Below are 72,089 nucleotides of genomic sequence, written 5' to 3'. Positions count from 1 at the left end.
CTCAACAATCTTATCATTATCCCCTAACCCAATAGATGTAATCAATTCCAATGAATCTTCCAGTCCATTTTCTTCATAAACACCTAAAATCCTCTCATCATCTTGCAATGTACCTTACTTGCATAATTGTCCTTCAATATCATATAATCTTTTTCTTTCTTTTCTTTTAAAATCATCAACTTTCTTATACATAATATTTCCATTCTCCAATAAAGCCTTAAAATTCGCATCAAAGGCACCTTCATCTTGCAAGAGTACCTCCTCTTTTGTACCTCTATAATCTCGCTTTACAGTGGTACCTCCCCAAAATCTTGAAATCCTTCAACAATCTTTGGCAATGGTTTCTCCCTCAACCTATCTGGATTCCGTTCATGGTTAGAAGGTATTGTTAGAAATTGTACAGCTTTCCTCCCATCCTCGCTACGTACCCTTGCAGAAGCAGAACCATCGTCCAGTACTTTTGTTTCCATCTGTGTTGCCATAATATAAGGTTGTCCTAAAATCAACGGATAAGACGTTGTATCCTGAACAAAGAAATGTTGCTCTGTCGCAACATCCCCAATCCGAATTTTGACATCTGGACAAGCTCCATATAATTCGCCCCGTGTTTTATTAGCTGCTCAAATTGCCCATCCATGTTCCATATCAATTGGCCATTTTTGCTTCTTATTAAGATTTTTAGACATGAAATTTATTTCAGAACCATGGTCGACTAAAGCAACTATTGGTTCTTCTATATCTCTTACTTTCACGAATACCTCAATAGTTGCCCTTGCCCAATGCTTTCGAGTATAATATCTCAAAGTTTCCATTTCCTTGTCACTAGAATCTTCAAAACGTACTCGTTGACTATACCCATTCTTTTCATTTGTTGGTTACTTCTAACCAATATCAACCTCTTCTTCATCTTTATATATTCTTGCATCAATAGCATGACTCATTCCAGTTTCACCCATAAATTGTCTCTTTCGCTTAATGTTGTCAATGATAACATCATGAAACTCCTTCTTTACAATTTCCAAAACTTCTTTGAATGTGAATTCCACCTTAACGTTTAATATACGTTCTTCCAACACCCCTTTCAAATTTGTTGCTGCTTCAATGTCAGAAAGTAGCTTATAAGCAATTGATTTGCCTTTATCTTTTGTCTCCTTTGTTTTTTCTTCCAATGATGCTGAGATATCCTTTACAAGTAATTCTTGTGAAGCTGCCTCCTGAGCCTTGTCTCTTCGAGTTTGCCTCTTAGAAGAATTTCCTTCTCTAGTATCATCAAAATTTCCTCGTCTCTTTTCTTCCATGAAAGCTTCATGTTGGCTCTTAGCAATATATGCATGAACTGAAAGAGACTCAACAGGATCCTCCCAACCTGTTCTACCTCGTATTATAGCTGCAGTTCTCAATAACGCTTCTCGAGGTAATTTCCCTTCTTGCATTGTAGAAATGGCAGAAGCCCAAAACTCACTAGTTTCCGTACTTCCACCAATTTCATCATCTACTCTAGCACCATAACTTGCACTTTCTCGTGCTACTGTTTCATGCTCTTTTAGGTAATCTTGAACCAATGCTCTCATTCCTCCCTTGCCAAAATTGGTTTGAAGAAGATCCTCTCTATTTTTCAATGCTATCTTCGCAGCTTTCCACCAAATAATTCCCTGCCATATCATATTATTAAATTCATTGTAATCTTTTCCAGTGTGTGAAGCATCATCACACCAAATGCATCTTTGTACATATTCTTGTTTTGAAACATTCTTCGAATTGTTTATAGAAGTATTCTCTTCAAGTCTTGCCAATTTGATTTGAAGATCTCGTATTCTTCGTATAATTTCTTCCATCCCCATATCTGCTTTCTTTGATAAGGATGTCGAAGTTTGAACTATAGGCATTGTTGGTGGTGTTGTACGTACTGGAGCTTTGGGTGCTTGTATTGTTTTAGGAATATTGCTCCTATCCTTCCTCCTTTCTCTTTTTGTAAGCAACTCTACCGCATCTTCAACGTTCTTCTACTTTCTTGTCAATCCTTCATCTTCTTCTTTGTCTTCAAGAAGGAGTTCTAATTTCCCTTGCAATTCTCCTTCAGCAGCTTGAAGAAATAGATCAACTTTGTTCGGCTCCAATGTCAATTTTTCTACCTTCGACAATTGAGAGTACTACCTCTCAAATTTTCTTAGTAGCTCTATTGCTTGTAAATTCTTATTGGGCCGTTCAATCCATTCTAGAAACAGCTTCTTAGTAACGCGATCAACATCATCCAAGAAATATTTGTCTTTCAATGCATGTGAAAAAACCTCACATGAATTTCCATAACGATCCGTAATCGATGTAATCTGGTCTCTTATCTCCGGTATCGTGGAAAGTCCAAATAGTTCAACCATTTTCTTCTCAGAAACCCGATTTAATTCCATTTCACGAACATAACATCTTAAATACCTTGAAATATTCCTTCCATTAAATTGATCAATTTTATTGACCACTGCTTGCAATGCTTTGGTTGCCAAAGCTTCCTTTCAATCATTGCTTTGCTGTTGCTGCATTGATAATGAGAAGGCTTGAAACATACTAGCAATAGAGAATCCATGTGCATACCTTGTCCTTTAGAAGACTACCCACCAGAAACTCCTCCCAAAAATCCTTCAAAATTTTTATTTTTGTTTTCCATAAAATAAAGATAAAATCAACCGAAATCCAATACCTTCCACCTCAAGCTTACACGTCACGTTCACCACTTTTTGTCGTATTATGTGCTTTCCTACTCGAGAATGCGTCGGGCGTCTAGCTGTAGAAGGTAGTATGGAGATTTGCCAATAGTCAAGCAGTCTATCAGTTTTTGACTACTGGAATATAAACTACTGCAAGAATACACCGTAAATCTATACGGATGCCCTTCGACTGCTTATCGAAGTCCTTTTTGCCCCAGCCGGTAGGTCTCTAGACGTTACAGAGAACCCCGAACAACCCAATCTGCTAATCTCCAATACCGCTTTGTACTTACGATCTTGTATCCACTGATTGTCTTGTTAGATTAATCCAATAAATTTCATTCACTCCGCATACTCAATCCTTTAGACACCCTTTTAATTCTTCAATCACAAACGTAACTCGATTTCACAAAACAGTCAAGAGTAATCAAACCCATTTCATTAAAAAAAATCCCGATTCACCATTACAACACTGACTTCAACAATGATTGCCTCCGCCTTCCCAAAACCCTATGAAGAAGAAAAACCCAATTCTACGTCTTTTCTTCTCCGACCCGAAGCATGAAGCTCCTCTCCAACCCCCTGATCTTCAAAAAAACCTCTAATGAAACCGAACTAGTAACCTTGAAAAGAGCTTGAAGCTAGCTCTTCGATCCAAAAAAATCCCGATCTAAAAAAAAAAATACCCCCCTCAAAAACTTATTCTCCCCCTAACCTTATCCTCTGAATTTCTTCAATCTTCCATCTTGGATCCGGAATTGGCTCCCACCGTCAGAGCTTACATCCAAAATTGGCTCCCGCCGTCAGAGCTTTCTCCTCCGTTTTTACCTTTAAGAGATCCATTTACCGAAAACAACGTTCCTTGAAACGGCACAGAGAATAGGACAGCCTGAAACAGAATCGAAACCCCGTACTCGGGTCCACATTGAGTTGCCCGACCAATTCAGGTCTCATATTGGGTAAGATGCCCATAGTAACCTGGATGTTCGCATAATTGGGTCCAATTGGTCCTCGCGTTAGATTGGCTAAGGCCCATAGTAAGACCTGGATTTTTCTGTAATTAGACTGCATTGGGTTGCCCGGCCAATTCAGGTCTTATATTGGATAAGAGGACCCGGATTGGATTCTAGAAATTGGATCCAATTGGCTCTTCGAACCAGGCTCATCCGTCGTGTGAATTGGTTCTTTCTCTTCCTGCTGACTCCCGTTAATGGAATCGAATGGAGCATTTCAATATTGTTAGAGACATATTCCTTAGAACTTTCTAGAGAGAAGTTTCTAGAACCTCTAGAAAACAAGCCTCTGGAACCTTCTAAAAGAGAAGCCTCTGGAACCTTTTAGAGAGAAGTTTCTAGAAGCTTCTAGAAAAGAAGTCTCTGAAACCTTCTAGAAGAGAAGTTTCCAGAAGCTTCTAGAAAGGAATCCCCTAGAACTTTCTAGAAGCTTCCTAGTTAATAGAAGTAGCTCGAGAAGTTTCTAGAACCTTCTAGAAAGGAAGCCTCTGGAACCTTCTAGAAGCTTCCTAGTTAATAGAAGTAGCTCGAGAAGCTTCCTAAGTAGGAGTATATATAGGGATCGAGGCTGAAGAGTTCTTCAGTCTCGACAACACATCTCTTGGAGTTCTAGCTCACCTCTCTGGTGTTGTTCTTGTACTCATCTGTTTAATCTAGTTCTGTCACTTCTTCTTGAACTTCTTGTTAGATTTCAAGTCTGTATTTTGTGTCCGTGACAGTTTGTCGAGACTACACTAACTTGAGATATCAGAGCTAGTTCTTTCTTAGTAGAGTGTCGATTACCTATCATGGACATACATTGGAAGATTCTTCGAATATTCTTCTAGAATATTATCTAAAGATTCTCTAAAGATTCCTTTAGAAGGTTCTAAAAGATTCTTAGAACATTTCCTAAAGATTCTCTTAGAAGGTTCTAGAATATTCTTAGAAGGTTCTAGAATATTTTAATAGATTCTAGGAAGTTGCTCGAGAAGTTTCCTAATTAGTAGAAGTTGTTGGAGAAGCGTCCTAGTTAGCGGAAGTAGCTCGAGAAGCTTCTTATTCAGTAATATATATAGGAGTCGAGGCTGAAGGGTTCTTCAGTCTCGACAACACATCTCTTGGAGTTCTAGCTCACCTTTCTGGTGTTGTTCTTGTACTCATCTGTTTAATCTAGTTTTGCCACTTCTTCTTGAACTTCTTGTTAGATTTCAAGTCTGTATTTTGTGTCCGTGACAGTTTGTCGAGACTACACTAACTTGAGATATCAGAGCTAGTTCTTTCTTAGTAGAGTGTCGATTACCTATCATGGACATACATTGGAAGATTCTTCGAATATTCTTCTAGAATATTATCTAAAGATTCTCTAAAGATTCCTTTAGAAGGTTCTAGAAGATTCTTAGAACATTTCCTAAAGTTTCTCTTAGAAGGTTCTAGAATATTCTTAGAAGGTTCTAGAATATTCTAATAGATTCTAGGAAGTTGCTCGAGAAGTTTCCTAATTAGTAGAAGTTGTTGGAGAAGCGTCCTAGTTAGCGGAAGTAGCTCGAGAAGCTTCTTATTTAGTAATATATATAGGAGTCGAGGCTGAAGGGTTCTTCAGTCTCGACAACACATCTCTTGGAGTTCTAGCTCACCTTTCTGGTGTTGTTCATGTACTCATCTGTTTAATCTAGTTTTGCCACTTCTTCTTGAACTTCTTGTTAGATTTCAAGTTTGTATTTTGTGTCCGTGACAGTTTGTCGAGACTGCATTTTCACTGGTATAAGAGCTAGTTCCTTCTTGTTAGAGAGTGGATTACCCCTCTTCTTGAAGGTGTGCTAGTGTTTTAGAGGTTGCGGATTACCCTCCTCTAAACTGATATCTCTTCTTTCTCAATATTGGAGCCTTATTCTTCTTGGAGAGAGTGGATTACCCCTCGTCTTGGAGTCTTAAGGCGTTTTAGAGGTTGCGGAGTACTCTCCTCTGAACCAATATTGTCCACTTGTCAAAACTCTTTTTTCTTCTTTCTGAAGGTTAGCCGAAGGTTAAGACGTTAAAATGGCTGAAAGTTTGGAATCCAAACTAGACGCCATCATAAATGCTCTTGCCTCGTTGTCACATAGGACAACAGAGATCGAAGGAGTCATGGTAGGACTCCATAATAATGGAGCATCTGAGATAGCGCCATCTAAAGCATATCAGCCTCAAACTTCTGCGCCAGAAGAAGCAGTTCTACCTTCAGTTCAACAAGATCGAGTAGTCCTACAACGAAAGGAGCCTCGAGTTAGTCTTCCGGGTAAGTTTGATGGAACTCGTTCCAAGTTTCAAGGTTTTGTCAACCAAATCAGGTTGATAATAATTTTACAGCCCGAACGTTATCCGACGGAGGAAGCACGTGTTGGGCTTGTTGGAACCTTGCTTACAGCACAAGCTCTGTCTTGGTTTACTCCCTTGTTCGAGAAGCGATCGCCAATCCTGAGTAACTTTGAAACGTTCTTGGAGGCGTTTGCAGAAGCATTTGGCGAGCATGATAAAGTTCGATGGGCTACAACAAAGATCCGATCGCTACGACAAGGAACACGCTCTGCATCAGTCTATGCCTCGGATTTCAGACAATTGGCAAGTGACATTAATTGGGGTGAAGAGGCGTTGGTGAGTCAGTTTTATTGAGGCTTGAAGGATGATGTGAAGGACTTGCTGTTATCTCTTCCTGATCCTCAAACGCTCAATGAAGCTATTAGCCAAGCTGTAAAGTGTGACAATCGCCTATTCCAACGTCGCCAAGACCAACGTCCAAGACACCAAATGACTCGTTACGACATGACTATGTCTGCAAATAGCTTAAACTCACATTCGGAGGCAACAGACATGCAAATCGACACGGCGCGTGCCCGATCTCTTACTCCAACAGAGAAGAAACGGCGTATGAAGGAAGGGTTATGTTTGTACTGTGGAGAAGAAGGTCACAAGGTTGGAAATTGCCCAAAGAAGCAAAATTGGCACCCTGTCAAGACTAGAAGTGCGATGATTCCGGAAAACGACGACGCCCAGCCACAGTAGGAACCGTGCGGCTGGACAATCTAATATCACGACAACAATCAGGTTCCTCCTTCTCTGTCCAACCTGCCCGTTGCTTTACAATTCCTTTATTTTTAGGCCCTTAAAAACAAAAAACTTTAGCTTTATTGGATTCGGGGGCATCTACTTGTTTTTTAGATGAAGAGTTTGCTAAACGCCACAAGATCCGTTTAGTACAGAAGTCCAAACCTGTTCACGTAGAGGTGATAGATGGACGACCCTTATTGTCAGGCAACGTTACCCACGAATCAGAACCTATAGAAGTGGTGTTTAAGGACCATAGTAGTCACGTTGTTTTTAATATTATTAGAACCCCATCAAGCCCTGTTATCCTTGGTCTTTCTTGGTTAGAAGATCATAATCCGTCCATTGATTGGAGGCTACGAAGGATAACATTTCCTGAAAAAAATAATAATAAACCTGTTGGTAGAACCTACATGAAGAAATCCATGTTTATTGGAGCGAGAGCGTTCCTAAGATCGTCCAAGGAAGGCGCACCATTTGTCATTTATGCAGCTCCAACTAGCGGCGAGAATATCTCAACATCGAATATACCAGAGCAATATAGGGATTTTGAAGACGTGTTTCAGAAGAAGAACGCCGATATACTGCCGGAACATCGACCATATGATTGCGCCATAGACTTGGAAGAAGGAGCGCAACCACCTTTTGGTCCAATATACAACCTATCGCAGACAGAGTTGGCAGAATTGCGGAAGTACATCGATGAGAATCTAGCTAAGAATTTTATTCGACATTCAAAGTCGCCAGCTGGAGCACCAATCCTATTCGTGAAGAAAAAGGATGGCTCACTGGGGATGTGCGTGGACTACCGAGGACTCAACAAGGTGACCAAGAAAAATCGCTATCCCTTACCTTTGATCTCCAGCCTCCTAGATCAACTTGGACGTGCAAGGATTTTTACAAAGATTGATTTAAGAGGAGCCTACAACCTTGTGCGAATCAAAGAAGGAGATGAATGGAAGACAGCCTTTCGTACAAGGTATGGCCATTTTGAGTACAATGTCATGCCTTTTGGTCTTACTAATGCTCCAGCGGTCTTTCAACATATGATGAATGACATCTTTCGGGAGTACCTCGATGACTTTGTTGTCATCTATCTGGATGATATTTTGATATTTTCCAAGAATGAAGAAGAACATGAGAAGCACGTTTGTTTGGTTCTTGAAAAACTACGCGAACGAGGACTCTACGCCAAGTTGGAGAAGTGTCAATTTCACCAGAATGAGATGGAATTTTTGGGCTTCATTGCGACTACAGAGGGCTTGAAGATGGATCCAAAAAAGGTAGAAGCAATTATATCTTGGGAAGTTCCGAAGACGGTTAGAGATGTTCAGTGTTTTTTTGGATTTGCTAACTTCTATCGGATCTTCATCAAGAAGTATTCTCAAGTTGCTGCACCACTCACGCGTCTAACAAGCAAAGACAAGCTCGAATGGGGATCACAAGCAGCAAAAGCATTTCAAGATCTCAAGACGGCATTCACTACGGCTCCAATCTTGGTACACCCTGACTTTGTAAAGGCTTTCTATTTAGAGACCGATGCTTCAGATTTTGCTTTAGGAGCTGTGCTTTCACAGATGGGCATAGACAAGAAGCTTCACCCAGTTGCGTTCTATTCACGGAAGTTCTCTGCTGCTGAGATCAACTACGAGATCCACGACAAAGAGCTGCTTGCTATAGTAGATGCCTTCCAAGAGTGGCGTCACTTCCTCGAAGGAGCTGCACATCCAGTGACTGTTTATACGGACCACAAGAATTTGGAGTACTTCATGACAGCTCGAATTTTGAATCGTCGTCAAGCTCGATGGAATATGTCTCTATCACGATTTGACTTTATTATCACCTACCGCCCTGGAAAACAGCAAGGATTATCTGACGCATTATCGAGGAGATCGTATCTTGCGCCAAAGGCTGGAGAAGTAGCGTTTGATCAACAATGTACAACATTCTTGAAACCAGAAAAATTCAGGATTTTTGCTACTGTTGCAACTATCGATGACGGCTTCCTCAACGAGGTACGTACTGCGACCATTGAGGATTCTATAGCTCTTGACATCAAACAACGTGTCGATAATGACAAGTTTAAGGTGGAGGGAGATCTTCTGTATTTTGAGGAGCGGTTGTATATCCCGAAAGGACCAACTCGACTCCGAGTACTTCAATCTCGCCACGACTTTCCAGCTGCGGGACATTTTGGATTCAACAAGACTTTGGAGCTCATTTCACGAGATTTTTGGTGGCCCCAAATGTGGAAGGATGTGAAGGAATTTGTCCTTTCTTGTGATGTTTGTTCAAGATCCAAGATCCCTCGACATCGTCCGTATGGACTTCTCCAGCCATTGCCTATTCCGCATCGACCATGGTCTTCAGTTTCTATGGACTTCATTACGGACCTACCGCCATCGAATTCATTTGACAGCATCTTTGTTGTGGTAGATCGATTTACCAAGATGGCGCATTTCGTGCCTTGCAAGAAAACATCGTCAAGTGAAGACACCGCAAGACTCTTTCTTAATAACATATATCGTTATCATGGCCTATCAGATGATATCGTGTCGGATCGAGGTACTCAGTTTGTATCCAAGTTTTGGAGGTCCTTCTTTGAGATATTGAAGGTGGATATTAAGCTCTCTTCGGCTTTTCATCCTCAAACTGACGGTCAAACGGAGCGGGTGAATCAAGTTTTGGAGCAATATTTACGATGCACCATCAACTATCAACAAGATGATTGGACTGCATATCTACCGCTTGCTGAGTTCGCATACAACAACACTCTTCATGCGTCAACTCAACAAACACCATTCTTCTCCAACTACGGATACCACCCCAAGCTCGATTTATTGAGTTCTTCAGCAAATAACAACCCAGCAGCTGAAGGATTTGTGAAGCAACTATCGGAGCTTCAAGCGACGTTGAAGCTTCAATTGCAATCTGTCCAAGAGAGTTACAAGGCATCTGCAGATAAATATCGAAATGAGGCGCCTACTTTTAAAGTTGGAAGTAAAGTATGGCTTCTTCGACGGAATATCAAGACCAAGCGGCCATGTGACAAATTGGACTATCGGAGATTAGGGCCATTTGTTATCGGGAAGCAGATCAATCCGGTGGCATATCGTCTGGAGTTACCAGCTACTATGAAGGTACATCCAGTCTTTCATGTGTCTATGTTGGAACCTTATCGAGAGTCAGCTTTTCCCCAAAGAGTACAAAGTCCGCCACCAAGTATCGAAATTGAAAACCATGAGGAATACGAGGTGGAAAAGGTACTAGATTCACGGCGTAATAGAAGAAAATTGGAGTATTTAGTGCATTGGAGTGGATACGACATCAATGAACGAACGTGGGAGCGTACCAAAAATCTTGCCAATGCGCCAAAAAAGGTACAAGAATTTCATCAACGATATCCTCATAAACCTAAGCCGATTCAACGATAGCTTCTTGTTGAAGCTTGCTCATCAAGTAGCATAAAAAGGGAGGAGGGCACCTCCAAAACCCATAGTTTGATAGTGTAGAACTTTGTTAGCAACTATAGTTTGTTCTCATCATTTTGGCCTTTAGACATGGATAGTCAAGATACTACACTTGTTACGTCATCTCAAGCGACTAGCTCACGAAGACGACCGCGAGATGAAGAACCACCTGCACCACAACGACGTCGGAGGATACCGAGCAACAGATCGCTAGTAATTGTATTTGAGGTCGAGCCTGCCTACGACGGTCAGCCAGAAGGTGTGTTTGGAGGACAGTTTCACAATGAAGACACAGAAGTCCACGCTTGGTCAGAGGTTGAAGGAGTTGGTCACTACCGTTGGCTCCAAGGGCCGATGAATCATTTGCCTCGCGAACAACAATTGGAATTCATAGCGGATGTGATGCGACAGATTTTCATTTTCTTGCGTTGGTATTGACTGATAACAACATTGCTTCTCGAAGACCTCGAAGCTAGAAGAGGAGGTGATGTCATGGACATACATTGGAAGATTCTTCGAATATTCTTCTAGAATATTATCTAAAGATTCCTTTAGAAGGTTCTAGAAGATTCTTAGAACATTCCCTAAAGATTCTCTTAGAAGGTTCTAGAATATTCTTAGAAGGTTCTAGAATATTTTAATAGATTCTAGGAAGTTGCTCGAGAAGTTTCCTAATTAGTAGAAGTTGTTGGAAAAGCATCCTAGTTAGCGGAAGTAGCTCGAGAAGCTTCTTATTCAATAATATATATAGGAGTCGAGGCTGAAGGGTTCTTCAGTCTCGACAACACATCTCTTGGAGTTCTAGCTCACCTTTCTGGTGTTGTTCTTGTACTCATCTGTTTAATCTAGTTTTGCCACTTCTTCTTGAACTTCTTGTTAGATTTCAAGTCTATATTTTGTGTCCGTGACATTACCCCTCTACTTGAAGGTATACTAGCATTTTTTAGAGGTTGCGGATTACCCTCCTCTAAACTGATACTTCTTCTGTTACAATATTGGAGTCTTATTCTTCTTGGAGAGAGTGGATTACCCCTCTTCTTGAAATTTTTAAGGTGTTTTATAGGTTGTGGATTACCCTCCTATAAACCAATATTGCCTCTTATAGGGTCATTTTTGTCCTTCTTTTAGAATGGCTGGAGGTCAAGACATTAGTATGACAGAAAGTTCGAAGTCTAAGTTAGATGCTATTATGAATGCCCTCGCTACGTTATCACAAAGAACTGCAGAGATTGAAGGAGTGGTGGCAAGGCTTCATAATGATGGAGTATCTGGGATAGCACAATCTAAACTACACCAGCCTCAATCAGGTTGATAACAGTTTTATAGCCCGAACGATATCCAACAGAGGAGTCACGTGTTGGGCTTGTTGGAACCTTACTTACGGGACAAGCTCTATCATGGTTTGCTCCTTTGTTTGAGAAACAATCATCCATATTAAACAACTTCGAAACCTTTTTGGAAGCATTTACGGAAGCATTTGGTGAACACGATAAGGTTCGATGGGCTACAACAAAGATCCGGTCGCTACGACAAGGGATGCGTTCTACATCAGTCTATGCTTCGGATTTCAGGCAATTAGTTTGTCATATCAATTGGGATGAAGAAGCGTTGATGAGTCAATTCTATTGGGGTTTAAGAGATGATGTGAAGGATTTGCTGTTAACTCTTCTTGATCCACGAACGCTCAATGAAGCCATTAGCCAAGCTGTGAAGTGCGATAATCGCCTATTCCAACGTCGTCAAGACCAATGCTCAAGACAACATATAATTCGCCATGCTCCAACTATGTCGGCAAGCGGTGTGAATTCGCATTTAGAGGCGGAAGACATGCAAATTGATGCGGTATGTATCAAATCTCTTATTATAGAAGAAAAAAAGTGACGTATGGAGGAAAATTTATGCTTGTATTGTGGTGGACAAGGCCACAAAGTTGGAAACTGCCCCAAAAAGCAAAATCGAGGCATAGTCAAGACTAGGGGAGTATTTGTTCAGGAAAACGAGGATGCCCAGCCACAGTAGGAACCGTGCGGCTGGACAATGAAATATCCCAACAACAATCAGGTTCCTTTCTTTCTGCCCAACCTGCACTTTGTTTTACAATCCCTCTGTTTATCGGCCCTCAAAAATTGAGAACCTTAGCACTACTAGACTCAGGAGCATCTGCTTGTTTTTTAGACAAAGAATTTACAAAGCGTCATAAGATCCCTTTAGTACAAAAATCAAAACCTGTTCATATTGAGGTGATAGATGGGTGACCTTTATTGTCTGGTAGCATCACCCATGAATCAAAACCTATAGAAGTAACGTTTAAAGACCATAGTAGTCATATTATTTTTAATATTATTAGAACCCCATCAAATCCTATTATTCTTGGTCTTTCTTGGTTGGAAAAACATAATCCATTGATAGATTGGAAGTTGCGGAAGATGACTTTTCTCACAAAACCACCCAAGAAAAAACCTAGTAAAAAACCTCGAAAAAAGAAATCCTTATTCATTGGAGCAAGAGCGTTTATAAGATCATCTAAGGAAGGCACTCCATTTTTCATTTATGCGGCTCCAACTACCGAGGAGAAGATCTCAATAGCAAGTATACCGGAGCAATATAAGGATTTTGAAGACGTGTTTCAAAAGAAGAACACCGACATACTACCGGAACACCGACCATATGATTGTGCCATAGACTTGTAAGAAGGAGCACAACCACCTTTTGGCCCAATCTACAATCTATCGCAAACGGAGTTGGCAGAGTTACGAAAGTACATCGACGAGAATCTAGCCAAGAACTTCATTCGTCATTCAAAATCATCAGCTGGAGCACCCATCTTATTTGTGAAGAAGAAAGATGGATCATTACGAATGTGTGTGGACTATCGAGGCCTCAACAAGGTAACAAAGAAAAATCGTTATCCATTACCCTTGATTTCTAGTCTCTTAGAACAACTTGGACGTGCGAAGATCTTTACAAAAATTGATCTAAGGGGAGCTTATAATCTCGTACGAATCAAGGAAGGAGATGAGTAAAAGACAGCATTCCGTACAAGGTATGGTCATTTCGAATATAATGTCATGCCTTTTGGTCTTACCAATGCTCCAGCGGTTTTTCAACATATGATGAATGACATCTTTCGAGAACACCTCGACGATTTTGTTGTCATCTACTTGGACGATATTCTAATATTCTCTAAAAACAAGGAAGAGTATGAAGAGCATGTTCATTTGGTCTTGGAGAAACTACGCAAGCGAGGACTATATGCCAAATTAGAAAAGTGTTTATTTCACCAGACGGAGATGGAATTTTTGGGATTCATTGCGACTACAGAAGGTTTGAAGATGGACCCCAAGAAAGTAGAAGCAATCATGTCTTGGGAGGTTCTGAAGATGGTTAGAGACGTACAATGCTTTCTTGGTTTTGCTAACTTCTATCGGATCTTCATGAAGAATTATTCTCAAGTTGCTGCTCCTCTCACTCGATTAACATGCAAGGATAAGTTGGAATGGGGACCTTTGGCGGAGAAGGCGTTTCAAGATTTGAAGACAGCATTTACTATAGCTCCAATTTTGGTACATCCAGACTTTACAAAGGCCTTCTATTTAGAAACTGATGCTTCAGATTTTGCTTTGGGAGCTGTGCTTTCACAAATGAGTGAAGACAAGAAGCTCCATCCAGTTGCATTCTATTTTCGGAAGTTCTTTGCTACTGAAATCAATTATGAGATCCACAATAAGGAACTTCTTGCTATAGTGGATTCTTTCAAAGAATGGCGTCACTTTCTTGAAGGAGTTGCACATCCAGTAACCGTATATACGGATCACAAGAATTTGGAGTATTTCATAACGGCTCGAGTTTTAAATCGGCGTCAAGCTCGGTGGAATATGTCGCTATTTAGATTCGATTTTGTTATCACTTATCGACCTGGAAGGCAGCAAGGACTATCCGATGCTTTATCAAGGAGATCGTATCTTGCACCAAAGGTTAGAGAAGCAGTGTTTGATCAACAATGTACAACATTATTGAAGCTAGAGAGATTTCAACTTTGTGCTACTATTATATCATTTGATGCTGACTTCCTAAACCAAGTACGTGCTATGACCATTAAAGATTCAGTAGCCATTGATATCAAGCAACATACCAATGATAACAAGTTCAAGGTGGAGGGAGATCTTTTATACTTTGAAGAGCGATTGTACATTCCAAAAGGATTAGCACGACTCCGAGTTCTTCAATCTCGCCATGATTTTCCAGGTGCGGGATATTTTGGATTCAAGAAGTCCTTGGAGCTTATTTCTCGAGATTTTTGGTGGCCCCAAATGTGGAAGGATGTGAAAGATTTTGTCCTCTCTTGTGACATCTGTTCAAGATCTAAGAATCCTCGGCATCGCCCTTATGGACTTCTACAGCCATTGCCAATTCCACGTCGACCATGGTCTTCAATTTCTATGGACTTCATCACGGACTTGCTATCATCAAACTCATTTGATAGCATCTTTGTCGTGGTAGATCGGCTTACGAAGATGGCACACTTTGTTCCTTGTAAAAAGACATCGTCCAGTGAAGTCACAACAAGACTCTTTCTCGATAATGTGTATCGATATCATGGACTACCAGATGATATCATATCATATCGTGGTACCCAGTTCGTATCAAAGTTTTGGAGATCTCTCTTTGGGATATTGAAGGTGGATATCAAGCTTTCTTCAGCTTTTCATCCTCAAAGTGATAGCCAAACGGAACGGGTGAACCAAGTCTTGGAGCAGTACTTACGATGCAGCATCAACTATCAGCAAGTCGATTGGACTGCATATCTACCGCTAGTCGAGTTTGCATATAACAACACCCTCCATGCGTCGACTCAACAAACACTATTCATTTCCAACTATGGGTATCATCCGAAGCTTGATTTATTGAGTCCATCAACAAATAACAATCCAGCAGCTGAAGGATTTGGGAAGCAATTATCAGAGCTTCAAACTATGTTGAAGCTTCAATTACAATCTGCTCAAGAATCCTATAAGACGTCTGCAGATAGATTTCGGAATCAAGCATCTACTTTCAAAGTTGGAGACAAAGCCTTGCTTCTTCGACGAAATATCAAGACCAAGCGACCGTGTGATAAGTTGGACTATCGAAGATTGGGACCATTTATCATCCAGAAGCAAATTAATCCAGTGGCATACCGGCTGGAGTTATCGGCTTCTATGAAGGTACATCCTGTCACGGCCATAATCATGTAAGCTAATAATTACATATAGAAATAGGTAGAAGTACGTAAAAGTAGATAAAAGTAAGTTAATTCTATAATATTTAATATAGAAGCTTCTTAGAAACTTCCTAGACGCTGCTTTGACTTCATAGGTGTCTTTAATTGACTTTTTGGATTAGAAACGTGGTCAACAAGTTGGCCATGTGCCACACATGTTGTTAGCTTGAAGATCAAGCTAACTATGTGGCCCACACGTAGAAAAACTTGCCTTGTAAGTCAAGGCATGTGTCCTACAAAGTCAACACATATTGGAGGTCCTATAGAACATTGCCACGTAGCCCCTAATTAGATAGTATATATAGAGACAAGAGTGAAGGCTTCTTCACTCTTGTCAACTCCTTTCTTGCTTCTAGTCTAGTTTCAAGGGTCTCTAGTTTTCTTGTCTTTTGGCAATAGCCATTCTAGTTTCTCTTTTCAATATACATACTTATTATTCATATTTTGTTACTTTTCTTTGAGTGAAGGCTTACTTGTCTGAACTGTTTTTTCATCGAGTTCTTGTCCTTGACACATCCAGTCTTTCATGTTTCTCTGTTGGAACCTTATCGAGAGTCATCTTTTCTTGGAAGAGTGCAATATCCGCCACCTAGTATTGAAATCGAGAACCACGAAGAATACGAGGTTGAAAAGGTATTGGATTCACGACGAAGGTGGGGGAAAGTTAGAATATCTTGTTCATTGGTGCGGCTATGACATTAATGAGTGAACGTGGGAGCCAGCTAAAAATCTTACGAATGCGCCACAAAAGGTACAGGAGTTTCATCAACGACATCCCGATAAACCTAAATCAATTCGATGATAGCTTCTTTCTGAAGCTTGTTCTCCCAACAATATAAGAAAAGGGGAGAGCACCAGCAAAATTCATAGTTGATGTAGTTATTTTCTCCAAGATAGATCGTAGTTTGGTCTTTTGATATGGATAGCCAAGAGATAGATACTATGCCAGTCAGAGTATCACAACCGAGTAGCTTACGAAGGCGACCCCGAGATGAAGAACTACATGTACCACGATGACAACGGAGGATACCGAGTAACCGATCACTGGTGATTGTATTTGAGATCGAGCCTGCTTACGATGGTCAACTAGAAGGCGTGTTTGCAGGACAATTTCACAATGAGGACACGGAAGTTCATGCTTGGTTAGAAGTCGAAGGCGTGGGCCACTACCGTTGGCTTCAAGGGTCGATGAACCACTTGCCTCGTGAACAACAGTTGGAGTTCATAGCAGAAGCTATGCGACAGATCTTCATTTTCTTACGTTGGTACTGATCATTAACATTGCTTCTCAGAGACCTTGAAGCTAAAGGAGGGGATGATGTTAGGAACATATTCTTTAGAACTTTCTAGAGAGAAGTTTCTAGAACCTTCTAGAAAACAAGCCTCTGGAACCTTCTAGAAGAGAAGCCTCTGGAACCTTTTAGAGAGAAGTTTCTAGAAGCTTCTAGAAAGGTAGTCTCTGAAACCTTATAGAAGAGAAGTTTCTAGAAGCTTCTAGAAAGGAATCCCCTGGAACTTTCTAGAAGCTTTCTAGTTAATAGAAGTAGCTTGAGAAGTTTCTAGAACCTTCTAGAAAGGAAGCCTCTGGAACCTTCTAAAAGCTTCCTAGTTAATAGAAGTAGCTCGAGAAGATTCCTAAGTAGGAGTATATATAGGGATCGAGGCTGAAGAGTTCTTCAGTCTCGACAACACATCTCTTGGAGTTCTAGCTCACCTTTCTGGTGTTGTTCTTGTACTCATCTGTTTAATCTTGTTCTGCCACTTCTTCTTGAACTTCCTCTTAGATTTTAAGTCTGTATTTTGTGTCCGTGAAAAGTATCCCCCGGCTGACTGTAATGGGATGACTGAACCTGGCCACTCAGTATTTGTACCGGAGTTGGTCGTTGCTCCCAATATTCAAGGTAACTGAACATTAATAAAAGTCCCCTTTCTTTATATTTTCACTTTATACTCGTGTTACAACACGACAGCGTTGTTCAAAGTTCCAAGCGTAGGTCCCTATTGTAGCTGGACAAATTTGTTTCCAACATGCTATCTTCTTTGATTACCGTACTCATCATTTTATTGTTGCGTCACTTCTGTGGGCAATGTTGAGCACTGTGCTTAGATTCTCCATAATATAAGTACAATCCTTTTTGACGACGACGAGTCTTTTCTTACATAGTAAGAGGTTTAAAATATATTGCATCAATTTGCATATCCTCTACTTTCAAATGTATGTATTAAAGAGATGTTGGTATTGCCATTAAATTATAGTAACGTTGTCATATTATGTACTATCTTGCTTGATAACACACTGAGCATCTGGTTGTGGAAGATAAAACAATGTTTTATAAGTATCTAGGTAGGTTAGTGGGTTTCAACCATCTAAATACAAACTATTTCAGATTTCAATGTAAAAGCTTCATCTCAATATAAAGTACTTAGAATACTATTTTTAATAGCTTTTGGATATTAAAAGTACAAATTCTTTTATTATTTTTTATTTTTATTTCTATTTCATTTTTTTATTTTTTTATTTTTTTATTTATTTTTAACTCCTAACTCTAGACAGCAAGCCTCGGTAAGTTGTAATTCTCAATCTGACCATCTGATTGTTGTGAGACTTCTACCACTAGTGTCTTTATAAGTCTTCTTAATGCTCAAGAAGTTCAATCCATCCAACCTACAGATTGCAAGAACACCACAAATCCATGCTGAAGTCCCTTGACTGCTGCCTAAAAGGTTGATGACAAACTTTAACTTGCAATTTCTCCTTCTCTGACCATTAATTCTCATTCAAACTTTATGTGCAGCTCCACCTTTAAGTCTTCGACTAATCATGTCAAAATTCACCTTATTCTAGCTAGTAGATCTCAGATATTACAAAAAACCTAAACAACTCCAATATACCAGCTTCTGATACCTCTTTATACTAATGATCAAATATCCTCTATCTGTACTATAAGATTAACACAAATTTTTGCATGCTCTTAGTATACTCAACTATCTAGACACCTCTAAAATTTCAACTACAAATATCTCTCCAATTTTGCAAAACAATTAAGAGTACTAGCCTTTACTTTATTGCAAAAATCCAATTCACCAATACAAACACTGACTTTGAGTAACGATTGCAAAGTCCTCCCAAATCCTATGAAACTCAATTCTATACCTTTTGAAGAAGCTTGAAGCTAGCTCTCCGATCCCAAAATCTTGATCTCTGAATGCCCTCTTCTTTTTCTTCTCTTTTCCTTTAACTCTGTGAGGTCCCCTATTTTTTTGCCCTAGACTCCAAATTGGAACAACACACCCGCTTCTATGGAATTCCTACCTCTAAGAGGAACTTTCCATGGAAAGTACATTTTCTTGAAACGGCATAGAAAATAGAATAACTTAAAATGGAACCGAAGCCTCTGTATTTGGGACCTCATTAGATTGCCCAATCGAGTCAAGTCTCATATTGAGTAAGAGGCCCGTAAAAGGACCTGGATTGGATGTCTCCGTAATTGGGTTAAATTGGCCCTTTACATCAGACTCACTTAAATATTGAATTGAGCCTTTCTCTTTTTTTTGACTTTTGATAAGAATGGCTCGGACTCATTCCACTCGATTTATCGAAGAATCTTGAGGACCTCAATTTATCCCCTCAATTTTTTCCTAGCTTTAGATCTGCTGATCCCAATTATTGAAATTGAATGGAGCATTACATTGTTGATAAGTATGCCTCGACTGCTTGCTATTTCTACACATTGGTGCGTTATGGTCACTGGCTCCGGGATTGGAATATTCACTAGTATAATGATCAATTTGTCTGCAACGAAAACAACAAAGTGATCTTCTTGCATCTTTATCAGGCATATTGGGTGTTTCCACTGTTATATACTTACTAGGCTAGTTCCATGTAAGATTAAAAAATGATCCTGGTTGTCTCGTTGGTACGGAGGGTACTTGATTTGATGACGCCAGTGGAGCATATGCTATTATCACGTTCAATGGTACAGCTTGCAATGGGGTGACATTAACTGGCCCCTGAATATTGGCACTGAAATTGGCCATTGTTTCTAACATCTAAGATGACTAAATATTAATAAATCTTTTCTATTTATATTTTCATCATATACTCGTGTTACAATACGACATCCACCCCCTCTGAACCTGTGTATCCTTTAGTATGCTCCAAATAATCTAGTTGTTGTTTGATTTATAATATGTTATCCAAATCTTCGTTCAAATCTTCTTCATCACTTTTGCTATCCAAGTCAATTTCATCTTTTGGTTGAAGAATATCTATGTCTTCACCAAGGTCTTCTATATTTATTTCTGTGTATCTTTGTTTAAAAATTTTTACTCGCTTCCCTACAATTGGTATTTTTAACCTTGTTCCATCTAACTCCTACAATGAGTAAGTTGCATTATCATGATTAGTTGTTATCACATACGATCCAAACCATCGCTTAGAAAACTTCCTTAAAGTATTATATTGATTGTCTAAGCTACTATCATAGACCAAAACCCAATCACCTTCTTTAATTGCTTTAGTCGTCAATCAATGCTGCTTATCAAATAGTGCCTTGTTTTATAACCTTGATCTTTTTAACCTTTTTAATACTATTTGCACATCTTTCGATCTTTGCTCTAATTATTGAATTCTAATAGCTAGAAGTTCTACTCTTTTCAATCCATCTTTCCATAGTAGCACACCTTAAGTAGGTACTTTTTCTTCAATTGGCATAACTGATTTTTGACCTGTCATAAGCTCAATAGATATATATCTCGTTAGTGAGCTATGAATTGTTCGATCAGCCTATAATGCAAATGACAAAAGTCGTGACCATTCTCTAACCCTCCCATTACAAATTTTAACTAATGCTTTCACAATTGGTCGGTGACCACGCTCACTTTTTGTATTTCTTTTAGAATTATAAGCAGTAGTCAGTGATAGTTTAATTCTACATCTTTCAAAGAATTCATGAGCTTCTTGTACATTTAATTCTCTATAATTTATAGTGATTTTTCCTACACATCCGTAGCAGCAAATAACATCTTCAAGCAAAAATTTACAAATTCCTTCTGTAATTTTTGTTTTCAATGCTCTTCCTTCTACTTGATTTGATAAATCTTCACGAGCTAAGATCAAATATCTCATTTGTCATAACTTGATTGGCATAATAACCAAATCAACAATCAATTTAAAATGAATAGTTAGAGGATATGTAGGATGAAGACCATCTCGATGTCGTATATTTGAATATGTTTGACAAATTTCACATGACCCTACAAATAAGAGCACATCTCAATATATATTTTTCCACTAATATTATTCTTTAAGCTTAGCAAAAGTAGCCCAAATTCCTCTATGTCCTGCCTATAAACTATTATGAAACTCCTTCAATAATTTTTGTTTCTCTTCTTTATTGCCTATCACTCTTTGTAGCATTCCAATTCCTTTCTTTGGTCTCTTCCATAAGAATCCTTCTTGAAGCAAAAATCCATATGCATTTTTTTTTATTTTTTTAAATTTTTTTGTAGATCAATTTTCTTGCTTAGTCAAGATATTCAAGTAATGACCAATATCTAATAATTCTCCTTCATAAAATTCTTCCAGAAATAGCTAATCTTCTTTGTTAAGATTTGATACTGAATAGAATTTTGATCCAACATCATCAAAGTCTTCAACCATTTCGTCTTCTCTTTCATATCTTGCTCTAGATAGCATGTCTGCTACTAAATTGTCTTTTCCAGTAACATACTTAAATTTTGGATTTAATGACTTAATATAAGTAATCCATCTTAACATTGCAATATTCGGCGTTGAACAATTAGTAATCATTCCAAGTAATGGCAAGCAATCCATTTCAATTACTACTGCTGTACCAATCAAATAATCCCTTTCAGCTTTTACAGCCGAAATAACTTTTCAAAGTTTTCTTTTGACTTATAAATATGCACGTTGACGAGTACTTAAAACTTTAGCTCCAAATCGAATTACAAATATATTTCTACTTAAATCATCTTGACTCATAACCCATCCAATAGTAATAGGACTAGTATCCACAGTAAGAATTACTTGTCTATTATAGTTATAATCAATTTTTCCTAAAATTGGAGGTATCACCAATAATACCTTTAGCTTCTGCATTCCTTCAGTATGCTTTCTTTCCCATTTAAATCGATAATCCTTACATAATAATTCATACAATGGATCCGCTATATGAACATAATGAAGAATCCATATATGATAAAATACACAAGCTCCTAAAAACCAACGTACTTCTGTTAAAGAGTCACATGAATCTTTCATCCTTCCAATTGCATCAACTTTGCTTGGATCTGGCTTTCTCCTATAAAATCCACACAAATGTCCAATAATAAGAACTTTCTGTACTCCAAATGTAGATTTTGCTCCTGAAAGTATAAGATGAACCTCTTCAAGTCAAGTTAAAATCTTTTCACAATCTTGTATATGATCAACAACATATTTGTGACATCCCTTCTCATCTAAAGTTTCATCTTTTTCTCCTTCTTTACATCCTTTGCTAAAAACATCATCTAAAAAAGACATAGTTTTTTCAGGAATGAAGTTTCTTAATACCTTGTTCATCCCATTCATCATATGTGCAACTGAGTTAGTAGCACCTTGTGGAAGAGTAGACCTTTTAAGTAATCCAAGTGGTGTACTCATTGTTGTTAGATCTCTACTCCCATGCGTAAGTTAAAATTGATCATAATCCAAATATAAATCACCCATTGATTAATTATCCTTCCCGCAAACGCTTCTACAAACTTGTCTACTAAAGGTCCTATACTGATATTTCTTATAGTTACTACATTCATTGGCTGCATATCTTGAATAAAATGTAACAATCCATTTTTCTTAGGCACCGTAAATCAACGACTAGAATATGGAGCAAAAGAAGGCTCTAAAATTTTCATTCGCATCTTTTCTTTCAATAATTCCATCAATTTAGGTAAATGTACCCTCGACACGGGAATTGGCCTTAAGTTCTAAGACACATGAGGTACTGTAAAGATAACCATAGGAGCAACAACATTAGGATCTACACATCCTATTTCACGAGACCCAAAGATAAATGATTTACCTCGTTTCACAAATATTTTTTTAAAATATTCAATTTTTGTTGGAAATAAAGAACCATCACATCCAATCTTCAATTCTTCAAAAGTCTCCTTTATAAACTGATGTCCAATCTTTTTTGGATCTCTTAAACTTTCTTCTTTTGATACTTCTTCTATTTGTTCCTTAGAATCTTCTGATAAAGGTTCGGCAACAGGTTTTACCTTTGAATCTACTATTTTATATTTTGTCTCTACAATAACTTCTAGTACTTGAAAAGTTTCAAGTATAGAATAAACTTCCCTTGAATGAATTTCCACAATCTTATCATTATCTCCTAATTCAATAGATGCAATTAATTCTAAAGAATCTTCTAATCCATTTTCTTCATAAACACCTAAAATCTTCTCATCATCTTTTAATGTCCCTAACTTGTGTAATTTCTTTTCAATACTATATAATCTTTTCTTTTCTTTTCTTTTAAAATCATCAACTTTCTTATACATAATATTTCTATTTTCAAAAATATCAATAAAAATCGCATCAAAGGTACCTATATCTTGCAAGAGTATTTCTTCTTTTGTACCTCTATAATCCCGCTTTATAGTGGTACTTTTCCAAAATCCTTAAATCCTTCAACAACCTTTGGTAATGGTTTCTCCCTCAACCTATCTCGATTTCGTTCATGATTAGGAGGTACTATCAAAAATTGTACAGCTTTCCTTTCATCTTCACTAAGTACCCTTGTATAAGCAGAACCATCATCAAGTACTTTTGTTTCCATCCGTGTTGCCATAATATAAGGTTGTCCTAAAATCAATGGATAAGACATTGCATCTTAAATAAAGAAATGTTATTCTGTTGCAACATCTCGAATCCAAATTTTGACATTTAGACGAGCTCCATATAATTTGCCTCGTGTGTTATTAGCTACTCGTATTGCCCATCCATGTTCTATATCAATTGGCCATTTTTGCTTCTTATAAAGATCCTTAGACATAAGATTTATTTCAGAACCATGATCAACTAAAGTAACTATTGGTTCTTCTATATCTCCTACTTTCACCAATACTTCAGTAGTTACCCTTGCTCAATGTTTTCGAGTATAATGGCTTGAAGCTTCCATTTCCTTATGACTATAATCTTCAAAACATACTTCTTGATTATATCCATTCTTTTCATTTGTTGATTGCTTGTAACCATTATCAATCTCTTCTTCATCTTTATATATTCCTACATCAATAGCATGACCCATTCCAGCTTTGTCCATCAATTGCCTCTTTTGCTTAATGCTATCAATGATAACATCATGAAACTCCTTCTTTGCAATTCCCAAAATTTCTTTTAATGTGAATTCCATCTTAGTACTTAATATACGTTCTTTCAACACCCCTTTTAAATTTATTGCCGCTTCAATATCAGAAAGTAGCTTATAAGCAATTGATTTACCTTTTTTTTGTCTCCTTTGTTTTTTCTTCTAATGATGCTGAAGTATCTTTTATAGGTAATTCTTGTGAAGCCGCCTCACAAGCCTTGTCTCCTCGAGTTTGCGTCTTAGAAGAATTTCCTTCTCTTATATCATCAAAATTTCCTTGTCTCTTTTCTTCCATCAAAGCTTCATGTTGGCTCTTAGCAATATATGCATCAACTAAAAGAGACTCAACAGGATCTTCCCAACCTGTTGCACCTCGTATTGTAGTTGCAGTCCTCAATAACGCTTTCCGAGGCATTTTTCCTTTTTGTATTGTGGAAATAGCAGAAGCCCAAAATTCACTAGTTTTTATACTTCTACCAAAGTCGTCATCTACTTTAACACCATAACTTGCACTTTCTCCTATTGCTATTCCAAGTTCTATTAAATAATCTTGAATGAATGCTCTCATACCTCTTTTGCCAAAATTGGTTTGAAAGAGATCCTCTATATCCTTTAATGTAATCTTTCCATCTTTCCAGTAAATAACTCCTTGCTGTACTATATTATTAAATTTACTGCAATCCTTCCTAGTATGTGAAACGTCATCACTCTAGATACATCTTTGTATATATCCTTGTTTTGAAACATTCTTCAAATTATTTGTAAAAGTATTTTCTTCAAGTCTTATCAATTTGATTTGAAGATCTCGCATTCTACTTATAATTTCTTCAATTTCCATCTCTCTTTTCTTTGGTAAAGATATTGAAGGTTAAACAATAGACATTGTTGGTTGTATTGTATGTATTGGAATTTTAGGTACTTGTACTACTTTTGGAATATTACTCTTATCTTTCATCCTTTCTCTTTTTGCAAGCAAACCCACCTCATTTTCAACATTTTTCTACTTTGTTGTCAATCCTTCATCTTCTTCTTTGTCTTCAAGAAGCAACTCCAATTTCCCTTCTAACTCTCCATCAGTAGCTTGAAGAAATAATTCAACCTTGTTCGGCTCTAATGTCAATTTTTCTACCTTCGATAATTGAGAATATTGCCTCTCAAATTTCCTTAGTAGCTCTGTGGCTTGCAAATACTTATTAGACTACTCAATCCATTCTAGAAATAGTTTCTTAGTAATACAATTAGTGTCCTCTAAGAAATATTCATCTTTTAATGCATGTGAAAAAATCTCCCATAAATTTCCATAATGATCCATAATTGATGTAATATGCTCTTTTATTTCCGATATCATAGCAAGTCCAAATAATTCAACCATCTTCTTCTCAAAAACCCGATTTAATTCCATTTCTCAAACATAACATCTTAAATACCTTGAAATATCCTTTCCATCAAATTGATCAATTTTATTGACCACTGCTTGCAATGCTTAAGTTGCTAAAGCTTCTTTGCGATCATTGCTTTGTTATTGTTGCATACATAATTATAAGGCTTGAAACACACCAAAAAAAGATGGATCCATGTATATACCTTATCATTTAGAAGAAGCTCCACTTGAAGCTCATTCAAAATTTTTATTCTCGTTCTTCATAAAAAAAAAACGAAAATAAACGAATCTCAATACCTCCCACCACAAGCGTTTCACGTTGGGTTCATCACTTATGTCATATTACATGCTATCTTATTTCAAAATGCATTGGACGTTTGGTTGTAGAAGATAAAACAATGTTTTACAAGTATCTAGGTAGGCTAGTGGGTTTCAACCATCTAAATACAAACTATTTCAGATTTCAATGTAAAAGCTTCATCTCAATATAAAGTACTTAGAATACTATTTTTAATAGCTTTTGGATATTAAAAGTACAAATTCTTTTATTATTTTTTATTTTTATTTCTATTTCATTTTTTTATTTTTTTATTTTTTTATTTATTTTTAACTCCTAACTCTAGACAGCAAGCCTCGATAAGTTGTAATTCTCAATCTGACCATCTGATTGTTGTGAGACTTCTACCACTAGTGTCTTTATAAGTCTTCTTAATGCTCAAGAAGTTCAATCCATCCAACTTACAGATTGCAAGAACACCATAAATCAATGCTGAAGTCCCTTGACTGCTGCCTAAAAGGTTGATGACAAACTTTAACTTGCAATTTCTCCTTCTCTGACCATTAATTCTCATTCAAACTTTATGTGCAGCTCCACCTTTAAGTCCTTGACTAATCATGTCAAAATTCACCTTATTCTAGCTAGTAGATCTCAGATATTACAAAAAACCTAAACAACTCCAATATACCAGCTTCTGATACTTCTTTATACTAATGATCAAATATCCTCTATCTGTACTATAAGATTAACACAAATTTTTGCATGCTCTTAGTATACTCAACTATCTAGACACCTCTAAAATTTCAACTACAAATATCTCTCCAATTTTGCAAAACAATCAAGAGTACTAGCCTTTACTTTATTGCAAAAATCCAATTCACCAATACAAACACTGACTTTGAGTAACGATTGCAAAGTCCTCCCAAATCCTATGAAACTCAATTCTATACCTTTTGAAGAAGCTTGAAGCTAGCTCTCCGATCCCAAAATCTTGATCTCTGAATGCCCTCTTCTTTTTTTTCTCTTTTCCTTTAACTCTGTGAGGTCCTCTATTCTTTTGCCCTAGACTCGGAATTGAAACAGTAGACCCACTTCCATGGAATTTTTGCCTCTAAGAGGATCTTTCCACGGAAAGGACGTTTCCTTGAAACGACATAGAGAATGGAACAACTTAAAATGGAACCGAAGCCTCTGTATTTGGGACCTCATTGGATTGTGCAATCGAGTCAAGTCTCATATTAAGTAAGAGGCCCATAAAAAGACCTGGATTGGATGTCCCCGTAATTGGGTCAAATTGGCCCTTTACATTAGACTCACTTAAATATCGAATTGGTCCTTTCTCCTTTTTTTGACTTTTGATAAGAATGGCTCGGACTCATTCCACCCCATTTATCGAAGAATCTTGAGGACCTCAATTTATTCCCTCAATTTTTTCCCTGGCTTTAGATCTGCTGATCTCAATTATTGAAATTGAATGGAGCATTACATTGTTGATAAGTAAGCCTTGACCGCTTGCTATTCCTACACACTGGTGCATAATTGTCACTGGCTCTGAGATTGGAATATTCACTAGCATAATGATCAATTTGTGTGCAACGAAAACAACAAAGTGATCTTCTTGCATTTTTATCAGGCATATTAGATGTTTCCACTGTTATATACTTACTAGGCTAGTTCCATGTAAGATTAAAAAATGATCCTGGTTGTCTCGTTGGTACGGAGGGTACTTGATTTGATGACGCTGGTGGAGCATACGCTATTATCATGTTCAATGGTACAGCTTGTAATGGGGTGATATTAACTGGCCCCTGAATATTGGTACTAGAATTGGCCATTATTTCTAACATCTAAGATGACTAAATATTAATAAATCTTTTCTATTTATATTTTCACCATATACTCATGTTACAACACGATAGTATTGAGGTCCATTTATATGGTTTACAAATTGAAATTTAAAAAGATGATTGTCGCACTTCACAGCAAAGTCAATTGCTTGACTCAATGTTTGAAGATTAATTAAGTTGACCATTAATTTTTTTACCTCATATTGTAATCCGTAGAGAAATTCGAGAATAAGTGCAGCATCATTCTACTTGATATCAGTTACAAGTTCTCAAAATTGTGAAGCATAGAATGTTACTGATCGATTGCTTTATCACAAAATACGGATCTTGTTGGTTGCAATATAAATTGTATCATGTTCTCCATACATAGATCAAAATTTTGCCAAAAAAACCTCCATATTATCGAATACTAGATCTCATCATTCAAGAAAAGATGAAAACCATGATAATGCTAAATGTGAAAGAAGCATATCTATGAATCTAACTTGCGATCCTGGAATTGGATAGCTTTGGGATTGAAGTTCAATCAAAAGTTGTACTTGATTGATAAATCCTCTAAACTTTAATTTAGTGCCATCAAACTTCTCAAGTAGGATAATTCTAGGTTCTCTAATACTAGAAGGATGTTTTTCTATAAGAGAAGGGATATAATTTGGTGCAGGTATTGAAGTAGCTCCAATCATTTCTATATCTTCATTTCCTGCCAATCTTGTTGCTTCTTGTGGTAGTAAATTGAGTTGATGCATCACAAGCATTAACTCCCTCAATTGCTCTTGCATTTGTGCCATTGCACTCTTCATTTCAGCAAGTTCTACCATGATAATACTTAGAAAAAATAGATATATCTATAACATTATCTTAGTTTTGATGGATGTTATTATTAAAAAGCATCAACTTTCTTTGTTGCATTTATAAGATTCTTTGTTGGCTCCTATATACATTTATTAATATCATATTTGTACCTATAAATAAGCTATTTTAATCTATTCCAATGCCATTGTCGTACGGTGTCATGTTGTGGTTCGGCTACTATATGAAAATAATGTAATTATGTACTTAATATATAATTTATTAAGTAACATGGTAAGAGCCATGTTAGTAGATTTTAGTTGGTTGTAGGATATAATTTGATTATTACTTTGAGAAGAGGTTTTTTAAAAAGATTACTATAGAATTTGTATAACTTTAATTTCTTTTTGATAGTGGCTTTTAAGATTGGTTTTGGTTGATAATAACTTCTAAATATTTAGAGTCACCTTTGTTAGACATTGGTGACATTTGAAAACTTATTTTGGTTCTTTTATTTGGTGTTTAGAGCATACATTATGTAAATCTTATAAGAAAAAGGATTGGAGAAGGATTTTGGTAGCAAAAGGAGGAATTAGGGCACCAATATAGATGAATGGAGATGAAAAATAAAAATCTCCATTCCTATTGGTCAAAAATCATGACCAATGGGCTTTGAGGAGGCTGCCCAAGGCCATATTAGGGATTAGGGTTAGTTTCTCGAGGCCATTCGAGTTTTTGAGGCTAGGGTCAGAAGGTTTAGGTTTTTGGATATGGTTTTGGTGCAAAATTTGTGTCATTTGGGGTTTATATGAAGAAGTTATAGGCGCTCAAAGTTAAGGTGTAAGTTTTCGACGTACTGTCACTCTTTTGAGCATACCGCACGCGTACGGATGGCAAACGAGGATCGGCGACCGGATTTGAAGAGAATACTTTTTCGGCTACAGTTTGTGCATACTGTTTATCGAATTCCAAGCTTTTATGAAGGAGATATTGGCAGTTGAAGTCAGCGCTTGATATCTAAGGGTAGTAAGTAGCCCGAATTACTTGTGCTTGTGATTTGAGCTATATCTTAGACAATTTGATGAGGTTTTAGCTCAAAATTTTCAAGGTTGAGTGTAATCGTGTTATAAAGCTTTCTATATAAGTTTTGTGTGATTTGGAGCTTGGATTTAAGAGATATAAGGAAAATAGTTTTCGGGTGCTTGTAAGTTAGGGTTTTGTGCACCTGCTAGGGTTTCTTAGATGCCGAACGATCGGTGATAGATGTACGGTTCAATTTTTTTGTGGTAAAAGTTAAGTATAGCATCTAGCTTATGTAGAAATTTGAAACAAAGTGAACGGTTGGATTAGCTTTTATGAATTTTCAAAGTCTGATGTAAAAAGGTCCTTGGCGGGAAGAAATATATTTTGAAGAATTTTAATATATTTTGAGTTTTTATACAAAACAAAGAGCTTTTGTTTTTGGGAGCTATGGCATTATATAAAAAAGAAACCTAAAATTTCTATAGCTAGATACCCGGTGTATTCCCAGATAGAAAATCACGCCATACGACAACGGCATGATTTGCTATCTAGGAATACACTAGGTATGTAGCTGTAGAGAAGTTAGCATAAACCTTTATATGAATCTTTTCTTAGCTTCTAAAACTCCTTTGATTTGCATTAAACTCAAAATATATCAAAATCCCTTCAAAACATATTTTTTCCACAAAAGATTTTTTCTTTCTGAACTTTAGAAATTCATAACGCTTAATCTAGCCATTTAGTTTGTTTCAAATTTATAGGATAGCTAGAAATTACTCTTAACTTTTACCACAAAAAAAATAAAATGGAAATTCACTCTCGATCTTTTGGCATCTAAAAAACCCTAATAGATGCTCTAATTCCTAATTTACAAGCACCTAAGCACTATTTTCTTAATATCTCAAGAATCCAATACTCAAATATCATAAAACTTATGTTAAAAGTTTATTAACATAAAATTACACAATTCTTGAAATTTTGAACGAAATCCTTATCAAAGTTTTTAAGATATAGCTCAAGACACAACCACTAATAAATCGGGTCTTTTACTACCCTTAGATTGCATGCATTGACTTCAAAATCCAATAACTCCTTTATTATAACTTGGAATCCAATAAGCAATATACAAAAAGTGTAGCCGCAAAAGTGCTCTCTCTAGTCGCAGTCGCCGATCCTCAATTGCCATTTGTATGCGTGCATTATGTCAAAAAGAGTGATAGTAGCTTTGAAATCACTACCTTAACTTTGAGCGCCAATATATCCTTCATATAAAATTCAAATCATACAAGATTTGTACCAAAACCATAGCCAAAAACCTAAAATTTCTGATTCTAGCATTAAAAGGTCAAATGGTTTGGAAAAACTAATCCTAATCTCTAATATGGCCTCCGATAGCCTCTTCAAAGCCTATTGGTCATGATTTTTGACCAATAGGAATAGAGATTTTCATCATTCATCTCCATTCATCTATATTGGTGCCCTAATTACTCCCTTTGCTACCAAAACCCTTCTTTAATCCTTTTTCTTATAAGATTTACATAATTTATGCTCTAATCACCAAATAAAAGAACCAAATAAGTTTTCAAAGGTCACCAAAGTCTAACAAAGGTGACTCTAAATATTTAGAAGTTATTATCAACCTAAACCAATCTTAAAAGCCACTATCAAAAGGAAATTAAAGTTATACAAATTCTATAGTAATCTTTTTAAACAACCTCTTCTCAAAGTAATAATCAAATTACATTCTTCAACCAACTAAAATCTACTGACATGGCTTTCTCTATGTTACTTAGTAAATTATATATTAAGTACATAATTACATTATTTTCATATAGTAGCTAAACCACAACACAACACCACTTTGAATCTAAGACTTCTTCCACTTTAAATTCTTGATCATTATTTACTTCTATAAAAAGAGGTGGTATTTGTCTTCTTTCGAAGATATTTATTGTCTTATGTGGCTCAAGAAGAGACATGTGAATATGGAATGGATCTTCATTGATTTAATAGATGTAATTGATAAGTAATAAGATTGGCTTATTCACAAATAAGAAAAGGTCTAAGCTTATTATAGTCAAGCTTATCACAAGGACGAGTAATCTTGATATTGCAATGAAGTAATTATACATTGAATTGTGATTGTTCCTTATAATAGACATCAATATTGATCTTTTGTCATTCTTAAGCTTCTTTTAATTGTGCCTTCATTGTTGCATATAGCTCTCACATATGATTTGTCAAATCTTTTGCTGTAAGATTATGAACTTTTAAAAAATCAAAAGTATCAAGTCATGGATGATAATCATAATTAGTAAAAAAAGATGTTTATTAAGTAAAAATATGTACCAAATTATTATACACAAAATCTACTAATAGCAAAAGATTTGTCCAATTATCTTTATGATAATTGATAGTATACTTCAAATATTGCTTTAGAACTTGATTCACTTCTTCTTGTTTGCTCATCACTTTAACAATAAAAAACTAAATAAAGCTTTATATCTACCTTTAAGATCTTAAAAAAGATTCTCAAAAATCTTTATACAAATTGAATCCTCTTATTTAATATAATATCTTTAGGCAATCCATAATAGTAATAGATGTTGTCAAAAAAAAGCTTAACCATCTCTTCACTTGTGATTGATTTTGTGCATGGTACAAGATGTGCCATCTTAGTAAAATGATCTACTATCATGAATATAGAATCCTATAAACTTAAGACTAAAAGATCTGTGATAAAATCCATAGAAATAGAAGATCATTGTTGTTCTAGAATAGATAATGGCTGAAAAAATCCATAAGATCAATGATAAGGAATTTTAGATCTTAAACAAATATTATATGATTATACAAAGACTTTGACTACCTTCCACATTTGAGGCCACAAAAAATCTCTAGATATTAGTTCCAAAGTCTTGTTGTATCCAAAATGTTTGATTGTTAAAAAATTATGATGACCTTAAAGAACATGTAATCGTATTCTATCTTCTAGAATGTATAATTGTCCCTCAAAATAGAGTAGATAATTCTTGAATTAAAATTTAAAAGAATCATGACACTTAGAAGAATTATCCTAAATATCATAAATAAAAAGATTAAAAAACATACTCAATTGAACTTCCTTGAGAAAGGTTGAATCAATAGTTAATATTGATATTATTTCTTAAAGGTGAAAATGCTTTGACTTTAAAAAAATTATTCTTTGTTGATCAAAAGATGCAATTCTTTCTTTTGATATAAGATAAGAATGTCTATAAAGGATGTTTGACAAATCTTATTATTTTCTAAGTCAAATAATAATCTTAAAATCAAATCTTGATAAAAATATACTCTAATGGACTTGGCAATAATTAAAAATACATGCTAATATGAAATATTCAAGGTTCTTATAATTAATATATATACAATGTCGTATTACGTGAAATCTTGCTTGAGAATATGCTAAGTATCTAATTGTGGAAGAGAAAAATAATTTACAATAATAAGTCCAAATCACTCTAATAAAATTATATATAGATTACTATAAAAGCTTAATAAATATAATTAAGCATCAATTAAGTCCAATTATTATTATCATTATTATTATTATTATTATTATTATTATTATTATTTTATTTTATTATTTTTGAAATAAATTATAAAAGAAATACAAGAAAATCCTAAAAAAACCTAAAGAAATTTTAAAAAATCTTAAAAGAATCTTAAAAGAATCTTAAAATAATCCTAAAGAAATTCTAAAGAAATCCAAATCAAACCTTAAACCAAACCAAATCCTAAGTCTAACCAAATCCTAATCGTAATCAAACTTTAGAAAAATCCTAGTCAAACCATAGTCAAATCCTAATCATATCTTAATCAAATCCTAAACAAACCCTAAACAAATCTTAAACTAAATCCCAATCAATTCCAAGTAATTCCTATAGCAGATTTAAACTTCAATAATTAATGAATGAACTATTCATTTTAACTCAAATTTTACACACCTCTTAACAATTAAGTTGACAACAAGTACAAAAAAATTTAAAAATGATCAAAATTACCAAATAGACAGTAATTTCAAAAATATGCTTGTACGTATGCCGATTTCCTTCTTTGACCTTGATGCCAATCTCCCAGAGCCAATTACTCTTGATTGAATTATTATTTTGCTTCTAATCTTTACAAACTTAGTGAAAATCAAGCTGCCTACCCTTATAAAAAAAATTGCCTCAATCTAATTGGCGGATTGACAAATATCTAAGAAAATATCAATAGTTTTTAAAACCCTAAATTCTGAGAGTATAATCCACAAAAACCTTCATACTTTTTAATCTAACCATTCAATCAAATCTAAATTCACAACACATATCAAGCACAACTACATCCACAAATCCAAAAAAAATTCACTTCTAGATTTGTCACCAAACTCTTAAAATTACCCAAAAATATCAACCCTATTTTATTTTCTAAAAACTAGAGTCATTAAAAATAACATCAACTTTGCCTAGCTCTTGCAAGGTCATTATCCACTCAAATCTTCCAAAATTTGTGTCTATAGAAATTCTATCAAGTTCGTTCTCAAATCCCACTCTCCAATCAACAAAAAAACTTTAGAATCGTCATAAAGGCTTAGTTTTGTGCCTTAGGGTCTAATTTCGACCCTGGTTGGTAACTGGTCTTCTTTGAGTATCAATTTTTGTCCCATTTGAAGTAAATTCTACTAAAACCAACTTCCAAATCCCTTCTATATATGCTTATATTTCTTATTTTTCTAATTTTTTAATTAAAATAATTCTAAAATAATATGGTTAAAAAATATCTAATTATATTAAATATTATTAAACTATTATAATTACTAGTTGTTACTTCTAAAGGAATAATTTCATATGTAACATCTTCAGAAGATAATTAACAACTTGTCATGGACATACTCATGTAAGCTAGTAATTACATATACAAATAGGTGGAAGTAAGTAAAAATAAGTAAAAGTAAGTTAATTCTATAGTATTTAATATAAAAGCTTCTTAGAAGCTTCATAGATGCTACTTTGACTTCATAGGTGTCTTTAATTGACTTTTTGGATTAGAAACGTGGTCAACAAGTTGACCATGTGCCACACATGTTGTTAGCTTGAATATGAAGCTAACTATGTCACCCATACGTAGAAAAATTACCTTGTAAGCCAAGTCATGTGTCCTACAAAGTCAACATATATTAGAGGTCCTATAGAACATCGCCACGTAGCCCCTAGTTAGATAGTATATATAGATACAAGAGTGAAGCCTTCTTCATTCTTGTCAACTTCTTTCTTGCTTTCAGTCTAGTTTCAAGGATCTCTAGTTTTCTTATCTTTTGGCAATAGCCATTCTAGTTTCTCTTTCAATATACATACTTATTTATTTATATTTTGTTACCTTTCTTTGAGTGAAGACTCATTTGTTTGAATTGCTTTTTCATCGAGTTCTTGTCCTTGATAGATTGACAAGAGTATAGCTACAATATCAAAACTTTGTCTAATCTTGATTAAGAGTAGATTATTCTTTTTTTTTGATAAGATATAAGCATATTAGAAGTTTCAGATTACCCTCTTCTAAACTAATATTGTCTTTAGTATTTTCTTTGTTCCCAAGTCCTCTCTTCTATTTGTCTTGAGAAATATTAGACATCTTCTCTCTTCTAAGTGTTATCATGGCAGAACTTGTTGAAATAAAGAATGCAATGGTACAAATGCAAGAGCAATTGAGGGACTTAATGCTTACAATGCATCAACTCAATTTACCTCCACAAAGAGTAACAAGATTGGCAGGAAGTGAAGATATAGAAATGGTTGGAGCTGCTTCAACATTTACACCAAATCATGTCCTTTTTCCTATGGTGGAACGCCCTTCAAATATTAGAGAACCAAGAATTGTCCTACCTAAGAAATTTGATGGCACCAAATCCAAGTTTTAAGGATTTATCAATGAAGTACAACTTGTGATTGAACTTCAACCCCAAAGCTATCCAACTCCAGGATCGCAAGTTAGATTCATTAGTGCGCTTCTATTAGGTTCAGCACTATCATGATTTTCATCTTTTTTTGAACGACGAGATCCAATATTGGATAATCTAGAGACTTTTCTGGCGGAATTTTGATCCATGTATGGAGAACATGATGCAATTTGTGTTGCAACCAATAAGATCCATATTTTACGACAAGGCAATCGATCAGTAACGTTGTACGCTTCACAATTTTCACAACTTGTAATTGATATCAAGTGAGATGATGTTGCATTTATTAGCCAATTTTTCTATGGATTACAATATGAGGTAAAAAAATTAATGTTCAACTTACCTGATCCTCAAACATTGAGTCAAGCAATTGACTTTGTTGTGAAGTGCGACAATCACCTTTTTGAATTCCGATCTGAGAACCGACCTCAACATTATTATAATTCAATGGCAACACCAACACCTCTTCAACACATACATTCGAAAGTAGAGGATATGCAAATTGATGCAGTACGTTTCAAACCTCTTACTGAGCAAGAAAAGACTCGTCATCGTCAAGAAAGATTATGTTTATATTGTGGAGAACCAAAGCACACTGCTCAACAGTTGTCCAAAGAAATGTTGCAATCACAAAATAAGGAGTATGGCTGTGAAAGAAGACAATATGTCAAAAAACGAGTTTGTCTAGCTACAATAGGGACCATGTGGTTGAAACCTTGCACAACATCTAGTAAAGGTCCTATTCTCTCCTCAGAGTCCTCTCTTTGTTTTACATTAAATATTATTTTACGATCTAAACATTACAAAATCTCTGCCTTGTTAGATTTAAGAGCCTCATCATGTTTTTTAGATGAAGAATTTACTAAAAGACATAGCATATCTTTAGTAAAGAAAACTAAACCTGTTCATGTAGAAGTCATAGATGGTCATCCATTGTCTTCTGGAGATATTACTCATAAAATCCTTCCTATAGAAGTAATAATCAATGGTCATAATAGTTTTGTAGTATTTAATATCATTAGATCTCCCTCTAATCTAGTTATTTTAGGTTTATCGTGGTTAGAAAAATACAACCTTCAAATAGATTGGATTTTCCGAACTCTTACTTTCTCTAAAAGTATAACTAATAGTGTAATAAATCAAGCAGAGAGTCATAAGTCTAATTCAATTACACCTATATTTATAGGTGCAAAAGCTTTCTTGCATGCTGCTATGAAAGAATCACCATATATTATTTATGCCACACCTGTTTCTATTGGTGAAAAGACTTCAAGTGGCATTCCAAGCCAATATCAAGAATTTCAAGATATATTCGAAAAAAAAGAATGCAAATGCACTCCCAGAACATTGTCCCTATAATTGCTCAATTGACCTTCAAAAAGGAGCACAACCACCATTCGGACCAATCTACAGTTTATTACAAAACGAGTTGACTGAATTCAAGGAGTATATTGAAGAAAATCTAGCCAAGAATTTCATACGCCATTCTAAATCTCCGGCAAGAACTCCAATTCTATTTGTGAAGAAAAAAGATGGATCATTGCAGATGTGTGTTGATTATCGAGGACTCAACAAGATTACCATCAAGAACAGGTATCCACTACCTTTAATATCTGGACTTCTTGATCAGCTCAATTAAGCTAAGATCTATACAAAAATAGATCTTTGGGGAGCATAAAATCTAGTACGCATCAAAGAAAGAGATGAATGAAAGACTACGTTTCGAACAAGGTATGGACATTTTGAATACAATGTCATACCTTTTGGACTTACAAATGCACGTGCAGCTTTTCAACATCTAATGAATGATGTTTTTTGAGAGTTTTTGGACGATTTTGTGGTCTATTATCTAGACGACATCTTGATCTATTTTAAGAATCTAAAAGAACATGAACTTCATGTTTGTCGTATGTTACAAAAATTAAGAGATGCAAGTCTCTATGCCAAGATAAAAAAGTGTGTATTCCATACTACTCAAGTCGATTCCTTAGGTTACATCATTTCAAATGATGGACTTATGATGGATCCTAAGAAAGTTCAAACTATTATAGATTGGAAGATCCCAAAAACGGTAAGAGATGTCCAATATTTTTTGGGATTTGCCAACTACTATCGGATCTTTATCAAAGACTTCTCTCGAGTTGCAGCTCCACTTATACGTTTGACTTGTAAAGACAAACTCCAATCGAATCAAGAAGCGGAAGTTGCTTTTGAATCTTTGAAGACAGCATTTGTTTCTGCACCAATCTTGTATCGTGTTGATTTTTGCAAAGCATTCTTTATGGAAATAGATGCATCAGACTTTGCTTTGGATGTGGTTTTATCACAAATGGGAACAGATGATAAACTTCATCCAATAGCCTTTCATTCAAGAAAATTCTCAATAGCAGAAATCAATTATGAGATCCACGACAAAGAACTTCTTGCAATTGTGGATTCTTTTCAAGAATGGCATCATTATCTAGAAGGCGCTTCTAGTCCAGTCACCGTGTATACGAATCACAAGAACCTTGAATATTTTATGTCAGCATGCGTATTGAATTGTCATCAAGCTCGTTAGAGCATGTCTTTATCAAGATTCGAATTCATCATCACTTATTGGCAAGAAAAATAACAAGGTTTGTTCGATGCCTTATCTAGACGTTCTTATCTTATACCAAAAGAAGGAGATGTAGCTTTTGAGCAACAAAGAATGATTTTCTTAAAGCCGGAGCAATTTCATCTTCGAGCAATAAAATCAACATTGACTGTTGATTTAACTTTTTTTAAAAAAGTCTAGTTAAGTATGTCTTCAGATCTTCTTATTCATGATATCAAGAATAATTCTTCTAAATCTCATGATCCCTCTAAATTTGAATTCAAGAACAACCTACTCTATTTTGAAGGACGCCTATATGTTCCAGAAGGAGAAGCACATTCACGTATTCTTCAAGCTTGTCATGACTTCCCAGCTACAAGATATTTTAGATATAATAAGACTTTGGAGTTGATATCTAGGGATTTTTGGTGGCCTCAAATGTGGAAGGCAGTCAAAGATTTTGTACAATCATGTGATGTTTGCTCAAGATCAAAAACTCCACGTCATCGACCTTTTGAACTTCTTCAGCCATTATCCATTCCAGAACAACCATGGTCTTCTGTTTCTATGGATTTCATCATGGATCTTCCAATCTCAGGTTCTTATGATTCTACATTTGTGATAGTAGATCTTTTTACAAAGATGGCATATTTTGTACCATGTACAAAATCTATTACAAGTGAAGAAACAACTAAGCTCTTTCTTGACAATATCTATCGCTATCATAGATTACCCAAGGATATTATATCAAATAGGGGAACTCAATTTGTATCAAGATTTTGGTGGACTCTTTTCAAGATTCTAAAACTGAATATAAAACTATCTTCGGCATTCCATCTTGAAACTAATGGACAAACGGAGCATGTTAATCAAATTTAAAAGCAATATTTAAGATATACCATTAACTACCAACAAGATGATTCGACAACTCTTTTGCCATTGGCAGAGTTTGCTTACAATAACATGGTACATTCTTCTACAAAACAAACACCTTTTTTTTCTAATTATGGTTATCATCCACGACTTGATACTTTTGACTTTTCAAAAGTTGATAATCCTGCTGCGAAAGATTTAGTGATTCATTTATCAGAGCTACATGCAACGATGAAGGCGTAGTTAAAAGAGGCTCAAGAACAACAAAAGGTCAATGCGGATGTCTATCGAAAGGAACAACCACCATTTCTCTTGGGTGATAAGGTATGGCTACTTTGTCATAATATCAAGACCACTTGTCCTTGTGACAAGTTGGACTATCGAAGGCTTAGACCATTTTCTATTTCTACACAAATCAATCCAGTTGCATATCGTTTATATCTATCGGAGTCAATGAAAATCCATCCAGTATTCCACTTGTCTCTTCTTGAACCATACAAGACAATGGACATATCAAGAAGAAGACAAGCTCCACCTCCTCCTATAGAAGTAGACAATAATGAAGAGTTTGAAGTAGAAGAAGTCTTAGATTCAAGGCAATGCCAAAATAAATTGAAATATCTTGTCTATTGACACGGATATGATATTAATGAATGCACATGGGAGCCAATAAAGAATCTTACAAATGCAGCAAAGGCGGTGGAGGCTTTTCATCGACGACATCCATCAAAATCAAGATAAAAATCTTCTTTATAAAAGAGACAACATCTAGGCAAGATAACATTCTACTTTCAATCCTTGTTCGTAGCTTCTTTGTAGTTGTGACGCTCAAGAGATGGAGAACCAACAACCAATGGATTCAACTCAAGAGTATTCATTTGCTGACCTGTCGGACGAGACATTACGATTGTCACAACCTTCAAGATGATGCAATCGAGATAAAGATCTTCAAGAATGATATGTTTTTCCTCGAATAGATGGCGAGATAGAACGCATTTGGTATCACGATTTGGGAAGGGACTCCTGATGTTTGGTGATTTTGCTAGAGGTAAGAACAACTCCTGATGGTGTTCCAAATGTTCTATTCGAAGGAAGTTATGAAGGCCTCAACAATGATCAAATAATTGGGTGGTCTTCCCGCCCTGGTATGTGACACTACCGATGGTTGAGAGGCCCTATCAATCATCTTCGAAGAGAACAAAGATCAGAGTATGTGGTGAATATAATTTGTCGCATCATAGATTTCCTCAACATATGATGATCGCTCCTTATGGAATTCGTCTCTAGAAGGGGGGGGTAATGTCATAGACATACTCATGTAAGCTAGTAATTACATATATAAATAGATGGAAATAAGTAAAAGTGGATAAAAGTAAATTAATTCTATAGTATTTAATATGGAAGCTTCTTAGAAGCTTTATAGACACTGCTTTGACTTCATAGGTGTCTTTAATTGACTTTTTGGATTAGAAACGTGGTCAACAAGTTGACCATGTGCCACACATGTTGTTAGCTTGAATATGAAGCTAACTATGTTGCCCATACGTAGAAAAACTTACCTTGTAAGCCAAGTCATGTGTCCTACAAAGTCAACATATATTAGAGGTCCTATAGAACGTCACCACGTAGCTCCTAATTAGATAATATATATAGAAAGAAGAGTGAAGCCCTTTCACTCTTATCAACTCCTTTCTTGCTTCAAGTCTAGTTTCAAGGGTCTCTAGTTTTCTTGTCTTTTGGCAATAGCCATTCTAGTTTCTCTTTTAATATATATACTTATTTATTTATATTTTGTTACCTTTCTTTGAGTGAAGGCTCACTTGTGTGAATTGCTTTTTTATTGAGTTCTTTTCCTTGACACAACCATCTATTATTTTTATATGCACAGATTTGGTTTTTTTAACTAAAGATATATCTTATTAAACAAAGTTTTTGTCTATAAAATAGATTGAGGTTCTTAAATCTATTTAAACTGAGACTTTGTGATTTCTTTTTCCTAAACAAACTTCTATTGTAAAATAAAGTGAAGAATTTGAGGAGAAAATAGGACCTTTACTTGAAGTTATTTAAAATTCTAATTGAGCAGTCTCTATTATAGCTTAAGAAACTCATTTTTTGACACATTATCCTCTTTAGCAATCATGCTCCTTATTTTGTGATTGTGTTGCTTCTTTAGACAATATTGAGCAATGTACTTGAATTCTTCACAATATAGATACAAACCTTTTTGATAACGATAAGTCTTTTTTTATTCAATAAGAATTTTAAAATATATCGTCATAATTTGCATAGGCTCGAGCTTGGATAAATAAGCTTCCATAAACTTAGAAGATGTTGTTTTAACTTGACTTGTATTTCTCTAATCAAGTCTTTATTCCTAACATCTTTTAAAGAATCAATTGTTGCATGCAATGGCTTAAGCAATAAATTGCTCCAATAAAATTGTTCTTGATATTTTCAACAATAAATCTTTGATATTATATTTAAATCTATATTAAAATTGATTGATAAGGGCTTTATCATTTCAATCCATGTCACAAGCAAGATTTTAGAATTTAGCAGCATATATGATGGTTGAATGTGATTCTTGTCATAGCAATACGAACTTGGTCTCTACTACTTTTTTTCAAATACTTTCTCCAAATGTAGTTGTAAATACTTCAAAGAAAGATTTCAAACCATAGAATAGTCATGAATATTTTTTTATCAAAGATGCAAATCAAAAAAGAGTACTTTTCAATAAAAGTGCACCTGTGGATCTAACTTGAGTAAATTCATGAAGTATTGGAAAGGATGCAATTTTAAATAGAGCTTAACTTGTTGCAAAAATCCTCAAAAATTTGATCTTATTCCATCAAACTTCTTAGGCATAATAATCCTTGCCTTCCTTATACTTGAATTTGGCATGAAGCTTCTTGAATTTGATTGTGAGGCTGATCTATTCACTTCCTTCAAATACACAACTTCTTTGTATAAACTTTGGACTTTTTTCATATGTTTAAGACTAATAATTTGATGATTCATATTAGAAATATGTGAAATTTCTACTTTTAGAGTATTGGCAAGCTTATAAACATCTACAATAGTTACAAATCTATTCTTACTTCTGTTAAGATTAGCATCTATAATCTTTTTTTTATGTAAATAATTCAAAAAAATTCAAAAAGTTAAACTATAGGAGGATAATCCACAACCTCTAATATCAAATAAAAATTCCTACAAAGAAGGATAATCCACTCTATTTAAGAAAAAAATCAATGTTAAAAAAATAAATTATTTATTTAAAGGTAGGTAGTCCACAATCTTTAAAAGATAAGAATACAAGTGAGATAATCCATTTACTTATAAAAAAATATAAGAGGAATAAGTTAGCGCTCTCATTAAATTATTAAAGACATAAATATTGATGAAAAAAATCATCAATACATTCTTGTATTACTCAAAAATGATAATATATTGAACTAGCTATTTCTAAAGACAAGAAAATTAGAAAGTTTTGAAATAAGACTAAAAATTAAAAAGCCATTAATAAGAATGAAAAAGGCTTCATTCTTATCTCAATATATATTTTCTAACTAAGAGCTACGTAGCAATATTCTGTACGACCTCTAACATGTGTTGACTTTGCTAGATACATGTCTTAACTTACAAATTATCTATATAAGTACCATATAGTTAGTTTGTTCTACAAGCTATTAATGTATGTGACATGTGGCTAACTTATTGATTAAGTTTTTAGCCTATCAATTAACTACAAACATATGTAAAGTCAAAGCTCTATCTATAAAGATTCTAAAAAGCTTCTCTAGAAGATATTATGTCAAGGATAAGAACTTGATGAAAGCAAATAAACAAGTTTGACTCTCTCAAAGTAATATGAAAAAATAAAAATAGAAAAGTATGTATATTAGAAAGAAAAATAAAATGGCTATTGTCAAAAGACAAGGAAACAAGAGACTCTTGAAATTAGACTAAAAGTAAGAAAAGAATTGACAAAAGTGATGAAGGCTTCATTCTTGCCTCTATATATATTATCTACTTAGGATCTATGTAGCAATGTTCAATAGGACCTCCAAAAATGTATTGACTTTGTATGATATGTATCTTAACTTATAAGGTAATTTTTTTATATAGATGCCAGATAGTTAGCTTATTTCGTATGCTATCAACACATGTTGTATGTGGTTGGTTTGTTGACCAAGTTTTTAATCTATCAATCAACTATAAACACATGTAAAGTCAAAACAACATTTAAAAAGCTTCTAAGAAGCTTCTATAGAAGGTGTTATGAAATTAATCTACTTATATCTACTTCTACCTATTCATATTATCTAGATAATAATTACAGTAGATATATGTTCGTGACATATTATGAAATTAATCTACTTTTACCTACTCTTATTTAATCATATAGATAATTATTGGAATAAATATATATATCCATGATACTACAAGATATTAAAGAAGACAAATAATTCACTCTTAAGACTATTTATAATCCTAATTTATCAAGTTGGAATTCAATTATAAAAATTAATATTTTAATACTATTTATTTTTTTGCTCTAGCATAAAGTTTAAAAAAAATAATAAAAATTCATAATATATTAATTGAAGGATTTTTCAAAGTAATAAAAATTACTAAAGTATTAAATTTTAAAGTAAAAAATAAAGACACATATGCACTATTTTGCAACATAATAGATAATATCATCTGTGATATAAACTTTTATTTGTAAGATACAAGATCTAATACAATTACTTATTTTATAAAATTAGATAGATAATATCTAAAAAAAGATCAACTACAATGAGATTTAGTAACAACCATATTAAAGTTCCAATTTCACTAGAAAGACATATAATTCAAATTTAGGGCCAAAAAATAAGCATTACTAAATATATATAATATGTCACAAAGGAATAGTAGTTGATAGATAGCAAGTTAAAATAAGCAAAACCATTCTCTCTTTTATATCTTGTGTTCTTCAAATATACATAAGACTATTTTTCATATATTTTGGGAGTAAAAAAATCATAATAAATATAAAAGTAACATACATCCTTGCTACATAGATTAAATTCTCACTCTTGTAGATTCAAACAATAAAAATCTTTTAGGTAGTAGTAAACAAACTTGACTTTCAAATTAACTTCATAATACAAAAGATTTAAAATCCTATTGAAATCTTATATAGAATCAACTTATAAATAAAATATATCCAATTGCATTTTTCAATCTTTAAAAGAGAGTTATGAAATTATACTAAGATAGGACAAATATAATATAGACCAATCTTCAAAACTACAAACTTAAAATATATGAAATCAAACAAATGTTTTTTATAAGTTAGCAATACAAACTAAATTTCTTCTAAAAAGATAGAATAAGATTTAAATGGCCAAAGAAAACTATATAAATAGATAGGAATGAAAATCAATCAAAATAGTTGAATTTATTTTAGTAGATTCATCATCCATATAAGAAATAGGATCAAATAATCTTAAAACATATCTAACACTTCTAAGCTTGCATTAAAAATATATTATGGTTTAGGTAATTTTGAATTATATAATTTTAAATAAATATAAAATAAAAATAAAAATAAATCTAATAAAAAATATTTTTTTAAAATATTTAAAGCAAATATTATGAAACTAAAAAAACTAAAAAAGAATTCAAAGATGAAATTAAGTTTTTTAAGTTTTTTTTATAAAAGATTATTTTTTAAAATAACATTATAGAATATAAAATATCATTATATTTATTTGATTTTAATCTATTTATAGAATATATTACTAGCTATCAAAAATATTTTAAAGATATTATTTATGCTAATTTTTCAAATTATTAAGCTTAATTTCAATTACAATATAGATATATATATTAAAAAATATTAAGTTTATAAATTTAAGAAATTTGAAATATAAATAATTTTTTATAATTTTTTTTATAAAATTGAGAATTATTATCAGTCTAAAATAAATACAAAATTATAGGATAAATGAAGATTTTATAAAAAATAAATCTAAAATTAAACAAAATCTAAGAATCTAACTAAAAATTAATAAATATATTTTTATCTATATACCTTTAAAAATACCTAAAAATATTAATTTTAGTTTCTACTAAAATGATAAATAAGTCTATTATAATTTAAGATTAAATATTCTATCTTTAAAGCTCAAATTTAATATAATTTTTTAAAATTTTAATAATTTAATTTATAAATATTTTATCAAACTAATTTCTTAATAGATAAATAAATATTTTATTATGTGTAATCTTTAAATTATTTTTTTAAAATAAAAATAAATAAATATTAAGTTTATTTTTAAAAGATATGAAAAATATTTTTATTATAAAATATATTTTTTAAAAAAAATTAATTATCAATTCAATTGAAAGAATTAAATATTTCTAATAAGTCCTTGCATTAAATTTGATAACATCTACGAAGATATCAATACTATTAAATGGATATATTGAATAATATGAATGGCTTTAAAGATCAATGAATTATCTTAAATGCATTTGAAGTATAGATTTCACAACTAGAATTTTTTAAAATAATACATTCATTTTAAAGTACAAAATATTTCAAATTTATTAATTTCTATATTATTTATTGATAAAAGAAAAATAGATTACTTAAATAAAAAAAATAATTTTTCAAAAGAACTTAAAGGATTTATTAAAATATTAAAAATATACATACTTTTATAATACTTGGCCAATATCAAAATACAAAATATTTTTAAAGAATTTTTTAATCATTTTTAAGTCAAAAGAATTAAATTAGGTATGTGTATATATATATATATATATATATATATATTCAATTTTTTATTTAAGTGATCTATTTCGAAATCAACTTGTATCTTATAAATTCTTCTGTGAAAATATCGTTTTTTAAGTGTCATTCGTCTATTCATATTGTATATTAGAAAAAACAATTTCTGATTTAAACAAGCAACTTTGATTGCCATTGCCACTTGCCATAGTCATTCATTGCCATTATTGGGTACTAACGTGGTTTCTACTATCCATTGTTTGTTGACAATTATGCCTGCTATTGACTATTGTTGGTTGCTAAATACTCAAGCCTTGATGTTGATTCAAAAACTCATAAAAAAAATAAAAAAAATAAAAAAAAAAATACTCAGATCAAGAGGCAACGTAGAGATCAACGAAATTCATCGATGCAGGGAGTGAGGGAGTGTGATTGTTGAAGTCTAGAGCTTGAGTTGCTTTGCAGTGCTAATCTCGACTGATTTCACAACAGAAAAGCTTTTCATGAATGTGCTTGCAACATTCGTACTGTAATTCACCAAAAATGAAGACGTTTTCATGACTCATAATCTTTCAATCATGGACCCAATTTCGCAGTTGCACTTCTTGTGTTCATATAAGTCCAGTTTGAACAACTCCACCATGAAGTTTGATTGAAATGCAGCTGATTGGAAAGATAAGAAGCTTGGCCACGCATTGTGAAAACCAAAGGTTAGCTATGAGGGATCCATTTGCAAAGACTTCGGGCCAGGCTCATAGTTCATTGAAGCCTTCTCAAGTTAAATGCACCCAAGTTATGACCGTGATCTAAAAGCTGGGTATTATGTCCAATAGACAGAGAACTGACTCTTTTATTAGTGTTGCTGGAATTTCCAATGAAGACCTACAAAAAGTCAATTTCTCTCAACATGATACGACTGAGTCGCTATAATCAACATCATCGATAGTAGGCCATTTATCAATATTTTCAATATTGGGGATTCCTTAAATCCCTGCCTAAGTGCAATCAGTTCAGCATTTTACGTGCTTGTAACTTTGGCATCTTTATTCAATTTCCTGCTGGATATCAGACTCAGTCTTAGTGGATGTTCACAAATCAATGGCATTAATTTAGTTGATGCTCAGAAGTCGAAATTTGTATAAACTGGATCATCTGAAAATAAAGAACCAACCTAAGATGCAGGGATGGATTTCGGGAACTTCTCAAAAAAAAAAAAAAAAAAAAAAAAAAAAATTGGATACATCCTCTTCATGCACATAATGCCAGGGTTACAGATTGAAGTCAATATCGTAGATCATGCGGCAAAATTTAATATCTCCTCAGTTGTGATTACGAATCTCGAGCATCAGCGTATTGGACTTCAGTTACTTCTATTATCACTATCTGTTCAACACGACAAAGGAGGAAGTGAAACATATGTGATTGAAACCAACGAAACATACCTTTCGTATGAATTCAAGGGACAAACTGCTGACATCAAGCATGAGCTGAAAATGATTCAACTGCATAGGAGCAAGAACGTTGTCAAAGCAATCGAGGGGGTTTGGCATTCTCCTTTAAATTGTGTTTCAAAATAGAGTGCTCGCCTGTACATTTTCCAGATAAGTACTTAAGGTCTTCCCTGATAGAGCTTGCCAATAACGCCATAGTATATATTGCATTGAAGTATACTGGAAGTAGCTCTGTCTAGACTTCATCTCGCTGCAACATGCAGATTATATGGCATATAATCGAATGGTTTCCCTGTTACATTAGATAAAACGAAATTTTCTGTGTACATCAGAACTGCAGATGTGGCTAAAAGTTAGTCAGTTATAGCACACAATATTGTCTGAACCCATCATAAACACAGTGGGTGGTCAGCTAACATGAAAGCATATTCAAAGGTTCAATTAACGTCCACTGATTATAGAGACACCGAAGTTTGAGTTTGTCGTCTCTTTCACTATCGTTAGTCTGGAGTCACGGTAGTTAGTACGTGTAAATGCTCCAGTTACCTTGAAAAGTGTGTCATTCATTTTCATGAGTTGCGATTTCGATGTAGACTTGAGAGCTCTTGAGTCACATCGTAGCCTTGTTCATTATGCGTTCACTAAGCGGGGGATATGTACATAATTAAGCGAAACTGTTTTTCGTTGCACTCAGCATCTTATAACATTTGATTACATCTAAAATGCACTACCTTCCATCAATTCGATGGTATGTCCATGAAGTCGGCCTTTGGCTCTTAATGGTTTAGGGTGTGTGGTTGAGTATCTTCTAATGCTTTGGGCACCAGTGCTAGAAGTTGCTTAACTCAGATTTGTGGTCAATTGACCTGTCCATTTTATGTGTCCTGAAATTTTCTCTGCCTTACGCCTCAGCAACCACATGCGTGAGGCAGTAGCTGACCTGTTCTGACACTCTGGTAAACTTAATTTTATTGTGCGGTTACCGTATCATAACCTCTAATTTTGGTGCATCTTTGGGTGGTAACAACCCTTTTATCGTGGCAGTATATATATATATATATATATATATCTATTCTCTTGACAAAGTCACCAGTATTCACCACCTGAATCTATGCTTTTTTTACGATTTAAGTCCGATTAAGGGTGCTGGCTCTTACGCTCCATTATTTTGGCTACATATTGCCGACATAACGAATATGAGGTTTTTGAGACAGCCATCAGGATTCTAATAGACTTTTATGAGCGTCTTGGATTTCAAGTCTTCGAAACAATTCTGGTAACTTTCGTAGAAGTGAATTATTTTAGAGCAACCTGCGAATAAAATAACCGTTCTTTCGTGACGGCGAAGCTGTCTGGTTGTGACATCGGACTTCATTATTCTACTACTCTGGAATTTTTATTACTTTTTAAGTACCCGGGATCATTCTTGACGCATTCCTTGCTATGAAAACTTCGACTACTTTATTAGATTTTTTTATCACCATAAAGGTCTTCTTTGCAGCAATTTCCTCTTACCCAGAGTGCTAACTTGCAACTCAGTTTGAAAGTTTTGCAGTTCGTTGAAGTACTTGAGGAGAGTGAGGTTATAGTGAATGATCAATCACATCTATCACAAGTATCAACTATTCAAGAACCTAGAATACTACGCGACCCTATCTTCGACAATATTTTCATACCTCTTTTATTCAGAATTCTCAACAATAAAGCTCTACTGTTTTCAGTCTCCTCGTACTGTCATAAATGAAGCTAACCAAGGGCTCCTACCAGATTTGCACTCTTGTATGACACTGTTTCCCCTGTGGAATGGCCTATTCAGTGACTTAACAGTGTAATCCCTCAACTTGACAGTCTTTGTGTTGTAAATATTTAAAACCCCTCACTTTTGTTCATTTGAATATTGACCTGGCTTTGTACTGTTGATGTGCCAATTTCATTCAAATTTTGGATCATAATTTTGAAAGGTTCTTGAAATTTAGCAGAGGTTAATAAAATATGCAAACGACTTTGGACGAGTTTCACTCAATCGGATCCAATCAAAGGAAAAGTATTTCTTCAGAGACACTTGGGATGGTCAGTACGTAAAAGCTTCTGATCAGATTATACTGAACTAATTAATGATATGCGCAACGTGCGTTGCCCTGATGTGAGTCTAATCATAAAGCTCATTAAGAAGCAGCGCCTTTTGTTCCCCAGGAAAATGCGACAGACAGTGTCTGCTCCTATCACAGATCCCATTGGAAGACGCTCCAGCCCTTATCAACTTATCAAATCCCAATTTGGGCAATTGCAACAGTGGAATAGCTGTCAGTTGAGTGCCAGTTGGAACCCTCACAAAGTTCGTTGCGCATACACTCGCAATTCCCAGCGATGATTAGTAAATTCAACCATGTTGATTCTGTGCATCCAAGGGCAATCACATTTCCGTAGGCAGCCTTCTTGCAGAGCAGTCGGTAGGTTCCGATAGTTAAAACAAACTTGGTTCAAGCGAGTTGGTGATTGTTCGATCATTCGGCACTCATGCAATCCCCTACAGAAATTCTTAGATTCAGCTGCCTTGGGACCCTGAAAACGAACAGTGATGGAATTGTGTCGCCAGTACAGAATCAATCTCAAGGCGTGAGTGGAGCTCCTGGCTTGCCGTGTGTCAAAGGACTCGGACGGAGTTGGAAAAACGTGACTCCTGCGTGCACCCAAAGTCATCCTTAAAATACAACATCCTTGTCTGCAGATGGTTAAATAGTATTCAAATAGGGGATTTCGGTGCTTCTGGACGCACTGATATGGCCCAGAATCGAAGCAGCCTGGGGGAAGCGATACTGTATCTCCTGATACTAGAGTTGCGTGCATAATTCGGCCGGCCCGGGGGATTGCCGAGTCACCGGAAGCAGGCTGCAGAAGCAAGAGTGCACGAAAACTGGGAGAGCAGAGTGTAAGCCTCTAAGAAACAATGATATTCTAGCAACAGAAAAAACGCTAAGTGCTGCTAGCTAGATGGGAACCAGTCACTAAGACGTCGACAGTCACCCGAAGATGGGATACTGGACTGGTGGTCCCAAGGTGAGACCCTCCAACCATTCTACATTCAGGGGAAAAAATTATATATATATATATATATATATATATATACAAACACACACACATAAACACACATATTCATATTCATCTATCCTCCCTTTAAAGATATATTTTATTTTTAGTACAGACCTTGAGTATATCAAGAGCTTCTAAGTTTCTTCCAGTATGAATTGGTTGGACCACTGATCACCACTCAAGCACTCCCCTATATCCTTATGCTCTTGAGCCAGAGGGCCAGCTAGATTTAGAAGGGCGAAACAAGGGAGGCGAGACCTCAGGGGAGTGTTACCTCAAAATTAACGAGTAACCAAAAACTATGTCACCTTGGTTACTCGTTAGCAAGGTGACATAGTTTATGTCTTTTTAATTTCTTTTTGAAGAGTTAAGTCCTTATTGAATGAATCCCATGTTGAAACCGTAAAAAATAACTACTTCTGGACGCGAGTGCCAGATCATACCTAAACCTACGGGAATGAGCAGTATCCTGAGCCCAGCTCCTGGATTCCATACCGCCGCGCCCTGCTTCTACTGCTCCCCTTCTACCCCTCTCCTAGTCACCGTGAACCATACTTTCTTATTCCATCCTTCGCTGTGCTTAGTCCAACCGAGCTCCAGTAGCTAGGATGAAGTTGCAGCCATGCGGAAATAGCAGCCAACCTATCTGTCGCTTTTCTTTAGTCTATCTTTTTTCTGATCTCTGTAGTTATTTTTGTTGAAATGAAGCGATCGTTACATATAACTACAGGAAGTTAGGTTGGCCCTGTATGCACGTATGCAACTGTCTGGTAGCACATGGGTTGCTCGGGAGTTGGTAAGCTGTGGTCCATATGGCAAGCCATCGAACACTGTGCATGCTCAAACTTGGGGTGTGTGCTTGATTGCTAGATTAGATTTGCGGCATTCGAGTGCTGACTGAGTTTGAGTTCAGGGTTGGGATTCCCAGTGTGCTGACCTGATTCAGTAAGACTTAATCTGATGATTAGGCTGTGGCTCTCTATGAAGTGGCGAACTCTTCTTGAGACCTAGTTATTGGTTTAAAAATACACAGACAAATATATGTGTGTGTATATATGTATATATATATATATATATATATATATATACAACGACAATTTTTCATCGGTTTAAAAGTCTGGCCATTCACCAAAACACATGTGCTCCTCTGCTTGCAAATTTATCCATATCTCATCAATATGACTAAATAAAAATGATGCATAGGCACAGAACACAGGTTTTTGTGTTTATCTTTTATCTTTTTATTTCATTCCACATTTGCACATGCTTTGAACAAGTTAGGCCCCAAAAGCCGTTTCACAACAAAGTCAGATTGATGGAAGTTGAGTTATGTAAAGAGCTCATTACATCTATTATTTTTAGCCAAACTTCACTGACGAAAACTAGATTTGATGTAGGAGAGATGTGGGAGAACCTTGGTGATATTCATTGTCAAACCTCACAAGTAGATAAACCTGAAATTACGACGACACTTCGGGAACCAGCACCTACAATAAATATTACCCTAACATCTACACAATCTGCAAAGTTTTACCAATTCTGATTCTGAGTTCTGCTCATGGTTCAGAACGTGCCGATCGTTGGGACTTTTTTGTTTCAAGGGCAGCAACTGTAACCAAACCAGGGGCACCAAGTCTTCGACTGCAGCATTCCAGCCATTCATATCCAGCCAGAAGAGAGAATGGTGGTCACAGGGTCACGGAGAGTAGTCTATGACTGAGTGCGAAGTTGCCATAGGCTTGTGTGAGAATCAGTTTTCCAGTTCCTCCGAGAGTGGATCCCCAACAGGAGGGAGCTCAGCATCTGTGTTTTGGCATATTCCATCCAGCCAGCAAGTTGGAATGGTCTGCCATCGTCTAGAACTTGCTCACGGCACGAGATCAGTTACCCCACTGGCACACATGACCAGCAGTGAATGGGGAACCAGGGACAAGCGAGGGAGAAGGATCGGCAAGGATGGTAGTGTGCGTACAATCTGCGAGCGGGGTCACACCGCGATCGGGATATCGGGAACTCGACGAAGCCTGGGCGGAGGCCGCGGCGCGTGACGACCACACAGAACCAGTCAGTTGCAACAATAGTCAAACTCCCTCCCAAAATCTAACGCTGCCAAAGCGCCTCGTTGCTGCCTTCCCTCCATCTTCGGTATTCCAAATCCTTCGCGAGCTTCGCCCGCTGCCAAAACACCCATTGCTGCGGCGGCGCACCAGCTCAGTCGAAGCATGCTTCGCCACCATCAAGGGAAAGGAAAGCTTCGGCGCATGCGATGTGAAACTTGAACACACACACACACTCACTGTTAGATTTACTACTTGGTATTGCTAGTATTGTTAAATATTTATGTAAGTATTTATTATTGTGATTCTTGAACACAGCATTATTATGAAAACTGGCTTCCCTTGCAAGCCAAGCTATGTGCACGCTTTCACTACACCCATCTTAGTCCCATGCAATATTGTGTTTATGAACAAGTTTCTGTTGGAAATCACAAACGGATGCAAATATTTATATTTGATGGGCTTGAAATCTTGTTGAGTTGGGTGTTTGTTATACTTTTGAACATTTATAACGTTCAATCAAGTTCCATTTTCAAGTGGTAGAAGTATATTTTATAGAGTGTAATTTGCCAACGTTTTAATTTGGTTTTTAGATTCCCTTAAAATTCAGTCAAGGCATTGCAATGTTCTTAAATTATGCGACCTACGCAATTCGTTCAAACTAAAAATATAGAATTGTAGACTTTAATAGACCAAAGACTGTATCATTGTTACAATATATTTTCTTCAAGTGCATTCAGATTTTTATTCAAGTCAAATGTAACCTGGATAAAAAAAAAATTGTAAAAAATGATAACGTTAATATAAAATTGTTAGCTTATTAATTCAGTTCACTGAAGCCAGAGTAATGATCAACTACATTAAGATAAACGGCAACTCTCTAAAAATGAAGCATATTTTTAATAATGAATGGACTAAAACAAAACTCAAAATTATTTATTTATTTATTTATTTGAGAAATTGAATGAAGTTTGAATTACTACAAAGAAAAAAAAAATCAAGAAGAAAATGGATAATAATAAATACTCGATGAATGATTAGATAAGATATTATACATAATTCTCAATGAATAATAGTCATAGATACCAAAAAAACACCAGTAAACAATACGTACTAGAAAACATCTTATAGGTGAAATCAGATAATAGTCAAGAGGTCTAAAGTGAAATAATAAACAAACTTATCTAGAATGACCCTGAAACAACCAGAGGATGAAAAGGGACATTAAAAAAAGCTACAAATCTGCAGAGAAGATGTTGCCACTTGAAATCCCACAAACCAATCCTGATCAAAAAAAACTATCACATGGGCACCCCTATTTTTGCAACGAAAACAACAAGCAAACACAACAATGATATTATTAAATACATATAAAACAATAATAATATCCAAAGTTCTCAGTTGTGAACATTAATGTTTTTCTCTTCAGGCCTAGAACACACTATTCACTACCCCACACTATTTTTATATGTGAGTGCACCTTGCGTTTGTGAGGGGCCAACTGATATTTGACTGCATGAAGGAAATACACGAAGGAAGATATTTGCAACCCAACGCCCAATAAGGAACGGCTGACGTGGACCAACATCCATCCAAACGTCACGAAGTCACTCATTCATCTTTGAGAGTTACATCCACGTCATCATTCTCCTTTTAGCCGATTGGGCGCGTGCACTCCTTTAAGCTCCCTTTCAAGGGCTCCACTCCCAGCGTCTTGGAGGGCACCCGAGAGGGGCTGCCACGCTGGACACCTCGGCCTCCACGTCAGCGATGACGTTAGCGTGAGGTATGGGCACCCCCCCCGTGGCTACTGCAGCGTCGGGGAGGCTAGTGTGTGGCCGTCCCAGTCTGTGGGAGAGGAGGTTCGGGACCCGTTCCTCCATTCTGTAAGGAATTGACCCCTTCGTTTGAATTGGCTGGAGTTTGGGGGGGGGGGGGGGGGGGAGTCCACATGTTCCCCAACTAATGCCTTCCTCACATGCACGTTCCATGTAGAAACAGCCTTGTAGTTCCACCAGACAGTTGTTGCAGAATCAATGCAGAATCTGACTCATGATAGTGAGTTTGCTTCTAGACTATGCACTTGTGAGAGTGGGTTCCCATTTCTGCTAAATAATCAGATACAACACAACATTCTGTTCATTTATTTACTAATTTATTTTATACACTGCAATGTATAGAACAAAAAATGGTTTTTTTTTAATGCAAAAAAATAAAAAAAATAAAAAAGGATGGACATCTAATCAATCTCTCTCCATTTTTTTCAGACAACATAAAGGTCTGTAATTTTATCTCTCATCGTATTTATAAATTTCCACTCTCATGTTGTAGTACAAATGATATTTCTAAAAATAAAAATATTATTTTAAAATAAAGAGTGTAGCTATGATTTGGTATCCAAATATACACGAGCCCCAGCATTAGATCCTGGTGGGGAGGCAAGGGGCCAAAGAAAGACAGGGAGAGGGGGAGGAATTGCGGGTGGTGGCTGTCTGCTCATCCTTATCTCATGGTCAATGCTCTCCCCATTTTTATTCTAATAGTCACTTGACTCTATCAAACCCACTCTTCCAATAAATAAATTTTAGAAAGTAAAAATAAATAAAAACTATGGGTGATGATGCGGAATCTTCAGTATACATACATATATATATATATATATATATATGAGAGTTTGTTTTTAGATATGAGATATGTGTACAGAGCACACCAAAACCAAGTCTAAAATCTGTACTCTAGTTTTAAATTAGAAAACAAATCATATGAGAAAAATGCTCATGCTATATAAAGATAGCAAAGGGTTTGACAGCTGTGATATGTGTGATGAATATTTAGCCACAGTAAACAGGAATGGAAGTAGTATAAGCAGATGTCTTGCTCGGAAACACACTGGTGTGAAAAAATTTGAGTCGTCTATTTGCCTCTAGTGTAGAAATACAACAAAGTTATGTGGATCTCAACCTTTTTACTTTATTATTGAATGTGGTGCCTGTGTCAAGAGAACTCCAGCAGGTAATTGGGTTGTCCCACTTTAAAACAAAATGTGAAAGTAAAAGTAGAAGGGGACAAACGGAAGGTGATCTAGGTCATCCTCAGTGCCCACACACATGTTATGGATAATTTTAGACAATTTCAACACAGACACAAACACACGCATGTGTGTGTATAATAATTTTTGAATGCAATTTCAATTCTGTATTTACTAGTTTGCACAAATTGTGTAGCTTTGATGATTTAAACAATTCAGGATGTTTCAACTGGATTTTTATAAGAGAGTTACAAAACCACATTGACAATGTTGGCAAACTATTTCAAAAAAATATACTTCTACCATTTGATAAAGGCACTTGATTGATTGTTAAAAATCGATATCGAGATACGAAATACGACACAAACCTGATACGCCCCATCACACGTGAATACAAATATACCACCCAAATGGGGGACACACACAAAATGGGACCCTTAGAACAGGTCCCTTTCCCACCACTTGTGAAAAAAGCAATCTCCCCTTGGATGAATGAAAAGTAAACTGAAGTGAGGTATGTACCCCAAAGGTGAGGGTGAATTATTCATCTAAAGGAGGCCTCCTCATTCTCGTAGGAGGTTGGGCCAGGGCCGGGTTGAGCCGGGTGGGTCAACGGGAATACAATGGTGGGGGGGGGGTTTTCGGTTGTGCATAAGAGTGCTGCTGAGGTGGCCAATCATTGGAATGGAATACATCATGGACACGTGCCAATACCAAACTTTTCTAAGTCTGCCCGTTTGATTGCTGAACTAAAGGGCCATAATTTTGCTTTCACTAACCTTTCACACACCGTGAATAGCTTCAGAGGCTATATATAATATAATAACGTATAAAGACCTCAAATCCACAGCTGGGTTTGTTTCCAGAAGCCAAATACATTGTGCATGCATTAATGATACAAAACACTAGGGTTCCCAAAGAGGAAAATGTAGTATCTTTCTTGGTTTTCTTGAGAGGAAATTACTATTTAGAAGTTAGATCTAATTAAGAGGTAGTACATACCAGAACTTCAATTAGGGTAATTATGCGGTTGGAAATCTGGGGTGTTTTAATGATAGGATTAAGGTAATTAGGGTAATCATATTATAATTAAGGTAATTAGGGTAATAACATTGTTATTTATATTGGACATTTGTTGAATGCACATAATACTCATTATTACCTTAAAATCATATTGAGGATGTCTAATTGAATTTTTTCATTAACACTTGGATGAAATCGGAAAGCTTAAGTTTTATGGAATCTTAGCCAATGAGTGCCAGTTTAACAATCAAGTTACCTAATAAAATAATAAACTAATGTTCAACATGCTAAGAATATGTCAACAATATCTTTAAATAGAATTATTTTTAAAATTAGATGGAATTTTCTATTTTGATATAATGCACCAATCCTACCATAAATCAAAATTTATAAGAATAAATAGACTAAGATCAATAAGATATTAAAAAATAGACAATCTAAATTAACAACAATAGAATATCTAAAAAAAAATTCCAATACAAAAATTATTTTATAATTTTTTCTTCTATTGAAGATGATCAATCCAAACCTTGAATGTGGTCAATATGGAAGCATACATAGCCAATGACAACAAATAAGATCTAGTGAAAAAAAAACAGAATATTATCATTTAAGAGTTATTAATTGAGATAACAATAATAATAGAGTGCATATTGAATATAAGGTCAAGGACAAAATATAGAATTAAAGTCTATTTTGAGCTGCAAATCTAAGTAAATAGCATCACCTAATGCATATCCAAGAATCAAGATTATAAAATATTAAAAATGGAGAAAGTAGATATTCAACAATACCAAATAGATGATACCTAACATAAAAAAAAAAAAAAAAATAAATAAAAAATCAAAAGGTAATGGAAAAAAGATTCAAAGTATAAATAAATTAAGGAGTCTTACACCAAGATCATAATATAAGAATATTGTTGATAATACTAAGAGTAGTTTTGGTATTGTTCCAAAATCTCAAAATCTCATGTTACGAAATTTAAGGCTATGGCAAGAAAAAATATAATTGAACTAACCAAATTGAAATGAATCTTTAGAAATTCCAAAAAACTTTTAAAATAGTGTCTAAGGATGTTGTGTAGTGACACTTAAACAAGGATCTTATGTAGTTCATTATATTAATTCAGCATAGAAAATATCTTTTAAAAAATTATTTTATAATTATCTAAATTAGAAAGTATTCAAGGTATTAAGCTTTTCAACATCTAAGAGCAATAAATCTTAAATTGGTATATAGACAACTCTACCCTTGTGATTACAAGAAATTCTTTTTTACCAATAACTTACAAAAAAACAAACAATATTCAATAAATTCTCACTTTTAAAATTCAATAAGATTTAACATAATATGTTATTTCCATTGATTTATTATGATCTATATGAACTCAAATAATCATCCTTTCTTTTGACAAAAGCACTTAGAGCAACATCCATGCACAATACCCAATCTTGTCAAACATTGATATTCATAGAAAATCATGATAGGAATGATTTTTAAAAATCAAATAACATTTTTTCCTTAGGAATTGGGACAACTTGTTAGGACCTAGTATGTTTTTTTTTTCTTCCCTCTGTAGGTACCACTGAATACATGCAATAGGTTAGCCTTGTCCAGGAAATGACAACAACAAAAACATATAAAATAAAACAAAAAAATAAACAAATCTCACAAGGATGTGGCCGAAGGCGGTGAGGCCTAAGAGGCACATGTGGGGTCAAATGAAAATATATCCACGTGGCTGCTTTACCACCTGCATTGTATTGTATCATGAGGCCTATCCCAACAGCTCTTGCAGCTTTGTTTGGATCCACCATCCCTTTTTTCGTTTTTGTTTTGGCCTTGTTTGTAGTTATGCATGAATGAATAGCAAGCTTTCTTCTTTCTCTCCCCATGCAAGGCTTATATTTGACTTGTGAGTGGGTCCCACTTGAGGCTTCTTTCCACTCATTGGGATCATGTACCTTCCTAAAGCCACTAAATTAATAAAAATAATAAAAAAATAATAAATAAGAGAGCCTGGGGTCAACTCCCTGGGTTCACAAAAACAGCGGGTTCCTACTGGGGAGCTACACAGGGGAAAAATACAAAAAGAAAAAGAAAAAGAAAATTGAGAAAGAATAAGAGTAATGAATTGAAAAAAAAATAATAATTGTTGTAGAGGGGCTGTTTTTCTGTTGGTCCAGCACCTTGGTCTTCAGATTTTATGGCAAGTGGGTGCAAAAGAAAAAAGAAAGAAAGAAAGAAAGAGAAACATGTCTGTGTGAGTAACAGTGAGCTTGGATGTTTTTTTTTAAAAACATGTGAATTCATGTGAAAAAATTGCACTTACTTGGTCTAATATACATGGTCTCATTGAAAGAAAAGAGCTACACCTACCATTTGAACAGTAGGCCCCTTTCTTTGATAATGGGTTTAAAAAAAAAATAAAAACAAATGAGTCATGGTTGCAGTTCAAGTTATACATGTTTTCTCATTCAAGCTGAAAATATTTATTTATTTATTTATTTATTTTTTGGTGGTGATAAAGCCAAATACTAAGGCAAACTTGTGGAGCGTACAATGCCATGCTTGGATATTAGGCATGACTTGGCACTCTTTGGTGGTCTTAGGGACTCAAAATGTCAATAATAATGTTCATATAAATGAATGAATAAACCCTCCCATTTCCCTAATCTCACCACACCAAGGTTTCAGCATTTAGGGTTGGAACCAAAAACACACACCACCTCAATCACCTACAATTTATATATATATATATATATATATGTTAAGGTTGGGGTGAGTCCAACATTCAAAGTTACTTCAGCAGCCATGGATTATTCCCATGACACAAAGAGTGGAAACATGTGACCCCTCGACTTTGTCTTTATTTTTGTAGAGAAGTGGAATTATGGGCCATCTATGGATTTTTATCTGGGATGATTTTATGGCAAGCCTCACTTATTGGGTTTGCCGCACATCCCACCCAGATGTGGACACTACATAGTGTGGTTTGATCTGATGTCACCTACACACACATGCATTTTTATAATAAAAAAATTATAAAATCAATATGGGAAAACATAAAGATAACACAAGAAAAGGATTTGCTTTTATCCCTCTCCTTCAAGATTTGTGGAAGCAATCCGTTTGTAGTTGTATTATTTCAATCCTTAGCTCAAAAGAAAAAAAAGAAAAAATGAAATAAAAAAAAATGGAAGCAATTGAGGGTGTGTGAGAGAAGAAGAGAGAGCGGGCCTTCCTTTTTGCATAATGAAAAGCTTTTAGAGCTCAATCATGTTGGAACGAAAGTGGACCACAAATGGCTTCCACCTATTGGCACTTCTAACCCCATCCCATTCTCAAGCCCTTTATGTAATATTTAAAAAAATAAAAATAAAACAAAAAACAAAAAACAAAACAAAACGCACAACTATTGTCAAATCTAGAAAGAAAGAATAATAATAAAAAAAAAAAAAAAAAAAAACTATTTGTTGTAGAGAGTGATGGATGGATCAATCAACGAGCCCATGCCTTTGGTGATTGACCTAGCACTCTTCCCTACCTAAACCACATCATGCTCGCCAAAAGGACTCAACAACACACAAAACAACACAAAGGAATTCAATCCTAGTGGCAATACATGGCAACCCTAACTATCATCTCCAATGTGTTTTTATATATATATATATTGTTTTTATAGATAGATGGACCTCTTGGTGTCGTGTGCATTGTCCTTTGATGATTGATGTCCCACTCAATCAACACTTGTTTGGCAATGCTTTGCCGAGGATGGAAACCAAAACAGGTTTAGAATGCCCAGATTTAGCAATTTAGAATGCTTAGCTAATTAATGTTGTTAGCAATTACAATCTTCTGACAGATAAAATCATTTGTAATAAAGATATTTAATTTCTTGCAGAAAAAATAAATTTAATAGTTAAAGGAATACCAAATTGAGTAAGAATATTCAAAAACACAATAAATCTAACAAAATGATATAAATTTTACTTAATGTTCACCCAAATCATTACAATTTGTACATTATTATCTTTGTAAAATAAATATGTATACAAGCCTACAAGTATATATATATATATATATATATATATCCAATTTTAAAGCAATTTTCAATAAGTTTTGATTTCTTGAAATTGGAAATTAAACACATAAAAATGTTTACACAATTTTTTAATATACACATATTTCAAAAATATTATTCAAAATCGTCAAATCACATTTTATTTTTGCATGCTTCAAACAATCATGAAATGATTAAATAGGAAAATAATGGAATGAGATTTATTTACTTATATTTTTGAAACAGACAAACAATGAGACATGCATTCAAAGTAGCAATAGCTCTTGAATGCACTCATTTTCACATTCACTTCAGATTGTTTTTGTTTTTGTTTTTTTTTTTGTTTTTTTTTGTTTTTATGTTTTTATGTTTTTTATTTTTTATGTTTAATTTTTATTTTTTTTACAGTTTTCCCAAAGTAATTTTTTATTTCTATTTAAAAATAAAAAAAATCCAAAAAACCAAAAAAATAAAATCAAAAACACAAAGCAACGGCCATCAAAAACCAAAGCCAATGCAAAGACAAATACCCATCACCTTACTTTTTTCATTTCCAACTCTCTTAACAATAAATGTCAATCGTAAGAAAGGCAATTTTTTTTAAAAAAACATAAACTATATATAGATATATATATATATATATATATATATATAATCTTAGATACTCCTTTGAGTACAGCATCTCAAAAGAGACACACAAGGTGAAATGTTGTTTTCAATATTCAAATCTGCACCCACTAAAGGACATTTTTCTATAAATGAGAAAGTTGAATGGATAATATATTTTGCCCGCTGCCCGTCAGTAAAATACCCACAGCCCAGCTCTTTGTTCCTCCCAAAGTAAAAACATTCCACTGAGATTGGTGTGGGTATTATTATTATTCTTATTGTTCTTATTGTTAGGGCAGCGGGTAGATGTGTCTAATATTAGAGGGTGGGGTCCAGGCTGTGGGGGCGTCGATGTTTTTATTATTATTCTTTGAGTCTCTTCCAAGGGAGCGCATGTGCCACTGTTCATTCTGCTTCGCGGAGGCAGCAGCAACCAGCAACAACTTCTTCTTCTTCGTCTTCAACTTCATCGTTGTTGATGATGTTTTATTGCTCAACAAGTGTGTGATTAGCAGGGAAGGGGTGGGGGGTGAATTACACGAGGTGGGGACTGCTGCGATCAGATGATGGTGCTATAAACCCACCTCCCTCTCAACTCCTTTCCTTTTTTCCCCTTTCCCTGCTCTCGACAGTGTTGTTATTTTTTTCTCGTTTTCCTCGCTTGATCTTCTTCTCACAGCTCCGGATTGCCGCTCTGGTTTCCAGCTCCGTTGTCGCTTCTTGTGGGTACTACTTCATCTAGCCATCCCCACCACGGCGTGTTATCACCTACTTTCTCTTTTCTGTTCTCTCATCTACCCTTCTCTCTCTCTTTATCTCTCTGAGAGGCCTGCACGGTCCGTATCCTGGACTTTGCCACTTGCAGGTCTGTCTGTCTGAGCCGCACGAATCATTCAACTCCAGTTGCGGTTCGTGTCTCGGTGCAAACGTATACGCTCAGGAAGAGTTTGGGTAGCAAATCGTGGGGTATGTGTGTGTGTGTGTGAGTAAGTGAGTGAGCGGTTCCCAGTGGTCTGGGTTGTTTGAAGTTTCTGCTCCGAACTGCAGCTCGCGAACCTCGTTTTCATTCTGGTGTGTGTGCCTGTTACACGCTTTCGATGAGGTTTTGAGTCTACTAGTGTGAATTCTAGCGAGGGATCATCTTTGGTTTTGTCAGGATTTGTAGTGGTGGTGGTTGGGTATTTTTTCTGAGGTACCGAGTTTTCCTAGTGGAAAGTTTTTGATTCATCCAGTGGTTTGATACATTTATATATTGCAGGACGCGTTTGCATCAGGGGTAGCATTTACTGGAAGCTTGAACTTGAAGCCATGGATATCGTATAAAAGAGTGCCGTGGTTTCCTTTGATATTTACCTTCGCAAAAAAATCCGCACGCCATCCGAGGGCTGGCAGGATCGGGTTATATGAACCCTTGTTAAAAGTCGAATTCGGCTCATTTTGATAGATCAGGGAAGCCCCGGGCGTTGAGGTGAACACCGGTGATTCCGCCCAGTGGTTGGATCAACGAGTGTCGGTAACCAGCTTGACCTTTGATCACGATGTTTCCGATGAAGAAATACATGAGTCCGGGGACGTTTCAACAACGACCCCGATCCACCGGCAGTTTGTACATACCTGAAAAACTTCAATCTCCTTACGGCAGTGTCATGAATGGAGGAGACATGGTTCCTCTCAGCCCAGCCGATCCCAAGCCCCGCCTGCGCTGGACCCCCGAGCTTCACGAACGCTTTGTTGACGCCGTTACCCAGCTCGGAGGGGCTGACAGTACGTCGATCAACATTAACCTCTCTCCCTCTACAGAAATCTTAAACTTCCCTCCTAATACAAACCAACCAAGCAGAATATTATCGTTGAAACCATAACGGTGGGATTCCTTTTGTCTCAGTGTAGTGTTGGTGGAACGTGCGGTAGTCTTCAGTACAGCGGTCCAATTTCTAGGATATGTTTCCTAGTTTCATAGGAATTTCTGAGAACATTCTAGCTTCGTCTGTGTCCTTCTGGAGATTCGAAATGGATCAGCAGGGGTGACCCTTTTAGAAACTCTGTGACCCGTAATTACTTTCTCTGTTGACTCAAAAGTCCACTGTTCCTTGTGAACTTCACGGAGAAGGAGGTACTTCTTGAGTGACGAATACAGTTTAACCCAAGGGCCTTTCTTTGATCGGACACGACTCAGCGTCTTTAATGCACGCGTAACAAGTCTTCGAACCATGAGATTTTGAGAAATATGTCTAGTTCAGCGTAATCTTTGAGGTCAAGTGGGAGAACTGTCGGAAAGGATCAACGTTTGACGCTTGTCTGACATTCCGTACCGCCACCGTTCTCAATATTTTGGAAGTGTTTGAGAACATAAGGGGACCGTTTTTTTTTGTTATATCATGGTCTTTCTTCCGGAGTGACGTCAGAGGTCTTGCATACCTTGAATAGCACGAGTGACATGGATCAGTTGAATTGATAGAGAGGTGGTTATGAGGACGAGTTTATCTCGTCATCTTAAACGCTGAAATCACAGCCAAGAGAGTGAAAAGCTAAGAGCATGAACCCGGCCGACAATGCTTTCTGTTGCTCTTCAAATTCATGTCCATCTCATTCGCAGGACTGCTGGACAAAGACTTTGTTTCAGACCGAGTCTTGTAGTTGTCTAGGACTTCTCAAAGCGAGTGTCCCCTTGTTGTCGATTCAATTTCGTAACTACCGACAGCATCCCACACTTAATTATTCATTCTCTGTTTAGACCGTTTTTGCTTTCAATTAACATTGTCGTTCGGTTTTGATTTTGCTAGAGGCAACTCCGAAGTCCGTAATGCGCATCATGGGTGTGAAAGGGCTTACTCTTTACCACTTAAAGAGCCACCTTCAGGTATTTTTTTTCTAAATTATTTAAATTTTTTTCTAAAGCAGTGCAATGCGTATTCCAGTGACACATGATGGAAATCGGCGTGTGAATTGGTCACGGGTTAAGCCGCCATTTCCCACTGGTCAGTTTTCGTGAGAATCACTGGCTGATCGGGACAGTGGTTTTTCAGAAATACAGGCTTGGCAAGCAGCTCACAAGGGACCAACACTTCCATAATAAAGATGGTAAGTTGCAGCTGCTCCTTGTGGTGCACATTTTTGTATTTTGTTTCAAATTTGAACAAAAACTGCCTCCTGTCGCAACAGGGGTCGTCTCTAAATGGAATGAGTGACTATTCTGCTGAACCTCACAGAAATCTTCGATTAGAACGAAGAATTAATAAATCACATGTATTGTCACTCAACAGGCAATTCAGATTTACAACGATCAAATTCTCTGTCAGATGGTGGGATGGCTCAGAAATCTCAAAATATGCAACAGTAAGTGCCAGCACTGTGAAGTGAAGGGGCCGTTGATTCTATTAAATCCATCATCGTTTAATCTTCTCTGTTACAAGTAGGATCGCCACAGCAATTTCTGCTTCCCTGGTTGCACGATAGATGTCTACAAGTGTGAAAAGTGTTGTGCTCATTTGATGTAAGAAGTGGCAATTTTTGCTCTTCTCTATGTGTATGCAGTGGCTTGCAAATGTCAGAGGCAATCCAATTACAGCTGGAAGTCCAGCAGCGGTTACAAGATCAATTAGAGGTACCAGCTTTCCCTTCATCGCATGTGCTCATGTTCCTCTGCCAGTTCAGATGGTTGTCGCGTATTTCGTCACTTTGGAAGTGTTCGTTTCAAAACATTCCTTCTGAAATTTGCTCTTGGAATCTTTGTGTACATCGCAGGTTCAACGACACCTACAGATGCGTATTGAAGCTCAAGGCAAATACTTGCAAGCGATTCTGCAGAAAGCGAAAGAAACTCTGGCCAGCCACACATCTGAATCCCCGGGCTTAGAAGCTGCTCATGCAGAACTCACGGAACTAGCCTCCAAGGTGACCACGGTGGGATATCTCTCTGATTTCTCGAACCTCGGCATGCCACCGATGGCTCAGCCCGACCCACTCATGGCTCTTCATGAATTACCTCGGCAGCCATCTCGAAATTCGGACACTTCGTCGCAGAAGAGCTTCCTCACAAACCTCACAGGCAACGCCGAGGACAGCGGGGCAGTTTCCGGCAGCGGGGAACCTCGCGGCCTAACGGGTAGGTTAATCTGACATGCCTCGCAGGTCTAGTGATCGTTCTTAAACCAGTGGATTGGAGTTTTCGCGTAGGTGACATGCTTTCTGATCTCTTTGGGGTTGTCTCAGATCGAGTCGGTCTTTGAAACCCGCTAACACCAACATCACTGATGCAGGCAATTGCTCGTACATGAGTTCGGAGTTTGCCTTTTTCCATCAGCTACCATCTGATGCGTATTGACCCATGATGTTGCCATATTAGTGCATTCCATTTCTGCAATATTTTGCCTTGTGGAGGGCAAAGTTAGATCCTTGTTGTGATGTTTAAGTGTTATTTTTGTTTAAAAGTTTGATCAGAGGTGCAATGTAGAAGCCGCGGTATGCAGCTGTTGATTTGAAGTAGAAGCTGTAGTAGACATGTTAGGCTGTGTGAATATCAGTTAAGATTTAGAAGAGGGTCGATGATCCATGGTTCGGCTAGGGTAGGGTGCTATGGATTGGAATGTCCACACACGAACTTTGGATCCTCGGTTCTGGCAGCATATCGCCAACTGAAGTGGGTCTTATGATTCTTGTTCAGAGGATGAGGATGGTGTTGGGCAGGAGTCATCTGCACAATTTCACGAAGAGATGAGTGCTAACCGCCTGCACCCGCAGGGATCCGGCAATTCTAGAGGCTTTCAAGGTGGCCTTGCTCATGCCGCTACCACAACGGCTCTTGCAGGAGTAGTGCCTTCATCCTCGTCACATTGCAACCCTATTACCAGCTTTTGGCACATGAATTCCTTCCAGAATATGACGTCTTCGCCCATGAGCGGATCCTTGTGTGAAGTTGTTCAAGACTATCGCACCGACAACAGTAACCCAAATCAGCTTGCGAACAGTTTGATCATGGAGCGGCTATCGTCGTCCCAGGGTGTGGGGATCCACCATTTGAGCGGCATGCACCACACACAAAATGGGCTGGGATTTATGCACGGTGGAAGCACGAGTGCTAGTTATACGAGCTTGCAGGATCTGTACTGCAGCTCTGGCGACACTTTGCGCGGCGGACTTGTCAAGGCGGAGATGAATCTCGCTGAGCGAAACCACATCATACAGTGTAGAGGTAGTGAGCTTGACTTGAATTCCGGATGGGAGAGGTACATTTCCTCGTGAATTGAATGTGCCCATCTGACTTTGACCAAGTGTAACGATTAGCTAGAGTTTGTCTACATCGCTGCAATCCGAGCGATCGATTAGCAGCGCCCGGGGGTGCCTCGAATTTGCGCCACCAAGTTATTGCAAAGACATTGTTTTGGAATGTAGAGGAACCAAGTCACGTGATAGACAGGAGGGTCCTCAGTTACGCCTGTAGGAAAGTGGTTACTCAGTTGCTTCCAGGCGTATCAAGCTGGGCACTTGCTCGTCTCAACATGGACGAGCTTCTGCTCGAAATGCCCGGATGGTTAAGTTAGATGATCATAAACACACTACGACTCATGATTACGTAGATATAGAGGGACTTGAAAGTCTGTTGTACAGTGAAGCTTGAAAGGTAGAGAGCATAAGAGAGCATCATATCACGTCGACAATGTTGAAGGAAGCAGCGACATCGTTATGAGTGCCGAGAGACATAGAATGTTAAGAGTCAACAAATCAGTGTAATATAGATCACTCAACAGCAGTGGCATGTATTATTGATGAAATCCGACTTCTGCGACAAAGCATGGGCACGTTGTACATTTTATAAGAACGTTTTCCCTGGACTCAATCAAAAGTGTTCTAGTAGTTCACAGTTACACACTACGCTTTGTCCGAACGTACTTTCAGTTCGTACAGATGAAGATTACCATCTAAATACCCACCAAATGGTCTTAAACGTCCGCCCTGCTTGTAAACTGGGAATCTTTCCTGATCTACCATAGGAACTATATCCATGAGCAAAACAAGAATGGGAGCATGTCAAATTGAAATCTTCTGACAAGGCATTTCAGTCTGAATGGGCAAAGTGATGTGTCATTCTGAAAACTTGTACAATTCAGGATTGGAAGTGGCACATTATTCTTCAACCTCCCAGATAAAAGACTCAACTCTTAAAACGGCGATCAACAGTTTGTGAATTCAAAACTAGTTTGTTTTTGTGTGTGTAGTATTATTGAATACGATGTGATTCTCCACAATGATATGGTGGAATATGAAGCAAGAGATTCCAGGAATGATTACTAGAGCAAGGTAGACCACTTCTTGCAGGGCTTAGAAAGAGTCAAGGATTTCATCCAAAATTTGATAAGCATAATATACACTCACATATTTGTTTGTAAAAAAAAAAAAAAAAAAAAGAAAAAAGAAAAAGTATTAATGGAGTGACAGAATTTCCATCCTAATACTGCCACAACGACATTGAGTGTATTTTATAATCACAGGAAGAATGAAATCGGAGATGCTAGGTCTTGGACAGGCTGCTTAAGGGTACCGAGTGCAATCAGCCTTCATATTTTAGCTAGTAAATGAATATACTTAATTTTAACCTTGTGGTATTGCCGTAACTTCGGGAATGATTTTCTTAGTTCCAATTTCCAATTTTCAGACTTGTGACTACATTTGTGAGTCATGGGTAATGAATGTAATCCAAAGATATAATCTCTAAATTTAGAGATAATCTCTACATTTAAGATTTGTCAAATATTCTTTCTTCAAAATGTGTTATCACTCACTTAATGTATAATTTAAAAATAGAGAGAAATCTAAAAAAATAAAATAAAATGTGCTTTGTTCCAAGAGCTAGACAATATAACAAAATATTAAAATTGTGTATCCTTTTGTCATTGATTGGAATTGATACTCACTTTATTTATGTTCATTTTTTTAACAAACCTTGAAATATATATATATATATATATATATATAGATGTTTGATTTAATCTATTTTTATTTTTAAAAACCACTTTAGATATAAATTCAAAGTATATTTACTCGATAAAATACAAATAATTCTAGCTCAATGTTGCACCTATTGATCTTGAATTAAATTGTTATTCTTGGAATAGATTTGTAATTTAGTCAATAATTTTTTAAAATTTTTACTTACATGTACTTGTTTTGAAATAGAATAAAAGCATCTCTAAATTTTCTTCTTGTATTTTATATTACACAATTTTAACATTAAAATCAAGTGTAGTACGATTTTTTAAAAATCTATTATAAAAAATTATATTTAATAATAAAAATATGTCTCTAAGGTTATACCATATTCTTTTTATTTGGCTCTTCTAATGACCAATACGAAAAAGAATAACTATCCAAATTTTAAATGTTATAATAGCAAAATAAGACCAATTCTAGCTATTTTAAAACAATATGCAACAATTAACCTGTATCTAATTTTAATTTTTTATTATCATATGGAAAAATTATGCAATTTTATATTCCAGATCATACAACATAAAATTTTAAAAGATAAACTCTAACTTAGATATAAATTGTGTCATATGTAATCAAAATTTAGAACTGCTTTTTATATTATGGATCAAATTTTTATCTTAATATTATATTAAATATTTTATATATTACCAATTTTATTTTTTTAGATACGTATTTTTATTTAAATTTATTTATTTAATAAATTTTTGTAAAACCACACAGAAAAAATTGTTAATTTCTAGTGCCTTATTATATTTTAGTTAATTTTTTCATCTTCTAAGATTTAGTTTCTACTTTAAATCTATGCTGAAACGTTAAAAAAAATCTTTAAGCTTCTATAATTATAAACCAAGTTTATTTTATTTAAAGTAATATTTTTAATAATTTAAAAATTATAATTATACCAAATATTTATAGTGGCTATCAATTTAATAAATAAAGCTGCAATAAATTTTTAACAAGCAAACTCTATATTTTTCTGTAAAATAGATATGTACTAAGGTTAAAAACTATTCTTATCAAAACTGTTCTATTAAAAAATAAATAAATAAATAAAATAAACTTCAAACTTAAAGGTCTTTGAAAATTGATAAATATGACTTTTAGTTTTAAGGGTTTAAAATTGGTGAAATTTTTTTATTAATATTTTTTATTCAAAATAATTTCCAAAATATTTCTAAAGTACTAACAACTAGAAATAATTGTTTTAACGAAGAAAATTTCTGAAACTTTTAATCCTATTAGAAAAATTTGATAGAGCTTAAATTGTAGAAGTGTGTGTATTTCTATCATAAGATCCATGTTTTATTATTAAAATATTGATATGAATTAAAATGTATTATCTTCAATAAATTAATGTCTGATATCATCTTAAAGAAAAACAAAGAATTAAGCTACACAGCTTACATAATTAGAATTATAGCCTTACATTTATTTGTATATGATACTGAATTTATTCATATTTATGGTTTCATTTTTTTATATTATATTTTCATCAATTTATTTTTAGGAAAAATATTCACACTACATTTTATTATAAATTTTTAGTTTAAAATTTTGTATTCATCACATAGCATTTTTTTTTTTTTTTTTTTTTTTTTAATCTATTATCTTATTTTCATTCAAATATTCACATATTCCATGTTTGAACAATAAAAAATAATTCATCAAAATCAAACTTATACTATTTTTTTATTATTTTGTTTAATATTACACTTATTAATACGAAGTTTTTATTTTTGGATGTATTACCAAGTAAACTAATTATTTATGTTGATATCATTATACATAATTAACAAAGTAAGGTAATAACACAATAAGTAGGAATCTAAAATAGTGCTAATAACAATTTACATGTTTATATGATTATGTTTACAAATAGAAATATATACATACATGGACTTATGTAGAGAAGTTTTGAAATAATATTTGTTAGATTTTTAAGGATTGTATTATGATCATTGTTGTAATTTCATGAATAACATAATGCTTATTTTGTACTGCAGTTTCAAGATAAATTATGTACAGTCTTAGATATAATATTTTACTGTGTTTATAGATTTGAAAATAATTTCATGTATGCACTGTACACGACAAAATAAGACATCTTGTGTTCTTATAAATTTGGTTATTTCTTAGAATCATAACAAATATAACTTTGCTTATATAAATAAAAAGGTCTCATGAAAAAACAACTTGTATTTTTTTTTTTTTTTTTTTTTTTTTTTTTTTGTGTGTTTGTTTGTGTGTATATATAGAATAAATATTTTAATTTAGAATTTTCGATAAATTTCTTTAATTTTTATTAAAATAGTAATTGAATTTAAAAGCTAATATTCTTTTTGAAAAGTTAAAGATGCTTTTTATTCATTAATTAATTACATTCTGTATTATATTATCAAAAAAGATGATTAATCTATAATGATTTTTTTTATTACAAAAATAATTATAAACTAAAAAGTTAGATTAAAATTTTCAAACTATATTTCTAAAGAATATAAAATAAATTGTGGTTAACTAAGTAAAAAACTAAATATTCATCAAAAATAGATCTTTTAATTAAATATAAATAGAAATATATATATATATATATATATATATATTTATTGAATTTGCAGTTGATTATAATATCAATCGTAGTGTTATAATATCAATTATCACAAAAGAAATTTCGATCTATGTATCAATTGTTGAATTATCAATTGTTACAAGTTACAATGTCGAATCAATTGTTTTAGTAACTAATGTCGAATCAATTCTACAAAGGTATAATAGATTTATAGAATTGATTCGAAAAATGGAACTTCCTCGCCGTGTGATCCGCGCTCGTCACAGTTCACGGCAAAAAAAATCAGAATCAAGCATCTGAATCCATGGATATTGTTCACCTCTCGTTCATTATAATAATCAAAAAAATCTACACATATACCCAAAAAAAATCTTTATTATTTGTTGGACTTAACAGTAGCCCACGTGTCGACGGCAGGGGAGAAAACGTGGGTCGAAAAGCAAGTGACAATTGTCAAGATAATTTATTTGATCGGGCCTTTCGGTTAGGTCGGTGAATCTGTGGGACAGCGTCCAGACACAATTCAATGATCCAGCAAAAAGCGAAGGTTGAAGAACATCGACGTACATTGCAATTCTGAACCTTGTTGTGGGGATAGAAGGTGCGATTGAACTGGAACCGCCATCGGGTTGCCTAATCAGATATTAGTAGTATTCCTTGATTATGCAGCGATTGCGTATACCTTGTGATCGGACTCACATTGCGTGCGAACACCCAGAGCCAGGATCTTGAGTTCACTAGATCGATAGATGAGTGGTGCAGTGTGCAGATTCTGCGTTGATCGGGTGATATCGATGCTGTCAGTCGCTCGTTGGTCTGATTCCGCGAGCCTGGATAGACGGCGTTATTACCGAAACCGTGATCGCGATATTGCAGCTTGTTGTTGATGAGATTTCCGCGACATGGGTTCCACGCAGATCATCAACCTGACCTCACGACCCTTGGATATGAGGGTGGACATGTGTCAGTACACGACAAAAGTGGCAACGGTCCACGCGAACAACAGCTACACGATGTACACGGATTGTAGAGACACGTACATGGAGTACTCGCTGGGTGCCGATGACGGTGCGGGCAAGGTCGTGAAGCTGAACACGGATGAGTGCGTCGACAACAAACCATCACCGTGAGAGAAGTGAACGGGCGGTACGATGTGGCGATGGAGCCTCGACACTCGGTATCATCGAACAACTCCGCCGCTGATGCTCCGTCCAGGAAGAAGATGAAGAAAGATGCCCTGTGGAAATTTTCGAGACAAAGATCGACAGCAAACAAGGTTTCAGAGTGACGAGCAGAAGCTGCACTGGCTCCGGCGAGCTATGGCGATGAAGGTTCTGTTCCACGAAAACATGTCACGTCGAACCCAAAACAAACACAGCACAGCACAATACAACACTAATTGAATGCCATATTTTATGGAAAATTTACATAGTAAAGCCTCATTCTTTTTGTGAAGGAATGGTTGGACAGTTAGAATGCATGTTGATTTGGAGCAGCGAACAGTTGGAAGTGTTTTGTAAACAGAGTTGTTGTGGATGAATTGAAGGAGAATGCAAATTTATATGCCAATCTATTTCTCGTGTTGAGGTCTTAGTTGTTGTTGTTTTTGTTTATACATATGTATTTCACTCCGTTTGAAATGGGTTTATGATTCTCTGTTTTTTGGATCATTTTGAATCTCGATTTATTTTTCTTTCATTGTTTTTGCTTTTGATTGTCTTGTTTGGGAAGAGTTGGAGCTTAAATGTTTTAAGATAAATTGTAAATGTTCTGAAAGTTTTATTCTCACACACAAATTGA

At 35.3% G+C, this 72,089-nt stretch overlaps 1 protein-coding gene and 1 long non-coding RNA gene across 4 annotated transcripts; one reads left to right on the top strand and one right to left on the bottom strand.

Moving 5' to 3' along the window:
* Window positions 1–56,706: 56,706 nt before the first annotated feature.
* Window positions 56,707–60,134, bottom strand: LOC149986686 (uncharacterized). The gene is made up of 2 exons (XR_016499897.1): window positions 59,760–60,134; window positions 56,707–59,074 (listed from the first exon to the last, which is right to left on the bottom strand). It is a non-coding gene; the product is annotated as an uncharacterized LOC149986686 (long non-coding RNA).
* A 1,095-nt stretch (window positions 60,135–61,229) lies between these two features.
* On the top strand, window positions 61,230–66,525 carry LOC112273948 (uncharacterized). Of its 3 annotated transcripts, XM_024503031.3 has the most exons (8): window positions 61,230–61,807; window positions 61,995–62,500; window positions 63,520–63,596; window positions 63,763–63,817; window positions 64,000–64,072; window positions 64,271–64,340; window positions 64,481–64,841; window positions 65,400–66,525. In XM_024503031.3, the coding sequence occupies exons 2-8, from the start codon at window positions 62,275–62,277 to the stop codon at window positions 65,975–65,977; spliced, it is 1,440 nt and encodes a 479-aa protein (XP_024358799.1). In that variant the 5' UTR covers window positions 61,230–61,807; window positions 61,995–62,274; the 3' UTR covers window positions 65,978–66,525. The 3 variants fall into 3 exon arrangements, with proteins under 3 accessions (XP_024358799.1, XP_024358801.1, XP_073385770.1); XM_024503033.3 differs by lacking the exon at window positions 61,995–62,500 and having other exon boundaries at window positions 61,324–61,462; XM_073529669.2 differs by lacking the exon at window positions 61,995–62,500 and having other exon boundaries at window positions 61,622–61,807.
* Window positions 66,526–72,089: the final 5,564 nt, after the last annotated feature.

This window comes from Physcomitrium patens, chromosome 21 (assembly GCF_059467195.1).
Source record: "Physcomitrium patens ecotype Gransden chromosome 21, ASM5946719v1, whole genome shotgun sequence".
NCBI classification, from domain to species: Eukaryota; Viridiplantae; Streptophyta; class Bryopsida; order Funariales; family Funariaceae; genus Physcomitrium; species Physcomitrium patens.
This window is presented reverse-complemented; position numbering and strand designations above follow the sequence as displayed.

Excerpts from the sequence above, each read along its gene's own strand:
- LOC112273948 (XM_024503031.3), top strand. The coding sequence starts at position 62,275 with ATGTTTCCGATGAAGAAATACATGAGTCCGGGGACGTTTCAACAACGA. Across the intron at positions 62,501-63,519 it reads CCAGCTCGGAGGGGCTGACA|AGGCAACTCCGAAGTCCGTA; the intron begins GTACGTCGATCA and ends TGATTTTGCTAG. Across the intron at positions 63,818-63,999 it reads ACACTTCCATAATAAAGATG|GCAATTCAGATTTACAACGA; the intron begins GTAAGTTGCAGC and ends GTCACTCAACAG.